Consider the following 50,807-nt stretch of genomic DNA (forward strand, 5'->3'; position numbering starts at 1 on the left):
CCTTCAATTTAATCATCACTTTCGATATTAACTTAGAAAGAAACGAAATTTTATAGTTAACTCTTTAGTAGAATGATTGGTGGCCCTGATATGGGAATTTGCTGTAACTTTATCATAGCCTTTGAAACAGATTTTCTTATTTTCATATTATGTCTCAGCCTCAGCATATGTCGTTGGCTGATTGCTGTCTAGAGGGAAAATAAAAAAGGACGTCACTGAGTCAAATAATTTGAAACTCTCGGCTGATGTAATGTTACGCACGCTGAACCAAGCAGCGAACGCATACTTTTCAGAAAAAAACATCCTTGTAGATGGGAATTTGAGTGGATTAGGTTTAAGTCCCGAGTAACCGCGGGTAAACGGTATTAATCTTAATTTAGTTTTAAGTGTTTTGGTTTTTGGAAGTTTTCATAATATCTGTAAAAATTACAAAAATGAAGACAAGAAAAGAGATAACTCTGCAAAAAGTAAAAAAAGAAGATGCCAAACCAAAAAGAAAATGTTATAATACAAAATGAGTGAAACGCAATAATTATGTGAAAATGTGTAGGTGGATTGTATGAATGGAAAAATGATTGGAATTGTAAATGGAATTTGAGTGGATTAGGTTTAAGTCCCGAATAACCACGGGTAAACGGTATTAATCTTAGGTCTGTAAAAATTACAAAAATTAATACAAGAAATGAGATAACTCTGTAAAAATGAAGAAAAAAAGAAGATGTCAAAACCAAAAGAAAATGTTATAATACAAAATGCGTGAAACGCAATAATTATGTAAATATGTGTGGGTGGATTGTAGGAATGGGAAAATGAGTGGAAGTGTGAATGGGAATTTGAATGGATTAGGTTAAGTCCCGAGTAACCGCCGGTAAACGGTATAAATTTTAAGTTAGTTTTAGTCAGTCAAGCGCACGGAAAATGGTTGAAAACGTTGTTAAATTGTTAATGTAATAATAATAATAATTGAATTCCTGGTTGTTCCGGAATTTCGAATTCTCGGAAACGCAGTCGCCGACAAGCCAACCTGCGAGAGGAGGATAGAACAATCTCAAGATATTCCCTTCTCTCCATATGATATCTTCCGTTGGGTGAAACATTATTCATCTAAGCCGGGATATAGCCTGGAGAAACTTTCATCCCACCCATCTTCACAAAATGAAAAACACAACACTTTCTATGTTCGACCGATACAACAGTCTCCGGCAAGGTCACATTTTCTTTACACACTCCTACTTCTTTGACAAAGCGGAACAACCCTTATGTTCGGACTGAGCTCGAAACTCCTTGAACCGTCCTTGTTTATGACAGATCAAAGCTGAAATTTATTACAATTAGTTTGTAACAATTTGTTTCTTAAATTTATAATGAAACTTACATTCATAGTTTCGTTCTATTCCCCTTGAAGATGCCTGTACAATAATTTTCGAGCCTAATTTGAGATGTTTTAATGTGATTGTAAAGTTGAATAATAACTATATTATATTAAACATTCACTTTCAGCGTTATGAGAAACGACTTGAATTATTGATTCTCCCACTGATATTCTATATCCTTTTTTTATTTACAGGCAGGGTTGCCAACTATAATTTTTCAAAAATCAAGAAGAATGGAAATAAAAATCAGGAAGAAATCCGTGATGATTGTTGGGAAAACAAAAGCATCATTTTTATAGACAGGCATACACTTATTTTATTGTATATGCACAGTTTTGTTTCACAATATTCCGCCATCTTTTACGCAGTTTGGAAATTCTATTCTCCCAGAATAAGTATGCATTCTTGTCGAAAACTATTAATAGTATTTTTTTATGTTCTTCCAATAGCCAATATCCGGTTAGTTTAAGCTGATATGATAACACGTCCCAGTCGGACACCAAAATTTTTCGTTGTGTTTATGAAGTGAGTCGCTTTTTCAACGCAATGAAGATACAATCCATTTTAGGTTTTTCGGTCAAATTGTTGACTAACAATATTACACATTATGCATACAGTCAATCGCAAAATTGAATATACAACTCGTGCTGGTTTGTTATTGTTGAGTTTTTCGGGGTTTAAAAATAAATGATAAAATGCGATTTATACACATCGTAAAATCGATCTATTTTATTCTCATGTAGTGATCAGCAAAAAATTAAAATGGTCACATTTCTACTTCATGTTTAAAATACAAACAAAAAATCTCCAATTAAGACGTAGCAAAATTGAGTGTTCAAGTTTTTCTTAAAACGAAAATTGAAATCAGTTCAGAAATGTTAATAGATGACAAAAATCTATTCCCCAGTATTTGGTATGGCTTCACTTTGGCCTCCAGCACTTTCTGCAAGCACCGAGGCGAGATTCTTGGGCACTGTAGACGGAAGTACCTCCCAGATCTCCGTAATCGTCATTTTGATGGATGGATGGTTCTTAATTTCCCACCACATATACTCAATTGTGTTCAAGTTCGGTGATTTTGGAGGTGTTTTGAGTTGATTGGGACATTATAGAGCTGGCATTCTAGCACCACGAAGTCAGTTTGCCTCGGGTCATTATTCTGTTAAAAGTAGTAATCACGAACACGAAGGGAGACCGAATTTCTGAACGGGAGGCTGCAGGTTACGTTTCAAGAGGATCAATTAAGCCATCTTGTCATCGCCGAATCGATGAATACCATGGTTCTAGTTCCAGAAGCCGCCAATGCACCATGCATTATCTGACTACCACCGCCGTGTTTTATTGTGATAACCAAATTCTGAATCTGAAGCACCGATCCTGGTTTCCTCAACGCCGTTTGTCTTCCATTCGATTCAAAGATATTGGTTTTCGGCTCATCCGTCTAAAAGACCTTGTTCCAGAACTACATAGGTCTGTCTACGTATGCCTTAACAAACTGTAGTCGTTTTTTCATATTCACCTTTGAGATGTAATACTTTTCACGGCCAACACGACCTGTCAGATTGTTCCTGTATGCTGCTCTTCGGACAGTGTCTGTACAGACGGGTCTTCCAATGATGCCGGCTACTTCGGTAGTCAATTCAGGAATGATTGTTTTAGGGTTCTTTCGCAATGTTCGAACAATTACCCGTTCATCATCAGAAGATAGGATCCGTTTGCGTTATCTAGCGGGAGATTTTCCATGGTTCCTTCGTATTCCCACTTGTTTATGATTTACTTTACTGAAGAGTGGGTTCTTCCGACAGCAGCTACTATTTCCTGCAATATCTTTCCACGATAATTCATACTTATTATCATTGTACGTGTAACAATATCTATTTATGTTCTTCGCCTGGGGCTTACCTATCGGATTCACTTAGGGCACTAGGAAGGCAATCTGACTTACCGGTTAGAGACATCTTAGCTAGTCGTGACCTCAACCTTATGTTTTCTCTTTACCAATTTATCAAAAGAAATGACATCTCTGTTTGATTCCTTCCCTTCTCATCAAACCGAACTACCCCACTGGCTCCATCCTAGTCCTAAATCCTGATCCTGTCCAATTAATCTAGTGTAAGATTCAGTTATTATTAAATTGTTAGTCTTAATTATATAGAAAATAAGGTATATTTTAAGATGAAATTTGACTCTGTAAACGTTAGATAATAAGTAATTGAGTCTGATTAATAAACGTTTTTGGGAAAAAAAATTTCCTTCAGCTTGCCATTTTGATAAAAACAAATTCAAACATCAATAAAAAAAAACAAAAACCAACACTGCCCAAGGAATGGTTAAGGAAAGGAAAAGTACGCTAATTCGCAAAGAAACTTACTCGCAAGACTAATTTGTTCGGAGAAATTAAAGGTGTACACTCAATTTTGCGATGCCTAGAATATAGATTGTTCTCAATTTTTAGGAATAAACAATTAGCAGAAAACTTTTCTCGGAAACACAACAATTGTTAAGCGAAAATCTTATTAGATTTGCAGGTGGAATAAATGAACTCCTAGAATGAAAATTATAAATTAAAATTTACTTTTCCGTATCGTGTATTCTACTTAAAAGAGGAATACGTTTCTTCTCGCAAATGAGGACAAGTATTAAACAATAACTGTATCGGATAAATATTTTATTTTATAATGATGAGTTTTTACGAAAATAGCAGAAAATGTATACACAAATGGTTAACAAGGAGTAAGAACTACGTGTTTCAAGCATTAAAAAACACCAAGAAGTTATTTTCATTCAAAATATAACGATTTGAAACTGCCTTCGAGCGTCAGAGCAGAGGTTTTCAGATTTTTTTTCATGGCAGAGCACTTTCAATTTGGGCTTGTTATTGAACCAATAACACTTATTTGCCAACAATTATGTTAGAAATACTCTTATTAAGTATCTCTATGAAAACCGTATTCAAATTCAATTGTTGTATAAAGATATTGAGAGAAATATCACATTGACTGATTATCACGAAAAACATATAAAAAACAGTCAACAAAATAAGCTCTGCACGCTCTATGCTGAAATGTATGACTCTGCTCTTTATATCAATTCATACTGGTATTATTTCTAAACATTTTCACTGATTTATTGCGCTGCATTGCCATTTCATGTAAAAGAACGGTTCATTTTTATTGAGAGTAAATGTACGGGGTGGAACGGGCATACCTGCTTGGGGCATTATGACCAGGTATTTTTTCAACATAACCTGTAAAAACAGCTGTCAAAATTTGTAAATATGGTTAGAAACAGTTAAATGTGGAATCATGGTGCGAAATTATATCAGAACATACGATTGTAAGAAGTGGTCACAGACCTTGAACGCGGCCACCGATGCAGCGAAGAGAAGTACGACAGTATGACAAGCATCCTTAGTGCAGTGTGTCCCGCGAAACACTTAAACATTATCTACGTTGTACAGACCCTTTGCTGCTCCATACTTCTCACCCTTCCAATAGTCAAAAGCAATTAGCCGGAATCGATTGGCTGGCTGGTTTTCGAAAGTGTCACCGACAAATCTCACTTCGGACACCAGAAGCAACATCCGCCGCTAGGACTAAATGATTCAATCGCGTTGCAGTTGGGAAATTCTACGATTTACTGGAGGACTTACAGCAGAAATAAACACTCCACCAGAAGGGCAATTCAACGTCGATAAAACATCAGTGATTCCAGTAACTATCTTTGTTTCCATAGGAGCAGCAAGTAAACTAAAAATTATTATCTTTATTCAACAGGTGCAGACCAAAAATTCCAAGATATCAGCAATGCGGAGAAAAAGGCAGATGAGCGCAGGGTGCTGAGCAAGGAATAACCATTATAAAATATTCCACAGGACACCTTATGTTGCTACTGTGGGACACAATTCAGTTTCTCTACGGGTGGCGATAAACGAAACCAATGCTATCGATGCACAGATATTCTTTGTTCCTGATTTGAGCAACGTAAAATTGTAGTCCGATCACTTTGATCACATTGTTATTTTTTATACATGCAAACTGAATGGAATCCAATGAAATACAAGTAAAAGTTGCAAAATAGAACAATCTTTCGTTTTATGAATTCATTGCGTTATTCCCCTACGAAAACATGCTTAAATTATTGAATCAATAAACATGGTCATATTGCCTCGCATGGTGACCTATTTTGCCTCGTAGTGTTTTCGATCGATGGAAATGGAACACATTTTTAAAAGTGTAATTTTTCCACATAAATCTTTTTTAAAACGTATTCATACAATCTACATCGATCAATAAGGTTTCAAATCGTGAGGTTTTAATATGTAGCATAATTCATAGATGTTCCTACATGATTTAGGACGTTTCGTTCTTAGGGGGACCATATTGCCCCTATCTACCCTACACGTTGATCATCTTTTGTCTGTCAAAAAGTGTCAAATATTTAGTTTTTCTCAAACAGTGTACGAGCACCCTATGAAATGTATTTTGTATTTTCGAAAACGCGAACTGCTTCGCAATAGATAGATGATAAGCGAAGGAAAGAATAAATATTTAAGTACGGACCAGACCTATAATGACAGTTGTCATTTTCAATCAGATTTTTTTTTATTTATTACAGATAATTTCAATTCAGATAAAATGAAATGTACAAAAAAGAAGGAAAAAATCATGACCATTTCAGAAAAATCAGGCAAAATTGAGTGTTTGTCAGGGTACCAGGGAACGTGCCAAAAAGTCTGGGAAATCCTGAAAAATCAGGAAGGTTGGCATCTCTGTTCGCGACTGTCATTTCGAAGAATGACTCGTTTGGAAGGAATCTAGGGAAGGAATCGTCGTGCAAATCCATACCTACGTGAATGCAAGCGAGAACGGTTTGGTGCTTATCGTTTAACTTCGTTTTCAGGAAATAGCATAGTCACGCTGCTAAAATTTCTCCTCATACTCTGAATTGCGTAATCGGAGATTGGTTCATCGGTAAGATGGACAGGCGGCTTCGATGTTAAACATTTTGAGTGGTTTAATTACAAAACTCAATTCGTTGATGGTTAACAGAAAAGCGATATAAAGGATGTATGGAAAAGTAAGTTCATTTGTAGGTGGAGAACTTAAATTATTGACATAATTGTACTTGTGGCTTGAAACGGACAGTTGCCAGTGGGAGTGGGATGGACTGGGAAAAGTTTGTCTATTCTATTTCTAAGGAATGCTCTGCGTCCATAAACGGAAATGGCGGACAATTTTTGTGATTACGATGCATTCAAACATTGATTTATGGAAAGAGAAACAGTGTTTTTTCAACCAAGAACTTTGGTGTAGGCTCGTGCATGATTTGGGTGGGATTCTGTGCAACCGGAAAAATCAAATAGCTTTCACATCCTTCAAAATGAATAGCAATGATTACATATGTGTTCTGGGATCCTCTCCTTTGCCGTTTTTGCGTAGATCATGTCGCAAAAAATCACATTCTAGCAAGACAATGTCGCTATTATTAGGAAAGGAAACTAAGCAATGGATAGTACGCAGAATCTACGCTGATTCGCGGTTGATGAACCAATTATTGACATGTAAATCTTCAGATTGTTTTGAATTTTTCATTGATAATACAGGTCGACTCGATTATCCGGGATTCAATTATCCGGAATTTTAGACTCGATTATCCGTAGTATTTTATTTTTTATTTTCGTAAATTTTGTATAATTTATATAATAATTCCATATTGAATAGCTAATATGGGTATCTAATGAAAGGACTTGACTAGTAGAACACAGTTATTTATGAAAAATTCAATTCCAAAATGGCCGCCACCACAAGATGGTGCCATATATATTTATTTCACAACCCCATCAATAGCCATCAAGCCATTTTTTAACGAAGGCCAAATTGAATTTTTCAAGATCATGGACTGTGTTTGGATTTCGATCAAAATCGAATGATACACAATGTGTCATGCAAGTAACCTCTCACGAACATATAACCAAATATGAGAGGATCATTCAGATACTTGCATGAATGACAGTAATCACTTGTGTTACACTAAATGATTAAACCAAGAGAGGAACGAAGACTGTTGTCTGCATATTCGAGGTGTATCAAACATCGCAAACCATTTCCGAAGCCTGCGTACAAGTTTGAAGCGCATATATCGTCCCGCTCTACTATAGCGAGAACAGAAAAGTGAAAAGCAATAAATGATACAAGAAAAATTACGTCATCATTCGGTCACCATTTGCGGAGAGCAACGAATGGGAAAAGAGAGCGTATAGTCATATAGAGTTTTACTATGCGGTCTATATGAATATACATATTTCAAGGGATAGCGGCGTTGAAAATGGAAAATATGATCTGTCTACCCTTCCCTTAGCCTCTATCGAGCTAAATAATCATATAGTTTGCACTCTTTGAAATTTAAAAATCAAGATCTGCTATATTAGCTGAATATGAATCATTCGCTTTGCGTAGTCCATACGATCCTGCTGTTTCATGATGCATGGAGAGGTCGATGTGCATATGTTAGAGGCAAAAAAGAAAATAAACTATCTGCACCGAAAGCGTATATGATGGTTTTGCTTGCGTGTCGGTGTATCATGAAGTGCGAACCGATGCAGAGTTGTCTCGTTTTCTTTTGTGTCGTGATTTGCAGCACGTAACAACAAAAGAATGCCGCTGGGGGAAATGATTTGTGTATGATCATATTTGAACGAACGAAAGCAATTGTTTCAGTGAATGGATCATTTGGCAAACACTGATCATGGACTACGCAGTCAATAGACAGTAGAATTAAATGTGTGTTCCAAATTTAAGATCAATCAGTCAACAGGAAGGAGGTCAATTTTCTGTTATTGTGGGACAACCCTACAAACATTCAAACATACATAGAAACAGGCCAAGCTGAATGAAACCATTTAAAGAGTAATTAGTTGTTTGGGGACTGCGGCCATCTTTGAATCGGATTTTTCGTTATCTGCTATGTTCTACTAGTCGAGAACTTTCTTTTGATACCCATATTGATGTGGCTTTGAAAAAAAAAAATATGGCGCCATTGTATTCTATTTGTCAATCCCTTTCATTTGATATACATATTTATGGGGTTTGGAGAAAATTTGTAATCCGCCATTTTGTAACGGTCGCCATCTTTGATTTACATTTTCCCTAAATAATTGTGTTCTACTGGTCAAGCCCTTTCATTTGATACATATATTGATGGGGTTTTGGTAAAACCCATGTTGATGGGATTTTGAGAAAATATGTACATAATCCGCCATTTTGTAACGGTCGCCATCTTGGATTTTCAAGATCATTGAATACACAGTTTTATAGGACACCAGAGATAAAGATGTGTTCCAAATTTCAGATCAAACGGTCAACAGGAAGGGGGTTAAATTTCTATTAAGGTGGTACAGCGCTACAGACAAAGTTACAAGGTTACAAAGTCACAAACATACAAACGGGTCAACCTAGATAAAACCGTTTAATAAATAAGTGCAAATCATAATTATATTACGTTTTCCGACAGACAATTCGTTTTTTTTATGACTCGATTATCCGGATGATTCGATTATCCGGAGTGAAAAAAAATAAATACTCCGGATAATCGAGTCTAACCTGTACTTATGAATTTTGAAATGGTCTTATAAAAACTAGACAGCTGAAATTATCATATTTAAGTCCAATAAATGAACAAACGAGGTTGAACCATTTGCAGAACAGATCCATTTCGTTTTAATTTGATTTCCTGATGTTTTATCTATTCAACCCAATCTGTAAAATAAAATTTCGCTTTCGTGCTTTTACAAGGTGTCATATTTTTTGTTATTTACATGGTCTTAAAATCCAGAGTTGAAGAAATATACATTTTTCACTTATTTTTTGCTACTTGCATGTACATTGAAACACAAATTACAACATTTGTTTAGTCATGATCTAAAAACCCCCTAACATCTAACATTTTGATCACCACTTTCAAATGCTCGTGATAAAGCGGATTGTTGAACACATCGCGGCGGAATTGGCGGTTCTCTTCCGCATCTCCAACGAAGCCAGCAAGATTTGCGTTGTCGTTCTTATCGGCCAGCACCACCGGTAGTATACTGTACAAGCACTGCATCGCGAAGTAACCATGCCTCAGTATTTCTATGTGGATTTCTCGCAGGTTTGGAATAGCTCCAGGATAGTTCAGTTTTCGCAGATTATCTGCGAGTTGTTCCTGATAGAACTGCACCAACTCATCAAACTGCTCTGTTTTCAGTTTCAGTTCCGTCGATGTTATTATATAGTAGAGAATATCCAATACAGGTGAACCGTAGTATGGTCCTTGGTAATCGATCTGTAAATTGGTGTTTCATTCGTGTTATTCCATATTGTTAAATATTACTTCGGGTAAATCAACAATACCAGTAAAACGTCCTTTGCTTTGTCCGATTCGTGATAGCTATACATATGATTGTTGGTCCAAGTATCTCCATGACACAGTGCAACAAAACCTGAGTCATCTTTCATTGTTGCCTCCATTAGCTTATCGAAGGCACCTTTGAAGTTCTTCTCCTGCAAATGATAAACTCATAGGACTGGATTTTCAGATTACAATCAAATTCAACCTACCAGTTTTAGTTTGTACTTCTCATAACCCGGCCATGAATCTAACAAATCAAGAACAAGTGGTTGCACACATTTTAGAAATTGTTCGAAGAAAGCTCTTCCTTCCTGCTGTATCCAACCATTATCATACAGAGAGTGAATTGGTCCATTCTAAAAAAAATTATCTGTTATTAGAATACATTTCTGATAAAGTACAGGCAAACCTTTCTATAATCGGTAGCCGTGACGGCGTGGAACTTTGCTAGCTTCGTAAGGAAAATCTGAGCGTGCTGCAGATCTACTCCTTTCTTACGATCCGCCACACTGTATCCAAGAGCATTCAGATCATCCATTACAATCAGATCAATCTCTCCTTCAATCGTTTTCCAGCATCGTGGGCCAAATCGTACTGTCTCTCCGACATTCATCCAAAGTTGTTCAATAGTTGGCAGCAGTTTTTGGTATGCGATTTTCTCCTTTGCAAATACTCCGAATTGCTTGATTTCCGGCGCAGCGTCCATTACTTTTACCATAGTAGCCAGCGTTTTAGTGTCGCCATCTATTGAAGAAATCGATCGGTATTATATTCAGATTTATTAAATTTCGTCAAACAAATGTAGACTACATACTTATATATTGATGTTACAATATATATACGTTACGACGGGATCCCACCCCCGCAGCATAGCAGCATAATCAGGAAACGCAACCCGAAACCAACGAGACGCGCATGCAGCATAATTGAAGATGAACCGCACGCGCGAGAGGTGCAATCCGAAACCCGCGAGCCACCACACACGGATGCTGACGCTGCAGTTCGTCCCAATAAAATAGGTTACTCTGGATTGCCTGAGTTAGTCCCAAATTGAATTCCAAAGTGTTAACACATAAGAAGACGTGTATTAAATGAGAGAATAAAGTTTTTTTTTATCCATCTCGATACCACGATCCTATCTGGCGCAGTCAAGTGAAAGTGTGTGGTAATTAAGTGATAATAGTGATCGCGAAAACCGAACTAGCTACGTTCCAACAGTGCAACAACTCATCCACCGGGAAACCGCTGCAGGACGAATACCAAGCAGTTTGTGTGTTTGAGGAGCGAAATCGGATCCACACACAGAACCCTCCCAAAGAACCCGCACGAAAGGAACAATTTGAGGACTCCAGGAGATGAGAATACACATTTTCCTGTAAGTAACCCAGTTTTTACTTTTAACACAAAAGCAATCAGACACATTGAGTGAATGTATTGCAACGACATATAAACGATACTAATTCAGAGGTGCTAGCCCCTACCCGAGGTAAGCGAATACCTGGAATATCACAAGTGAATAAACAAATACTAACATAAAAAAAAAACACAAACGATAAACCCACAAGAAACGCAGAATAAACTAGCGAATAAAAAGTGAAAGTGAAACCACAAAGCACAAATATGGATAGAAATTCGGCTTCACCGGAGCCTTTGATTCCGGATTTTGATGAGTCTGTGCCAATAGTTGCACAGCAAAGTACAATTGCGGACGAATTAATACAACACATTCAACACTTAACATAAAATCAAAACAAATTAATTGAAACTATTGCAAAACTGAAACAAAAAGCAGAGGATCCTTTTCTCCAATATAGGACTCCTGACCCCATTCGTAATTTACACGAATTCAAAGGAACTAGAAGAAGTGAAACTAAAGCGTGGATCGACGATGTCGAGAATACGTTAGAGCTATTTAAAAATCAGAAAGGCTCAATGGTGTATTTTCAATACATTAGGGCCATAAAAAGCAAAATTACAGAACGGGCGAAAGACACGCTTATTGCGGCCGGCAACCCGAATACATGGGAGGAAATCAAAGAAGTCCTCTTAAATGCACACGGAGATCGACGAGATCTCCCAACACAAATTCAATCTCTATTTTATGCCAAACAGGGCAACAAAAATGTTACAGATTACTATAACAAAATAAAAGCAATAGACTCCAGCATTAAAACGAGTCTCGCGCTAATGGACGAATATAAAGGGTCAATTACAGCCCTAAATAAATTAGTAAGCCTCATGACGCTAACACGGTTTGTAGATGGCCTGGGGGAAAATCTTTCAATGAATGTGAGAAGTCACAAGCCAGATACGCTTGATGAAGCGTTATCGATCACGCTGCAATACACAAACGCGGTATTTAGACAAAAACTAGAGAAAAGAAGCAACACCAGTAGTAACAGTAATGCTAATCCTCCTCAAAGGAACAACAATGTATACCCTCCATCAGGAAACCATAAGCAGAACTCGGGGAAATTTAGAAATAATAATTATAACAACGAAGACGTATCAATGAGGACACATACCTCAAAGATGCAAATGAACAACCACGAAGGGCAAGAGCCAGAGCCCAAAACGGAACAGATCAAAACCGAAGAGGCGAACGTTTCACAACTAGACTCAGGTGACGATGATTTCTTCGATGACGAACTAAATTTTCATCAGGAACACGCGCCAAACGTACTAACGTAAATAACAACTTCATACCTTATTTCACAATAAATACGACTAAGGGTGAAATGAAATTTTTGGTGGACACAGGAGCCAACAAAAATTATATTTCACAAGACCATGTCAACATCGAAAACGCCAAACCGGAAAGCGGAATTCGAGTAACAAACATGAATGGAACCCATGAAATTTCTAAATCAGTATCTTTCGATCCATTCGGTATCAAGAAAAAAGTGAAATTTTATGTTTTCAAGTTTCACGAATACTTTGACGGCCTAGTTGGGTACGAGACTTTGAGAGATCTAAGGGCTCAGCTCGACATTGGCAAAAATCAGTTGAGAATCGGAAGGAAAACATTTAACCTGAAGAAGAAGTTCCCGACTAGCAACAACATACATCTGAATGAACAAGAGTTTCAGTTCATAAAAATTGCGACGGAAAAGGATGGCGATTTCATTATATCGGACGAAAAGAGTTTGGGCGAATTTTCAATACTCCCTGGGGTGTACCACAGCTCCAACAGGGAAGCCTTTGTAGCCATTCGTAATTACAGAAAATCTCGAATTGAAATTAACCTTTCGGAATTAAACATTAACAATGAAGAATTCGTTATTTCGAAACTCCCAAGTAAGAATTTCGAAAAATCCCAGTTCAAAATCACAGATGACTCTTTAAACGATAGAGAAAAAATCGAACTCGATAAAATTTTGAGGAAAAATTCGGAAATAATTTATTCAGAAAATCAAGCGCTATCGTTCACGCACCAAATTAAACACAAAATAAGAACAGTCGATGATATCCCGGTGCATACCAAGTCGTACCGATATCCTCAAATTTATGAGGAAGAAGTGCAAAAGCAGATTCAAACACTGCTGAAAGATGGTATAATTCAGGAATCAATCTCTCCCTATACGTCCCCGATTTGGATAGTGCCGAAGAAGGTCGACGCCACGCGAAGAAAAAAATTTCGATTAGTCATTGACTATCGAAAATTAAATGAAAAAACGATTTCCGATCGTTACCCAATACCAGATATCACAGAGATACTGGATAAACTTGGGAAAGCGACTTATTTTTCGACTATCGACTTGGTCTCTGGATTCCATCAAATCCAATTAGACGAAAGCGATAGAGAAAAAACAGCATTCTCAGTCAATGGCGGAAAGTACGAGTTTACTAGAATGCCATTCGGCTTAAAGAACGCACCCGCAACATTTCAAAGGGTGATGGATGCTGTACTTCGCGAGTTCATCGGAAAATGTTGTCTAGTATACATGGACGACATTATCGTATTTTCAAGTTCCTTCGAAGAACATATCAAAGACATTCGGAACATATTTGGAAAACTAAAAGAGGCAAATCTAAAAATACAATTTGAAAAATGTTTTTTCTTTAGGAAAGAAACACAATTTCTTGGCCACACAGTTACGAGAGAAGGAGTTAAACCTAACTCCGATAAAATCGAAGTAATCAGAAACTGGCCAATCCCGAAGAACGAAACTGAATTGAAACAGTTTTTAGGCACAATTGGGTATTACAGAAGATTCATTAGGGACTTTGCCAAATTGGTAAAACCCCTTACAAAATTACTAAGGAAAGACACTGAGTTCGAATTTTCTAGGGAAACAATAACATGTTTCGAGAAATGTAGAGAAATCCTAACAAGGGACCCGATTTTGCAGTACCCTGATTTCTCGAAAGAGTTCATTTTAACAACAGATGCAAGCGACTACGCCATCGGAGCAGTACTCTCGCAGGGGCCCGTTGGGAAAGATAGACCGATTGCGTTTGCATCTAGGACACTGAACAAAACAGAGGAAAATTATTCAACGACCGAAAAAGAGTTTCTTGCTATGTACTGGGCGGTAAATCATTTCCGACCATATTTATATGGTAGAAAATTCAAGCTAATAACAGATCACCAACCTTTAACTTATTCTCTAACAAACACAAACAAAAGAATTCTTAGAGGTAAACTCAAACTCGAAGAATACGATTACGAACTTTTATACAAACCAGGAAGGACAAATACCGTAGCAGATGCTCTATCGAGAATAAAACCGGAAGAGATCACCCACAGTTCTATCCAAGACATCAATAACCAGCACCAATATTCGGAAGGAAACGATACAGATCTAAGCACAATACATTCAGCGGATACGAGTGACGATTATTACATATGGACCACAGAAAAACCACTGAACATGTTTAGAACACAAATTATTTTCAAAATCGCAAACATAAACACCGACGTATACGAAGAAATATTCCCAAGATACCATAGACACACGATAGTGAGACCATTCTACAATGAGGAGGAAATCACCAAAGTATTTAAAATGCTATTGAATCCTAAAGGTGTGAGCGGCATCAAAGCACCTATTTCTCTGATCCAACTTATTCAAGAAACATACAGAAAATATTTCTCGACTAATAAAATTTTCAAGGTTTTTATTTCAGAAACGCTACTGGAAGATGTACGACTGGAAAACACCCAAGATGAAATCATAAAACAGACACACTCCTTTGCGCACCGCGGAATGAAAGAAAATAAAATTCAAATTTTACAAAGATACTTTTTCCCGGAACTCGATCGTAAATTAAAAATTCACGTAGCATCCTATGACATTTGCAAGAAAAGTAAATATGACAGGAGGCCACCCCAGCTTATCCACAAAAGCACATTTGGAGAAAAACCTTTCGAACGAATTCATATCGATGTATTTTTCATGAAAGGATCAAAATGGCTTACGATCGTCGACTCTTTCTCAAAATTCGCTAACATAATCGCTTTAGAATCCCGAACAATAGTAGACATGAAAAAAGCAATCACAGAACACCTCAGAATATTCGGCAGACCACAAACCATAGTGTGCGATCAAGAACCAACCTTTAAATCAATCGACTTTGTCGGATTTTTGAATGATCTTGGCATCGAAATGCACTTTGCGAGTAATTCAAACTCGAATGGAATCGTAGAACGTTTTCATTCGACTTTGATCGAATTATACAGAACCCTGAAACATAAACACACCAACATTTCGCTTAATGACCAAATGAATATCATAACAGATATTTATAATAACACATATCATTCGGTCACTAAGAGAAAACCCCGCGAGCTCATTTTCAACCAAAGAAACACGGTCGACATCGAAGAAATCACTGAAAACGTGAACAAACTTCAATCCGCAGTGAAATTAGAACTTGACAAAAGGAAAGCAGCGTACGAAAAACAGCACGAAAACAATAAAAAACCACCCCAACTTCATACAAACGATAATAAATATATTAAAATAACGCAACGACTTAACAAAGATCGAGATCCTTATAAAATAGCAACCGTACTAACAGACAACGATTTAACTTTTACCGATAAAAACAACATAAAAATTCACAAAAATCGCTTGAAATCCTAAAGGAATAATAATACTAATTTGATAAACAACTTTACATTTCCTTGCAGACTGTTCGCCCTTACATCCGCAACGACGTATCAGGATGTATCAAATAACAATGGCTTAATAGTCTTTAAAATCAATCAAGTTAAAATTAAACTCGGATACGAAAGAATAATACATAAAATTAATATGAACGATATTAAAAATAATATCTTATACATAGAAAAGCTAGCAAACACATTAAATACAACAACCCATCTAAAAAATACCCTTGATTACAAGTTAAAAATTGCGCACGCCAAAACCAACAGCTTATCTCCTAGGAGAAGTAGAAGAGGACTCATAGAAGCTTTAGGTTCTACAATCAAATTCATAGCTGGAAATCCCGATCACGAAGATCTTTTGTTGATCAATCAAAATTTTGATAAACTCGAAACAACCTTGAATAAATTTATAACTAATGAATCAAAACAAATACGAATTAACAATCTCCTAGAAATCCATTTGAGCAATGTATCAAAAACATTAATAGATATCGAGGAATCAGTAAGAGAATCTCAAAATGAGCTAGGATATATCAACCTTATTTTTAACATAGATATTATTATAAGAATACTAGAAGATTTGGAAGAACAAATAACACTATCTAAACTAAACTTGATAAATAAAAATATACTTAGCCCAGCAGAAAAACTTTATATTTGGAATTTTCTAACTAAGCAAAACATAAGATTGACGTATGAAGACGAAATATTTGTTCACATCAATAGTATTGTCTCAATAAAAAGAAATCATTTTATTGTCATTGTAAAAATTCCGATAGTAGAAAATAGGGACTACGAACTACTGCAGTTAGAACCAGTCGGCGGAAACAGCTCGAAGATCAGCACGAACATAAAATACGTAGCAAAATATAAGGAAAAGCTCTTCCAACAATCCGGCAAATGCACGATATGCGAAAGAGCAAAGGCAATCACCGACGAATGCATCTCCAATATTCTAAATAACTTCAAAGCAAAATGCATTTTTTCAAAACAAAAGGAAAACCCCGAAATCAGAGAAATAATTCCAGGGACCATAATAGTGGATACCACAGTAAGAATTAACATTTCGGACTCATGTGGCGACTCGAGAGAAATAACAACACCAACCATCATAGAAACTGAAAACTGTACAGTTAAAATAGGAAACAGTACATTCCACAACGTAAACAAAGTTATCGAACAGTTACAATTCATGACACCAATCTTTGGGAAAATTATAGAAGCCAAAGAACATATCCCCGATGCAGAAACACTTCATACCATCACCATAGACAACCTCGAAGAGTTGAACAAAATCAAAGTCCATTTGTCCAAAACACAAACCGTTGGAGGATCACTGTTGACCTCCTTACTCGTCCTTGCAATTCTCCTATTCTTTATTCGCAGATACTTGAAGAATAGGAAGACAAAACCCAATACCACTATTCCCTGCCAGATGCATGAAGCCGCAGCAGATCCTAACCCAAAACCCACGGAAAAGGACGAATCACCATCCACCCCGCAACAACCATCAGAGGCAATGGTTGCGTTGTTGAAGAGTATGAAGAGTCAAACGAGGACGCTCGACACCTAGGGGGGAGGCGTTACGACGGGATCCCGCCCCCGCAGCATAGCAGCATAATCAGGAAACGCAACCCGAAACCAACGAGACGCGCATGCAGCATAATTGAAGATGAACCGCACGCGCGAGAGGTGCAATCCGAAACCCGCGAGCCACCACACACGGATGCTGACGCTGCAGTTCGTCCCAATAAAATAGGTTACTCTGGATTGCCTGAGTTAGTCCCAAATTGAATTCCAAAGTGTTAACACATAAGAAGACGTGTATTAAATGAGAGAATAAAGTTTTTTTTTATCCATCTCGATACCACGATCCTATCTTATATATGTATATATATATATATATATATATATATATATATATATATATATATATATATATATATATATATATATATATATATATATATATATATATATATATATATATATATATATATATATATATATATATATATATATATTGATGTTACAATATAAATATAATGTTATCAATATGTTACAATATATAATATTATTTGAGAAACGTTTGACACAGCTCAACACACTATCTGCCTTATTTATTCCAGAGTTTTAGTGTTCTATGAATGTAAGTTTACATCTCAGGACGACGCAAAGATCTCTAATTATATCATAGATTTCAACATATTGGTTTCCAAGATTTAGCGTATGATCTGAAGGTAGGTACCAACAAAAATAATTCCATTTTTTTTGGAAATATTCCAGCTTGTATTGACTTGTTGAAGTTGCAATGTAAGGGGAGGGGGAGTTCCTCAACCAGGTTCTTCAAGAATACAGGTGCTATATCGTCAACAGTGGCATGACCGGGTGAAAAATGTGTCATGAATATCATCACTATCGATCGCACTTTGCAATCAATTGAAATCACCCGAAATTTCGTGTATCATGCTGTTAACGATCCGGCCGTCCGCAACTCTGCACCAGCACACAAGACAACAACGGCCCAAACGTAGCTCAGAAATAATATTCCGGACTTCATATCAACAGAACATTGGCCAGTTAGTAGCCCAGACCCCAAACGATTTCAAGTCTGGGCCGTATTAGAGGCTATTGTTTGTTCTACTAAAGGGTGTGTCACATCAAATTGCATCACGGAAAAAACGCTGTAGAAATTCGCTCAGTAGAACAATCCTTTAGAAAATTTTAGGCAGTAAAATAAAAACTATTAAACAACTTTTGGCATTTTCTTTTTATTCATACTTCGAGCCCAAGCCCGTATGCTCGCACCTTCCTCTTTACCCCGTCCATAAGGTTCTGTACAACGTCAGGTTGTAGTTTTTTTTGAACAGAAATCCATTTTCTCTTGAAGTCCGCCTCCGATTTGACAACTTTTGGGTTCTTCCGGAGGGCCTGCTTCATAATCGCCCAAGATTTCTCTATTGGGCGAAGCTCCGGCGCGTTGAGCGGGTTCATTTCCTTTGGCACGAAGGTGACCCCGTTGGCTTCGTACCACTCCAACACGTCCTTTGAATAGTGGCACGAAGCGAGATCCGGCCAGAAGATGGTCGGGCCCTCGTGCTGCTTCAATAGTGGTAGTAAGCGCTTCTGTAGGCACTCCTTAAGGTAAACCTGCCCGTTTACCGTGCCGGTCATCACGATGGGCGCTCCGCTTTCCGCAAGAGCAGATCGCTTGCCACACCATGTACTTTTTGGCAAACTTGGATAGTTTCTGCTTGCGAATCTCCTCCCGAACGCTGAATTTGTCCTCTGCGGAGAAGAACAACAGGCCCGGCAGTTGACGAAAGTCCGCTTTGACGTAGGTTTCGTCGTCCATTACCAGGCAATGCGGCTTCGTCAGCATTTCGGTGTACAGCTTCCGGGCTCGCGTCTTCCCCACCATGTTTTGTCTTTCGTCGCGGTTAGGAGCCTTCTGAACCTTGTATGTACGGAGGCCCTCCCGCTGCTTGGTCCGCTGGACGAATGAACTTGACAAATTCAGCTTATTGGCGACATCCCGAACCGAACTTCTCGGATCACGTCTAAACTGCTTAACTACGCGCTTGTGATCTTTTTCACTGACGGAGCATCCATTTTTGCCGTTCTTCACCTTCCGGTCGATGGTTAGGTTCTCGAAGTATCGTTTTAGTACTCTGCTGACCGTGGATTGGACGATTCCCAGCATCTTACCGATGTCCCGATGTGACAACTCCGGATTCTCGAAATGAGTGCACAGGATTAATTCACGACGCTCTTTTTCGTTCGACGACATTTTTCCAAATTTACGAAAAATTGACAATGAAGCATGGCCAACGTGATCTATACACTCTTATCTGATTATAAGCGGAAGCTGAAGATATAATTCCTAAAAATTAAATTTCTACAGCGTTTTTTCCGTGATGCAATTTGATGTGACACACCCTTTAGTCGCCCGAATATTGAGTCGCTCAAGCACGCCTGCACCCGTGCAGTGGACAACTTTCCTATGGAAGTAGTGCGATCGATGAATGGCCAGGTCGTCTCCACCTTAAGAGTGTGTCACATCAAATTGCATCACGGAAAAAACGCTGTAGAAATTTAATTTTTAGGAATTATATCTTCAGCTTTCGCTTATAATCAGATAAGAGTGTATAGATCACGTTGTCCATGCTTTACTGTCAATTTTTCGTAAATTTGGAAAAATGTCGTCGGACGAAAAAGAGCGTCGTGAATTAATCCTGCGCACTCATTTCGAGAATCCGGAGTTGTCACATCGGGACATCGGTAAGATGCTGGGAATCGTCCAATCCACGGTCAGCAGAGTACTAAAACGATACTTCGAGAACCTAACCATCGACCGGAAGGTGAAGAACGGCAAAAATGGATGCTCCGTCAGTGAAAAAGATCACAAGCGCGTAGTTAAGCAGTTTAGACGTGATCCGAGAAGTTCGGTCCGGGATGTCGCCAATAAGCTGAATTTGTCAAGTTCATTCGTCCAGCGGACCAGGCAGCGGGAGGGCCTGCGTACATACGAGGTTCAGAAGGCTCCTAACCGCGACGAAAGGCAAAACATGGTAGGGAAGATGCGAGCCCGGAAGCTGTACACCGAAATGCTGACGAAGCCGCATTGCCTGGTAATGGACGATGAAACCTACGTCAAAGCGGACTTTCGTCAACTACCGGGCCTGTTGTTCTTCTCCGCAGAGGACAAATTCAGCGTTCGGGAGGAGATTCGCAAGCAGAAACTATCCAAGTTTGCCAAAAAGTACATGGTGTGGCAAGCGATCTGCTCTTGCGGAAAGCTTAGCGCCCCCTTCGTGATGACCGGCACGGTAAACGGGCAGGTTTACCTTAAGGAGTGCCTACAGAAGCGCTCACTACCACTATTGAAGCAGCACGAGGGCCCGACCATCTTCTGGCCGGATCTCGCTTCGTGCCACTATTCAAAGGACGTGTTGGAGTGGTACGAAGCCAACGGGGTCACCTTCGTGCCAAAGGAAATGAACCCGCTCAACGCGCCGGAGCTTCGCCCAATAGAGAAATCTTGGGCGATTATGAAGCAGGCCCTCCGGAAGAACCCAAAAGTTGTCAAATCGGAGGCGGACTTCAAGAGAAAATGGATTTCTGTTAAAAAAAAACTACAACCTGACGTTGTACAGAACCTTATGGACGGGGTAAAGAGGAAGGTGCGAGCATACGGGCTTGGGCTCGAAGTATGAATAAAAAGAAAATGCCAAAAGTTGTTTAATAGTTTTTATTTTACTGTCTAAAATTTTCAAAAGGATCGGTCTACTGGGCGAATTTCTACAGCGTTTTTTCCGTGATGCAATTTGATGTGACACACCCTTTATGCTGGAAGTCAAATGGAGGTCATTTCGAGAAACATTTTGTGTAATTTGTAGCTGTTGAGTAACTGAATAAAACTTTGAATGAAATTTTATAAGAAGATGATTTGAGTTTATGTTGTGGCCAATATTCCATGACCAGAATTTATTTTTACCTCGCATAAAAAAATAGTGCAAAACTTCACCAGTAGCTTTAAAAAATCGTGTTCGGTACACATTTTGAACAAAAAAATTTTGTGCGGTAGATAGGGACGTCATAAAAAAAGTTTCCCCCCAAGAAAATAACTCAAATCCACGCCGTTCACCGTTAAATTTCATTTTGTTTCCCTGCTTTGCGATGGGACAGTTTGCCTTTTCGGTTGCGTGTAGCTGAGTTTTACTTTTATGTAGTTGCTTGTCGAAACGTGTTACTGTTAGAAATAATGTCATGCAAAAACATAGAAACACTTAGAGCATTTGATGGGAAGAGGGGAATGATTTCAGAAGTGGATATTTCAGACGCAAATATGCTTTTTGACGTAGAACCACGTCCTTCATTAAGGGTGTCAAATCAGAAAACAGGTCACGTTTTTAAGAAATAAAGTTAACGTTAAAACTATTTTTGCCGTAAACGGATTGTTGCGATTTACATACCAAACGAATCGAAAATTCCCTAAGATTTGTTCGATATACTATACATTGCAATCCCATAGTCTGTATATGGTTTAAATTGGTGAAAATTGGAAGCATTCCCATTTCCTCATATATTTGTTCTGTCCATTTGTGTGCATTCCCGAACAGAGCTATCAATAACAAGCAACTTATCGATGAGCAACGAAAGGGAAATCGTAAGATGTAAAGTCTCCGTGAACAAAGGAAAAGAAGAAGAACGAAGGGGAATATTTGCCTAGAGTATAAACACTGGATCTCGCTGAGGCAAACTTCATTCTTCGTGAGGACACCGACTGGACAACACCGTTGCAGGGCGAGCTGGGCGGCGAGGGATCGAACGGTTTTCTCAAGGCAATGGGAATGGAGGAATAATATGAGGAAAGAGTAGAGTTTTTCAAGGGCCTTGTTGAAGGCATGAGTCGAATGAACTGAAAAAGTTTAAAGTCTCTTTGATTCAATAAGGAAAGGAAGGAAAGGCAAACTTCCAGTATTGCTCTAGATAAGAAACAATGAACATCGCTTGTTTGTTTTTCGCCATCACGTGATCAAATTACTCACTCGCTGATGTCTCTGGCATTGCAATCATTGCATCAAACTGACGCCATTGCATTAATGTTTTGAGCTACACAATTGTGTGGGGAATCATCAAGCTAGGCTATCGTCAGCTCATACGGAAATAAAAGTTCTGGATTTTTTTCAGTAATTTGGTTTCGCATGACGGTAGGAAAACCCTCTCCACAAAAGATGACAGGTATTAGTAATGAATCTCTGCCGAGGCAAATATTCAGCCTTTTGCCAAGCAGTTAACATTGTTTGTTTTCTGTTATCATAAAGGTTTCATTGGTGCCTTTGACATTGCATCAATGCATTGAACTGACGCTGTAGTGAAGCAGGTGTTACAGTTGTGCACCAAAAAATTATTTGGGGAATACCAAGTTATTCAATAAGTCATAATAAGTGATTAGTTTCGCTTGTCAGTAGCAAAACTAAGGATGAGAGCTGCGCTTATCTCGAGCATGTATTGTTCTGCGAGCACAAGAATGAATCATTAAACAATTATCGTCAAATGATTCTACAATAAAAAAAAAACATTTCAGGGTGACCAAACTGGTAGAATATATATATTTTATATATATTTTCGTAGCATTATATAATAATATCCGCCAAAAAAAGGACAAAAAATCGCATAAGAACAGAATACCGCACAAAAAAAATTTGCACAAAAACAGGTTTTCCAAAAAAAAAATTACACTTCTCAACTCAACAGCATGGGGGGTCTTCGTAGCCACTTGGTTACGCGTTTGCTTACTAAGCGATCGGTCGTGAGTTCAAACTCAGGACCCTCAATTGACCATCTTTGTGTTGTTATAGAATAACTACGTCCACGCAAAACATCATCAGCGATGGAGATCGATCCACGGTCGAAATTAGATCGATTCATCCATACAACTGCTCTGCTCTGCAAGAAACATCGGGCTACTGTTCTATAAATAACCCAACGATGATCAATATCAACTGTCTCTGCTGTCCGGTCTGCTGAACAATGGAAGAACAGAAATAATACCCTTACGTCGAAATGGCTACTACTGTGTAATTTACCATAATGTAATGGAATAGAAAACTTAACGCCTAAATGGCTACTACTAACTACTGTGTAATTTACAATTTATAGAAACATAAACATATGCACATGTACACGATTAAAACCCGGCTCTGTTACAGCTAAAATGCTAATGAGCCTAATAAATAAATAGGATAAAAAGAAACTCAACAGCATTGTCTGAACACATCGTCAAAGTCATTGGAGTTAGTACCTTCACTATCTATTGACTACAAAACCAATTTGTTTAAGCAAGCTTGTCCCATCGTTAAACACAAATATTTATTTATTGATTCCAATTTAGATAAGCCTAACTATTATTAGCCTACCTAATACAGCGCTGACTCGATTATATACAGTTTCTGATTTCTTTTCACTGTATATAATCGAATCGAGTCAAAAAAATTGTTTTTTGCATGTATTTTTCGTTTTTTGAATATAAAAGAGGAATTTAATTTTTTATTCATCCCCTTAAAGTCAGAAAACGTCTATCAGGAAGTGATAGACGATCAAATTTGATGAAAAAAATCCTTCTACGCACAATTCTTGGTGAAAATTCAAGCAAAATCTTCAAAAATCACGATTTTTACCCAACTGTACATGTACATATAATGCTTGCATTAAAACATGGACGGATGGCGATATAAAAACTATAAAAGATAATTCAATCGAAATAATTTCGTATAAAAAATAATGTTATTGACCATGTTACAAAAATATTTCGATACTCTATCTAGCGGCCATCCGGTAGTTCACCAGAACTTTCGCCATGGCTGTGGAAAACATATTTGTTGGCATGTTTTTCAGTTCTTTCTTAGATTTATTTATTAGTTCCTCCTCCGTTTTCGCCACGAAATTGTTGATGTAGACACTCCGCTTCAGGTTTGCTTTGAAATTTTCGATGGGACGTAACTGGGGGACGTTCGGAAGGTTGGCGGACTTTGGAGCAACATTTGCCTTCAAGTGATTCATCTCCTCCAGCGAATTCTTTGCGTAATTTGCATAATAACGATGATGTCCCGGCCCAAAGCCCGGAACGATGTAGTCGCCTTTCCCTCCGTCTCCGGCTTTAGCTTCAGCTGCAGTTTGCGATTACGTATCCCCGTCGAACGACCGGAACCAGGCTCTCATTCTTCTTCAGGGCACTTTTACAGGGAAAACGTTTTTCGAACAACAACTTTTTTATGTTTTTCTTTGGAAAATTATTATAAATGTTTCGTAAATTCGTTTGTGTATAAATTTTCGTGATTTACATGCTCTGTTAACAATTTTCTATTTAGCAAAATGCCCAGAATATGTCGAACGCGAGAATTTACACACAAACATGTTACGAGTAAAACATTATTTTTGCAGGATTCTTCATACAAAAATGCCTTATATTCGAAAAACTATAAAATATAGAATTTTGTCGTCTTCGACTAAATACTAAATAAGGATTGATTGCAATTTTTTCAAAGAAAACATGAAAAACTTTTTCCTTGTAAAAGTGCTCATCTTCCTATGTATGGAAATTTTTCATTCTTTGACCAGAATTTTGTAGGTATTATAGTTTACGAGTTTTATTTTTTTTTGTGAAAAATTAAGAAAAAGTTTTTGGCTTTTTTGAAAAAGTAGTCTAATTCTTTTTCGAATATTTAATTTAAATATTAAATATTAAATTTGCTTAAAAGATGTTTCGCTGCAATCTGAGATGGTGCTGCCAACGGCCAGTCGAGTTGGCATGAAATTCGTCATACTGGCGGATTTAATGGCCCTCTATTACCGGTTGGAATAAATAGGATCCTAGTTCATGTGCGTTACCTTCAGAATATACATTTCAGGAAAGAGGTTCAGTCATATGAAAAAATATGGATGTTTGACCGAGCAGCACTCTCAGGCAGTTCAGTATTTTCATTGATGAATACTGAGTACTCAGGGCGGGCGTGAAGTTCAAAAAATCGTGTAAATACAAAACAGATCTCATTCAATTTTGACTTCTAACTTGAATGTTCTACTTTAAAAAATACTTAACGTTTCCACGTGGACAATATCAAAACCCCCTCCCCCCTCACCGTGGACAAGCGTGGACATTTTCGTAACCCCTACCCCCCCTAAAGTTGTCCACGTGGTATGTGGACAGCCCCTAATGTGGACGCCCCATTGGGTGCACGAAGCCGAAGTCCCGTCCGATGCACGAAGTCGTCACGAACACACAAAGCACAATGTGGTCAACGCTAATTTACTTCGTTTTGTTTTGGTTCGACTTTCTCGAACCGGAGCCACTTGTTTCGGGTTGGGTTCGGTTTGATTCTAGTCTGTTTTCGGCACGTCGGCAAGCCCGGGTACGTCCACATTTAGTCGGCTTTACCGGGCGGCCAAGGCCGATTGGCGTAATCACAAAAAACAGCCACGTGCAACCGAAGAGGCAAAATGTCCCATCGCAAAGCAGGGAAACAAAAAGAAAATGAAAGGTGAATGGCGAGCAACTTTTTTTATGCGGTCCCTATCTACCACACAAAAAAAGTTTTTTTCAAAATGTGTACCGAACATTTTTTAAAGCCACTGGTGAAGTTTTGCACGATTTTTTATGCGACTTTTTTTGTGCGGTCCCTATCCCCCGCACAAAAAAAGGTTTGCCTGTACATGGTTTTCTTGTGAGCTTAGGCTTTGTTTACATCAGATACCCAAAAGTCAGAGATGAGATTTTTATCGTTTTTGAGTTATGATTTTTCAATGTTAACCGAAAAATAAAATTTTCCCTTTTTTCCAACAATGACTTTTGTCAAAAATTCATAATTTTTGAGCTACTGAACCGATTCAGATGATCGACATATCAAATTAAAGCCAATCAGCCAGTTTTCTTTGAAAAAAAAATGGATTTCCCATTTTACCATCTTCTGTTCAATAGGCTACCGCAAACAAAACATCTCAAATTTAGAAAATCATAACTCCAAAACGAAAAAAAAACACATCTCTAATTTTTGGATATGTTATGTAGAAAAATCTCAGCTTTCAAGAAAAAATTCATAATATAATATAGAGCACCCTTTGTCCCGAAACCATCTAAACTATAAAAAACAAATACCATCAATAATTACAAAAACAAAATCCAAATTTTTTGCTTATATAACATTCTTCCAAAAAGACTATCTAATTGGCTTTAATTTGATATATCGATTATGTGAATCGGGCCAGTAGTTCAAAAGTTATGATTTTCTCAAAAAAATGCATTTTCGATGTTCGAAATTTGAGACAAAAGTGTTCGGAATATGAGTCAGTGACAAACATGATGTTCGGAATTTGAGACAAATGTTATTAAACATATTTTTAGTTTTTCACCATGAATATGAAAATTTGTAAATCAGTTTTATTGTAGTCAAATGAAAAAAATAGCTCTATTGTATCCAAAAATCAAATCAATTTCGCGAAAAAGTACCGCTCTGAATAATGAGACACTGTTTAATGGCCATCAAAGCTTAAGTGTTCGGAATTTGAGACAAAACGGTATGGGGCGGTAGGATCCAAAATAGTTTTCCGAAGAAAATTCAAATCGAGTGGCACGCGTGACAGCTAAACCAATCAACAGATAATTTTATACAAGAGACATCATTCACTATTTTTTTTGTTCAATATGTTCATCAGAACTATGAAACAAATATGTAATTAAGAATGAAGTGAAATATCCTAGACATAACTGTCCCACCATGAGTTTTTAAACCCGGAATCAAGCTTGATTGATTCAAGTGAGGGAAACTTTTCAAGTGTCATTAGACAATAGTTTACTGCTTATACAAATAACCCGGTGTATTGCTAAACTGAAATGCTTAAAGCTTCTGGTAGACAAATATGGTAGAAAACTTTGATTGTATTTTTCTCAGTTACTGATTTCGGAACATGGGTCAACTATTCGTAGAACGGCAGATTAAGAATCAAAATAATTCTCAGTGTTTATTATATTATCATACCATACTTTCAATATTTGTAAAAAGTTCTAAACTAAATGTAATTGCAACTATGGAAATATGAGTAATGTCAACTGAATTCTGTCCTTAGTTGTACACATATTTGTTAACTTTAATCAGACGTTTTTCTTTGTAGATGCTTCATCTTATCAAAAGAGAAATAGTGATGAAAAGCTTCCCTTGCGTTCTCATTTCCGGAACAAAACAATAATATGTTTCGCATCAAGTTCTCACGTTCTCCCGACATACCCTAACCTGGTATCGCTTCATAGAATACAGATAAAACCCCCAATAAAAATTGTAAATCACCATCACTTTCAGCATCCACATTGGCACGATAAAGCATTGATGTGTAATTTTCTCCCGCTCCTCCGGTCGGAACAATGGTGTTGATTTTAACCCTGAAAGTGTTCCGCTCCAACCGATGCCCTTCCACGAAGATGTCCTCGAAGAACTGTTCGTTCAACCAGACAGGTATATTCTTGGGATTGTCACTGACAATGGCGTTAGCTTCGGCGTGTTCTTTCACTGTTGTCATTTTAATATTTAGTTTACGCGGTTAACACAAATCACAGATCGCACCTACTCGACTCAGACACGCGCACACAACTGGCTGCTGACCGTACGACTGGACTGTTCGTTTGATGATTTGCGTCAAACTCATCAACAGTTTTATCTAGCCGTAGATTTTGTGCATACAACAAAAACCGGGAGTATCAGGCATAGTTGTAGTCGTAAGTGAGCTGGAAAGCTCGTGTGAAAAAACTATTCGTCATAATGAAATTTGTGTCATTTGGAACCTTTTCAGGAGAAGTATTGTCCAAATTTCATTCCCATTACACGTGTGACCCCTCCGATTAGAATATGTACATTATTCGATTCAGTGACATAACACAACATGGTTTAAACACTTCAATCATATCATATCGTCGTTATCACTAACAATGTGACTCTGAAATTCAAGGAGCGATAGTCACGTTGAGTGATGGTGCTACTGACACTCGACCGCAACGGTTACGTTTTTAGCGCCATTCTAAAAGAGAAGCATAGAAATAAAAGTTTTCTCCTACAACCGGATGCAAAGCTTTTTTCAAAGCTGTGTTCGGTCCTTAATATAGCGTTCTTTCTCAGCAACAGTTGTCCGGACATCAGGAAAGGAGGAAGCAGCCGAGAAGCCCCCAACGGCCATTCAGGAAGTTGGTTCGGTCGGATTGGCCACTTTGACCGGCAGTTGTCACTGCCCCTTGCGTGTCCCGCTGTTTGCGCCCGTTTCATCAGCGGGAAGTGCCCAGCTTGGATCGCCGAGGACAAAATAACACGAGTTAGGATTGATAAAGGAATCTCCTACAAGGAAGCTAAATCCATTTGTGAAAACAATAATGGTTCTTCCTTCGCTAGTAAATTGAAAGAGCGGCTCGACAATATCCAAAACACAGGATGCCAACAATGCAAGTGCAACTGTACACAAACAAAGTCAGCTCCTATTAAATCGAATAAGACTGTTTCTATTCAGGCCAATAAAAAATCTGAACAAGGATCCAGCATCATTCCAATTGACTCTGAGGAAGATTCTGAATCTCCAATGGAAATCGAATCAACTTACTCAAATAAAAGAAAAATCATCTCGAAAACAACAACTTCAGATGAATTCAAATCATCGGAAGATGAACAACCAATTGAGAAGGAATCTTCTAGGAAGAAACCTAAAAATAAGAAATCGACCCCAACCCTACAGAAGACCCAATCCCACCAGAACTACCTATCACAACCCAGCACTTCAACCCAACCAATTGGATCCAATCCACCTACTACCCAACACAAACCCAATCCTACTACCAACAAACCAATTGTTAATGTTTCCAAAAATGATCCGAGACTAAAACTCAAACAATCCAAGGGTGAAAAACCCAACCACAACTAATTTCAACTGATTTCTACTCCACCAATCTCCAATTTATCCTCCACACCTCAGCCCACTTCCCTCCTTCCAATCTTAACATTCAATCCCCCACCTAATCATACACCATCGTCTCGAGACCCTATCCCTAATCGCAAACTTTCCATTCAATGGAACTTGCGTGGGCTTTACAGTTCAATGAACGAAATAAAATTAATGTTAGCGGAAGAGAAACATCTCCCACTAACCCTAGCTTTCCAAGAAACTAAAGTACCGACTGGTACAGACATGAATAGTGCCCTAGGAGGCAAATTCAAATGGTATTTTTGTGACGGACTATCTTCACAACAAGGAGGAACATGCCTCGCTGTCCTAAGTCACCTTTCTCATACTGTGATCCCCATAACATCACCACTACAAATATGTGCAGTCCAACTCAAGGGACCTTTCCAGGTAACCCTTGCTTCAATATACATATCCCCTCAGCACAATATCAATGATTTTGAAGTTAATTTGGTAAATGCTTTCAAACAATTACCACACCCATTTATTATCATGGGTGACTTCAACGCACATCATACTTCCTGGGGAGGAAAAAAATGTGACGCAAGAGGTCATACGATTCTTAGAATCATCCAAAAACTGAACCTCATTATCATCAACGATCATCAACATACCAGACTCGATCCACGTTATGGATCAACGTCTGCCCTCGATCTCACGATCGCATCTTGGGAACTGGCACCCAGACTAAATTGGTTTGTTGACAATGACCTCAGAGGAAGTGATCACTTCCCAATTCACATCAGAACATTAACAAGGAATCCCAATATTACTCTTCGCAGAAAATGGAAATACCAATCAGCCAACTGGGAAGGCTTCGAATCTACAATTGACAGCTTACTTCAAGCACACATAAGCTACTCTGTTGATGACTTTACTCAAGCCATTCTCTCCGCTGCAGAAGTAAATATCTACAGAACAAGTGGGAACCCCGGTCGTAAGGCTGTCCCCTGGTGGAATAACGAAGTAGCACTTGCCATCAAAAAAAGAAGAAAACTGCTTCGTCTTCTCAGACGTCTTCCAGATGGAAACAACAGCAAAAGGATTGCTTTATCCAATTTTCAGGAAGCTAGAGCTAATGCCAGAAAAGCAATAGCCGAAGCAAAAACCCAAAGCTGGACTGAATTTCTTGATGAATTTAATCCTTCAACATCTTCAAAAGAACTATGGAACAAGGTCAACGCTCTCAGTGGCAAGAAAGCTTCTAACTGCTATTCCATTGAGATCAACGGTATTACTACTGAAGACCCTGGTACCATAGCCGAACATCTGGCAGATCATTTCGCCAAATCTTCATCCACTTCGAATTACACCAATGCCTTTAAAAATATCAAAGCCAAAGCAGAACTAGAAGTGTTTCCCTCTGCTACAGGTCAACAGCACAAATACAACAAACCTTTCTCCATGGACGAGCTGCTCTGGGCCCTTAAAAGGTCCAAAGGTAAGTCAGCCGGCCCGGATAATATCGAATACCCGATGATAAGACACCTGCCCCACCATGCGAAAACCCTGCTTTTGCAGATATTCAACGAGTGCTGGACAAACAGATACTTTCCAGATTCATGGAAAGCTGGCATGGTAATCCCGATCCCCAAAGCAAAGGAGGACAAACGTGATGTGAATAGCTATCGCCCTATCACGCTCCTCAGCTGCTTAGGGAAACTTTTTGAAAGGATGATTAACCGAAGACTGATAACAACCCTCGAAGAACAACAACTACTAGACCCCAGACAACATGCTTACCGTCGAGGAAAAGGCACAAGTACATATTTCTGCCATCTCAACCAATTTCTTCATGACTCCACACAGAAGAGACAACACAATGAACTTGCTTTGCTTGATCTTTCCAAAGCATTCGATACCACCTGGAAGCATAATATCATAGATCAACTCCACCAATGGGGATTCGAAGGTTACCTCTTCGAAATCATTCAAAGTTTCCTCCTCAACCGAAGTTTTCAAGTTTTCTTCGGAGGGTCAATATCTGAAAGCCGAGTTCAAGAAAACGGAGTACCACAGGGCTCTGTTCTTTCGGCAACTCTCTTCTTAATAGCAATGCAATCAGTTTTCGATGTTATTCCACCAAACATTGAAATACTGGCATATGCTGACGATATACTGCTTATGGCCCGAGCATCATTCACTGAACTTGCACGCAGAAGACTCCAGATAGGAATCTCTGCTATCAGCAGCTGGGCAGATTCAATTGGTTTCAAAATTTCAGCACAAAAATCCAATATACTTCATTGCTGCAGTCTAAAAGGTCACAAGAAAAAATTCAAACCATGCAAAATTAATGGTGCACTTGTGAAACGAGTTAAATCAGCTCGAATTCTAGGTGTTACAATAGATAAAAATCTTTCATTCACAGACCACATCAAAAAGACAAAAGCAGATATCAAAAGCCGTATCCGGTTAACGATGGTAATAAGTGGTCGCAGCCGCTTAAGCGCGCGTAAAACCATTTATAAAATCGGTAGAAGTATCGTCTTCACAAAAATGCTATACGGGATTGAACTCTTCAGCAGTGCATCCTGGAAATCAATTGATCTTTTAAAACCTTGCTACCATAGCGTAATCAGATATGCCTCAGGAGCCTGTAAGTCCAGCCCAATAAAAGCTTTGCTTGTGGAAGCTGGCCAAGTTCCCTTCGAAATGTTCATCACCAGAGCCTTGGCCAATCGAGCCATCCGAATCTCACAGAAATATCCAAATCTCACATCAACCACCACGAGAGCTAGCAAATGGCTTCAAGACATTTGCAATATCACTCTCCCGGGAGCCGCTCCTCTAACTAGAGAAGGCCCTCGACCATGGTACGACCAAGGACCAAAATTTGACTGGACTATTAAAAACTCTGTTAGAGCTGGTGAAGCCAACAGTATAGTCACAGCTATCTTCAACAATCACATACATAAACAGTTCCCCTTCCATCGCAAAATCTTCACAGATGGATCTGTTGATGGTGAGAAAGTAGGATTTGGCATATTTTCCGACAATGCTCAGATAAAATTCCAATTACCATCCATTTGTTCAATTTTCTCAGCAGAAACAGCTGCCCTCCTCGTTGCGATATCACTATGTGATGATAACACGAAAACGGTGATTTTCTCCGATTCCTACAGCTCCCTGCTTGCACTCCAGAGTGGCGAAAATAAGCACCCCTGGACCCAAAGCATTGAAGCTGGAATCAAGGGAAAGGACATCATTTTCTGTTGGATCCCGGGACACTGCGGAATTCAAGGAAATGAATTAGCTGATCGTCTTGCCAAAGAGGGAAGAAATTCTGAACTATGGACTGATATCCCCCCGTCCGAAGACATCATCAGATGGGTTGATAACAACCTACGATCGTGTTGGGATATAAATTGGAACACCTCTAATGACTTCTTTCTAAGAAAGATAAAGAATACCACCCATCCTTGGATGGACAGTACTAAGCGCCCCATTCAAGTATGCCTGACACGCTTGCGTATCGGACATACTCTCTTAACACATAATTTCTTGATCGCAAATCAACCGCGCTGCACATGGTGCAATGTAAGGCTCACAGTAGAGCATTTGTTAATCAATTGCCCAGTTTTTAACATCTCTAGAACAAAATTTCAGGTTGGAGACAGCATCAGAACTGCATTAGCAAGAGATGACATCGAAGAGGACCGGACCATAAAATTCTTAAAGGATACAGGTTTATTCGACAAAATTTAATAATATAATACTGAAATGAATACACATTAAAAGTATTTTCCTTTTCTGTTCTTTTATTTTCAGCAAAAGATGAGCAGGTTTTTACGCCCATTTTAGAAGCAAGCTCTTCAAGCACACTAAAATGGGCTTTTTTCCCTGCTCCAATTGTTTGGTTGTGTTTTTGGCCCCAGAGCCGTGTAGGGTGCGGCGATACGACATACATCCATAGCGGTTACTAGGACTGAGTCGAGCGAGAATAACGAATTTTGCAATAGTTTTCTTAGTTTTCCTTCAGTTAAATTTCCCGCCCTCAAGGGCAAGAGACGAATGAACTCTCAGAGTTTAAAGTCTCTCTAATTCAATACCTTCCTACCTTCCTTCCTTCACGTTGAGTGCAATGAGTAATTAGTTCATAGTCGGCTCTTTTTATTGATATAAATTAGAAAACAGAGTTACAATTATCTATGACTAGTGGAAGAATTGTTACTTATTTCGAACATACATCACAAGTCAAACAGTATAACACAAAATCCAAAACAAACAATAAATCCCACGGCCACAGCTCGGTCCCTTTATCCCGTGTGGGGAGCGTATGGTGAAATATACTCCCTCTGGTGGAACGAGGGATGAATGTGGTTCGTGTGATGCGGATGAACGAGATTCGGATACAGCTCTGGCGAACGACCATCGTGGGTGGGTGTGCCGTTCAACAGTTCGGACATAAATCCGATATAGGTAATGGCCAGCCGTAGCGTTTCGATACGGGACAGACGCTTCTCGTACGCGAACGTAGGTACCTGTGGAATGAGAGTAGAGAAATATCATTTAATTACAACATTCTAACTTCGTTTACGTACAATCTTAATTTACTAAGTCAAATAAGAGATCGAAGAGGGTCGATTAGTTTACTTAGTTCCCAACCTTTACATATTTCCGACTCCGAAACAAAGTATTCACTTGTCTTTTGTTGATACAATAAAATAACATTTTTTGAATTTATATCTGTAAATAAAATCATTTTTTTTGTTAAACTGATTTCGAAGCTGAGCAAAAAAAGACGGGTGGGTAATGTCGGGGACATAACCGGAGTGACGTAGGACTATACAAAGGGGACAGCTTTTTCTAAATATATATTTTAAATATATTGTTTTACCTTCTTCTTATACATGAATACCTACCTATCTACTTGAAATATGGATTAGTTTACTATTTACTCTTTATGAACATGTTGGGAGTTCTGAAAAGAACCTTTGGTGTTGTGTTTTTGCGTTTTTTACAAACTTTCTCATTTTTTTCTCACTGTCCTATAATTGATTCTTGATTTTTTTCTGAAGGCTTTGTCCTTATTAAATGTTCAACGCCGGGCATCTTTTGGCGTATACACATATCGTACAATCAAAATGATGGCTGTGTAGTCTCCGCAAACAAACTAAATAAAAATGAAAAAGAACTGAGGTTTTGGAGACGAAATCTACGATCTGTCGAGAAATAAACGAGCTATAAGCTTTCTGAAAAACCAACAGTAAATACAGGGACGAATGACCTTCGGATTAAAGTCCTTTAAAATAAGAACAGAGCAACAGGAAATACATAGCTAATTATGTTGCTCCCTAGTTATGTTTCTATACAATGCAGATATAACGTCAGTCAATTTTCAACATCAGTTATCAACCAAAGCTGAATAATCAATTTAAAAGACCCTAACCACCAATAAGCTCAAAAACAAGCATAAACAAAATAATTCAGTTCATATTATATCTCATATTATGTTCCGACATCGGTTTTTCATCGAAGGCGATGAGCGTCATGAGCTTCGTCAATGCATCTTTGAGCGTATCGTAGCGGAAGCCTCGCGTCTGACCCACTACAATAAGCGGTTAACCATTACGGCGTGGGAAATTCAGATCGCAATCAGTCTGTTGCTGCCCGGTGAACATGCATGCGGTTTCCGAAGGTACCAAAGCGGTGAAGAAGTATACTAGCACCAAATAGAGATTCGGAAGCAAACCCAAAAAAGGGTCCTTTTCAGGACCACAAAATCATCTTTAATCTAAAGAGTTTATTGTTTTGTTATCACTCGATATCCTCATCTTGTTCGACTAAACCTGTTTAGCGATTTCGTTTGCCACTCGCCACAGGATTCACAGTTGGAAAATTTCTTCCCATCCAGCTTGGGACATGTTGTACTGTAAATTACATTTAATGCGACATGCCGAAGCACCAATCAGTTTCGCATTGGAGGCGATTTTAACCTGTAATTGAACATTTGCGATGACAGTAGTACAGCTTTCACAGTTGGAAAATTTCTTCCCATCCAGCTTAGGACATGTTGGGTCATAATTTGGCCCCTAACTCTATGTTTACAAAAATGTCCAACTAAATATGTCATATTACAGGTCCGTCCAATTAGCTAAATGTCGAACTCAATGTAAATTACTGTACTTTCAATCTGGAAGCAATTTAATTGGTGAAAATTGAATAATCGAGAAAGTCCCCAACCATCAATAAGCTCAGCACAACTGCCAAATTCACATACTCATCATATCCTGGCAAACAAATTATGATAAAATCAATTTGTGTTTTATTATTATTTTGGATAATATTTTAGAATGCATTAAACTGTATTTCGTAAACTCTTTTTTGAAAGGTTTAATAGCCCTGATAAGCGCCGTGTTTTATGGAATGGTTCCAATTTAGAAAACTTAGTACTCGTGGTTTTGAAAAAAAACCATTTCGAACGCCCTCGATGCCGCCTTGTTCTGGATTTGCCACCAAAGCAGTTTGTATGAAGAACAAACTTGTTTCTTCTGCTACCTGCTGCAGTTTTGCGATTGCCACTCGCCACTCGCTGCAACTGCCTGTTGTTGTCTTGATGTCCACCGAACCGAATGTGGTCTGTTCTGTATGCGGATTTTCTTATCGTCGCGAGCAGCTTTGCCAGCTAACTCGATCACTTCGGCGGCCGAAACTATATAACGCCAACTGGTGCACTGATACTAACGCGCTCGGCCTAGCTACCCTTGCGGAGCAATTGGCGGATACACCTACGGGGAACTGGAGACCAACACTGTTCGAGCGGGATTTTGCCTTTCCTTCCACTTTTCCTCCTTTGCCATGTGATGTGATGCGAAACGATGTGGTGTACGGTTTGGATGAGAATGATCGTTACGGAAGGAAGGAAGGTCTTGTATTATAGAGACTTTAAACTTTTGCAGTTCATTCGTCTCTAGCCTTGAGAAATGCCCTTTGAAAACTCTACTCTACTCTATTACTCTACTCCAGCGCTACCACCTCCGCCCTCTTGCCTTGAGAAAGGCACTCGATCCCTCGCCGTCCAGCCCGTCCAGCAATGATGTTGTCCAGTCGGTGTCCACACAAAGAATGTGATCGTTACGGCAGCGGAGCGGGGATGTTTAAGCTGAATGGCTGGCTCGAGAATTACGCATGTGTGAGACTGCGACCAATGTTTCGTTCATATTTTTCTTTTTCCTTTCCAATCGTGCTTCGTTGTATTTCGCTGCTGCTCTGGTTGCCCGTTTTGGTCGGTACGATTTGAGGAGCACAAAATGGACCAATCAAAAATGGGCACATAGTGTATTTGGACAATGCTTGATATTTCACAATTATTCAATTGTTTATCTCAAGAAAAATGAAATGTTATTCGTTATGATAGATGCGTAGATATATTTCCTATCAATTGATGCAAACACCTTTGCGATCTATTGAGAAATGCTCGAGATATAAGCGTTTCAAATCTTGCATTTTTTCCTACTTGTTCAGTGCCTAGATTTTCATTTCACCCCCTGTATCTTCCGGTTAGACGTAATCCTACGTCAAAAAATATTATCTTCTATTTAACCCGTCTGTAGGGGAACGTGGCGAGACCATCAAAAATCATCATCTGCCCTTTGAGTGCAACCACTGTTCTGCAACTTCCTCGAAGATATTGAGCCATATGATGAAATTCGAGTCGAAATGAGTTTTACTCGTTAGTTATATTTTGCTATGATAGATGCCGTTTTAACTTATATTCGGAACAGACTAAAACACTAACGGAACAGTCATCCAATAACTGAATATTTGCCTGTCGTGTTTTGTGTCCAATAGATTTGATCAGTACACGTTGATCAAATTTTATCTGTCAAAAAGAGTTTTATGCTAACTTTTTTATGGAGCTCGAGCACTGTTTGACCTAAGTAAAATATTTCTTATTTCACCTAGCATTTTAGTCACCCTATTTTTGACAACATAAAAATGAGCACTTCATCATATGCATGAACTTTGTAGAAGACAGTTTTTGTCTAGAGAAAAACGATCTTTGACAAAGTTTGGTTTTAGCGCTTTCTATCTAAGTTACATTAGGGTGAGCATGAAAAAAGAAAGTTTTTTGATCTAACTTTTATATTTCAAATTCTACATCAAAACTGTCTTCGGACAACTTTTAGAGCTTATGAAGATAAACATTTTGCAATGCAGAACTTGTGAATATCTTAATCCTACTCAGTATTATTGACGTTTTTTCCCAACAACTAATGATTTCAAATTTAGTTTACTCAGATAGTTCATCGTGGAGGCGATCTGGCGTAGTGGTAACATCCATGCCTCTCACGCTGAAGGTCACGAGTTCAATTCTCACTCCTGACATTCTTCCAAAAAAATGGAAGTAAAAGTGACGAACCAGCCAAATGAGTTGAAAATCACTATAATACAGATAAAAAAAAATAGTTTGTCCCAAAAAGAACTACAAAGAAATAAATAGAGCGTATTTTTGAGGAAAATAACTTTACAACTCAATTACTTTGAGTAGGATTAAGATATTGACAAGTTCTGCATCGCAAAACATTTGTTTTGGTAAACTCTAAAATTCGTTCGAAGACTGTTCGCTCGTAGAATTTGAAATATAAAAATTAAAGTGAAAACCCATATTTTTCATGGTGACTTTAATGTAACTTAGAACAAAAGCGCTAAATCGGTTTTATTGAAAGATAGAAAAAAAAATTTGTTCCACAAAGTTGCTTAAAATAACTGGGGCTACAACATGAACTATGAACAATGAACTATGGTTACCTCTATCTATAACGATAATAAAGCTAGATTTTTTATTTCTGTTAAAATTTTAGTCACCCAATTTTTGAAATTGAAATAGAAATGAAAATGAAAATGAGCGCTCCATCATATGTCACAACTTTCTCGAAGATAGTTTTTGTCTCGAGCTCTAGATGCAAATTTCCACTTAAATTATTTCTCCTAAAACGTTTTTTGTAAAATACTTTTTCACAGAAACGAACTATAAATTTATTTCGTATTGCAAAAATTGCATGAACTCGAAGGCTATGAGTTCATGCACATTTTGAAAGTCTGATTATAGTCTGAGCCATAGTTTTTTCCCGTGAAAAGATAACATTTCTATGAATAGAAAGAAGCTTTCTATGAGAATTTTTTCTGTGCACGATGTCAGTTGAAGTCTGGGGAACCGACCACACACAGCGGGGCCACGTTATACAAATACTGACCAAATAAATAAACAAATATCCAAAAATTTGTTTTAGTTGCTTGTTTTCAGGAAAGTTTACACCTATTCTTGGTATTTTGATGTAGGTAACTAAGCAACTCCGCCACACTCTATTCAATTTTAGTATTTGTTCAAATGTGGCATGTTTTTGCATCTCGATTTATTACATTAAATGAGCCTAAAATAACAAAAAGTGCGCTACACATCAATACTTGCATATCATTTGTATAATATATATGCTATTTCAATATAAGATCAATTTGAGCGAGCGAAACAGGAGACACTTTGCAAATAAGCTTATCGTATAGTTTGCCAAATACACGGCCCAGACCGAGATGGATATAGATCTCCTTTATGCTCTCCTTTCTACTCTTAGAAAACACTTATCTTCTCCATTTTATAAAGAAGTGTAATATTATCACACATTTATGCAACAGCACCAGCAGCTATGTGGATAGCGTGGTCCTGTTAAACAGCCTTGTATTCCGTCTGGCCTTGTTTCGATCCCCGTTAACATTGTATGGACTTTTTTTTGTACCCCAAAAGAGATGAAAAAAGAAAAAAGAAAGGAAGGAAGGAAGGTCTTGTATTATAGAGACTTTAAACTTTTGCAGTTCATTCGTCTCTAGCCTTGAGAAAGGCCCTTTGAAAACTCTACTCTATTCTACTCCAGCGCTACCACCTCCACCCTCTTGCCTTGAGAAAGGCACTCGATCCCTCGCCGTCCAGCTCGTCCAGCAACGATGTTGTCCAGTCGGTGTCCACACAAAGAATGGTGAAAAAAGAAAGGAAGGAAGGTATTGTATTATAGAGACTTTATTCATTCGTCTCTAAAAAAAGAAAGAGATGTTTGCTCCCATATATACAAACATTTTAAAACTTTTGAGACAGATGAGAAGAATATATTTTTTTTTATTGAAATAGACATACAGAAATATTTTCATTCAATCGATACAAACATATTCTGCTTGCCGCATTTCGAAAAACAAGCAGTGAATACATGGTTCATTATGCTGCACCTTATTCATATTTGTATATAACTATAGAGGCGGCGACAGATAGCCTAAAGGTGGGAATAGAATGCCGCGCTATGCGTTGCGTCGCTACAATTGTGCTTTGACACTTCATTTTAAACATGTGTGTTTCCATTTAGCCGCCCACAATAATGCGTTACGTCATTAGCATCGTTGTACTAAACGATAACATTTGTTCTAAACTACTTGCACCGAATATGTCAATGTGTTCTTTTGAAAAACATTAAACTGATTCGTGGACACAACAAGAACAAGATTTTCATACGAACTGTAATTCATTGAAAAGAAGTATAAAGAAGTTATTATGTATTCATACTTATGCAAAGTTAAGCAACCGTTGCAACCTGAATATCGACTGAATTCATTATATTTAAGGTAATGGTGAATAAACGGTAATTGATACGTAATTGAAAAATGAAATGACAGATTCACAAGTTGATTCAAGTTGACTGATTGAATTTTACTTTGTGTTTGTTTACATGAAAAGAGGTGACGCGAACGCTAGATTGTGAATACAAGTTAGCAGACTGCGTCGGGAAAATGTTTTAGCACAAAACGCAGGCAATGACAGCTGATGAGAAGCCACGAACAACGCGGCATTCTGTTTCCACCTTAACGTATTCCTACGTCAACTATGCGGTCGTGACACAGCCTCCTGTGACTTTTTACTTATAATATGACCCATAAGACGTACTTGGAAAGGCTTACCTTTCTTCGCAATTTATCAAACGCTTCGTTCAAATTGAACATTCTCCGTCGCTCCCGGATGTTGGCGGCCCGTCGTTGCGCTATTGAAGCTACCCGACGGCGAGTTTTCTTGTTTGACGACTGTGATGCAGATTGAGCTCCACGGGGTGATAGACGTTGGGCAACGAATCCTCCTACCTGTTGCCGGGGCCAGATTGCTGCAGTAGAAAACGTTACATTAGAGTATATTTTCAGCAGGTATTATTCTGTTATGATTAGTTTCAATTTATTATATATGGTGTTCAAGCTAATGTTCTCTTTTCCGAGATTATTAGTAGATATTTTAATAATCAGTATTCATTTTCCAACATTTTTTTTTATGTCAAATATGTTTTCGATAAGCTAAAACCGGAATAATTTCAACTAGCATCTAGACCTAGCATCAAATCGCGTCGGATCATTTTGTAACTATTCGATAAAAATTGCACACACAAATTTGACTGTATTTTTGAACCATTTGAGCTAAAATTCTGAAATTGTGAGTTGTAGAAAGTGTATTGTGTTGTGTATTGCAGTTCACTCCGGACTACCAGACGCATACCGGAATAATGTCGTAGAAACAACAGATCGTCCAAGAAAAAATGTTGTGCATTCACAATGAAAACCCGAAAACTTTTCACCGATTGCTAGCGAAAGAAGCTTAAAATCGCAAAAATCACCGTATGAAAAACACCTTTAAGAAACGTCTAACGGCCGAAAGAAAGAATGGAAGTGGCCTTAAAAGTTATCCCCAAAATGGCCATGAAACTTTGAGCAGAATTCAATCGCCAGCTGAACATCCGGTATGTCGGTAGAAAATACGAATTGTCAAACTGTTTTGACCAGAAAACTATGAACTATTCTGGACTACATGTGCTCAAAGGGCAGAAGGCACCGAATCGAAATAAGAAGCAAAATGCTACCGCAAAAACCCTTGCCCAGTTGCCCACCAAATCGTTTTACTTCGATATGGATGACAAAACCTACGCCAAGGTCGACGTCCATAAACTCCCTCGCAGTGATGTCCATATCCTTTGTGTAGCGAAGAGAAACTTAAATTCACCATCCTACTTCGGCATCCTCAACGAGAGCGCTCCTCTTTAGTCTATAACTAGCTGATCCGGCAAACTTCGTCCCGCCCAAAACTTTTTTTTGTTATCAATACGTCCAAGCGTTCACGTTTTCTTACTTACGATCATGGTTCTAACCGCAGAACTGTTCATTGATTCATCTTCTAATTGATCCTTTACAATTTACTTTTAATATAAATTTCCTAAGACTTCTACCAAAACTCGTCATTATAATATCAGATTATTTTCAGACACAATTCTCGTTCGATATTTTTCAATCACTTGCAAATAACATGTTTCTCCGTTATATCGAATAAATGTTTGATACAGAAAATATGATAGAATGAAGATAGACCTAAATCGGATAATTTCTTCTTCGAGTTTTGCTCTTATCAACACATTCGGCGATCCATTTTTATTTATATAGATAGAAGAAGATATAGGAGTTTCACATTAATATCCATTTCCACTTTCGAACAAAAACCAATTTCGTTGGCGCAAGCATCAAATGGACCGCTTGTCACTATGTAATTGTAGAACATATTCGAATTGAATTTCCCGATTTTTCCCATTTCCCTTCAGATTTTTCCGAAAATTTTCAATTGTCATGTTTGGTTGAAATACAGGGTTTTCCAACTTTAAATTCCGAAAGTAAATTGAAATAAAACACACTTAGAATTCGAATTTCGATGAAACTTTTATTTCAAATTAAAGTTTGGTTTATGCCATTATGTGTGAAATACAACATCATTCAAATGTCCACCTAGGGCTTCCTCGCACACCTTGATCCGGAACAGGTAATTTTCGATGACTTTTCGGCCATATCCATATCTTCAATTTGTGGCAAAAAAACATCGGTTAACATGCGGCCATAGCGCTCACCATTCACAGTTACCGTCTCGCCGTCCTCATTTTCAAAGAAATACGGCCCGATGACTCCACCAGACCATAATGCGCACCAAACAGTGACTTTTGGCGGATGCAATGGCCTCTCAACAATCACGTGTGGATTTTCTGAGCCCCATATACGAAAATTTTGGGTGTTCACATAGCCACCGAGCTCGAAATGTGCCTCATCGCTGAAGAAAATTTGATGCGAAAATTCAGCATTTTGCTGCTGTTGTTCGTTCACCCAATCGACGTATGCCCGACGCATTCCATGGTCACCACGCTCTAATTTTTGTACCAGTTGAACTTTATATGGATGTAGGTGCTAGTCCAAATGCAAAATTCGCCACAATGATGTGTTTGACAAGCCCAATTGCTGAGCACACCGTGGAATCGAAACATTCGGGTCATCCTCCACACTGGCAGCAACAGCAGCAATATTTTCGGCCGAACGCACATTACGATGATGCACAGGTTTCACAATATCCCCTACGGATCCAGTTTGTTCGAATTTACGCACTACATTAGCGATTGTGTGCTCTGTAGGCCGTCCATGACGACCAAAATCCGTCGGTAATGCTCGAAAAACATTTGCCGGTTTTTCATCATTTTTATTGTATAATTTAACAAAATTAACACATTGTGCGATGCTAAAACGATCCATATTGTGAAATGGCAGACATTCAACTAACGATATGACGCTTTGATTGACAGCTATGTCAAACGGTTGTCAGCGCAGGGCTGTATACTTTCGGAAGCCCGAAATGGAAAACCCTGTAGTTACCACGCCTAAAGGAATGTTCCTCTTTAGAAGCAAATTTATCAAGCCATTTTATCAAATTTTGTAAGAATTACAGCGCTGCTCAACAAGTGCGTGTTCCATCGATGCAAATAGATGCTAGTCGAAATGAGCCATGTCTAGTTAGTAAGCCATATATGTAAGAACATTTCTAGCACATGAGTCAATCGTTTTCTTGACTGATTTTGCAGTGTGTGATGGAGTACCGTTTTGTCTCATATTCCGGATAGTCTCAAATTCCGAACACTTCATTTTTAAATGTAAATTTACTAAACTTTTATGTTATAAATATTTGAATAATGAAAACACAGACATTCTTTGAAGTATAGGCTTCATTTTGACATCCTTTACAGGTATCGATACAGCCTATAATTTATACTATTAGACATTTGCAAAAAAGTGACAGTCAAAACCAATGATAAAATATTTGCGTTAGCATATTCTGTTAAAAAACAAGCATCGTTAATTTTTCAGTTTTTGTAGTTTCTTCAACTATTTTGTTTGTTGTTTCCATGTTAAGTACTAGAAAAGGGTTAGAATCTACAATAAATGGATGAAATAAAATGATATTTTATGCAGAAATCTTCATTAAAATTAGTGTTCGGAATATGAATCAAGTTTCTATGCGTGATTCAAATTGCGAACACTTCATTTTTAAATGTTAATTTAGTGAACTTTAATTTTATGAACAAATGAATGAACAAATAATTTTATATTCAAAAATCTGACATTCTTTGGGTTATAGACTTCATTTCGTATCGTATTTTGTATCGACACCTTAATGCCTTTGGTCCCGACATCATTTAAACTATAAGAAACAAAAACAATCAATAATTACAGAAGCAAAATCCATTTTTTTTGCGTGCATAACAAAAAGATTAGCTAATTGACTTTAATTTGATATATTTGATATATCGAATTGATATATCGAATTTCGTGAAAGAGTACCGTTTTTAGTACTGAGACTCTGTTTAATGACCATCAAAGCTTAAGTGTTCGGAATATGATACAAAACGGTATTATCATGCAACAAAATTACTTTCTGTTGCCTTTTCTGATACTCTGGTCGTATTTCACCTAAAGTTCGATTCAAATTCATCATATCTTGTCGTTAGCGTTCAAAGTTCCACAGTTTCACTAAGTTTAAGCACTTTTCTTTCAATGGTAACAGACAATCAACGCTTCGTGCTCTCCAGGTACAAAAGACGATATGTTCGAAGCTTTGTTTTTCAGTTGAAATCCTTTCTAGATATCTTAAACCAATGATGCCAACAGTTGCGTCGAGTGAAGTTTTTTGGTTTTTTCTGATTCTGAAAAGATCGATAAATTGTTCAGGCGAGACTGCGACTCAACCGCTTTCAAATAGCTCTTAATGAGGTTAATCATCGAAACAGTGACAGTGTTTCTAAGAAACTTCACGATGAAAGGAGAATTCCAATTCTGCAATAAGATTTTTCGGTTGAATGACTGCAGAAAGTCACCGCATCGATGAACAATAAGTTTTTCTTTGAATTTATCCAAACATTCGTGCATCGCAATGTGCTCTTAAGTAAATGTCGAACTGAATATCATCTAAGAGATATTACTAATCATCAGCAACAGATGGAGGCTAGCTTTTTAACTAAACAGTTCTGAATTCGTACCACCTACGATATTGTGCAACTTGCTCAATGCTAATGCTAACATTCTTGCATCGCAATGTGTGCTTCTTCCTACAACATCCGAGAAGCTGCTTCTTGAATCAGGATTGGGCGATCTTGGATCGATTTTCATAAGATCTATCTTTTCGATTTCGATTTTCGATTTTTTCAATCGATTCTTTGTACCCGAAAAAATCGTAAAGATCGATCTTTTTCCTTCGATTTTCTCGATCTTGGAGTATTTTTTCAATGTACATCGATTTTAATCTTACCACCTGATAAATTTTATCCGGAAAAAAAATCGCAAAAAACGATTTTTTCTTTGCTATTTTTCCCATTTTTTTTATCGTAGAAAAAAAATTGTAAATCTGTTTTTCAGTGAATATTGATTCTCACCAAAATTTGAAAAACATTAGATCCCTTTCAAGGTTGTCAAATCGAAAATTTAGGAGAAGCAGTGAAAATTGTGACGAGATGGGATGGTGACATCAATTGAAGCGTTCTTTCCCAGAACTGGGACTACTAGCAAGATTTCGACTTAATGCTAGGCGTATGATACGAATGGATTCAACGGGATTATTGTCAGCAGAGTTCTGGATGAATATCAGTTGTTGAATTTCTAATAGTAATATTCAATTGATTTATTTAAATAAATAATTCCATGACGGATTCATCTTGAACTTGAAAAATACATTTTTTCTGGGCTTTCATGTTTTTTTGTGTGCTTTAATTCTGAGAATCAAACTGAATTGCCTTTGATGTTTGAATAGATATGTGAAATGTTTATTTCATGCTATGAAAAAGACAATACTTATATAGAACAAGTAAATAAATTGGCAAAAAGGCTTTCGATTTTTTCAAAGATCGATTCTCTGGTACTGATTTAATCAGTGAAGCGATCCCTGCGCCGTTTAGAAAAATGATCCACCAAGATCGATCTTTTTCTAAAGATCGCCCAATCCTAGTTCGAACCGCTTTCCGTCATTCTGAATGTTGGCCGTCGTCATAAGCCGTTCGTACTTAAAGTGGACATCCGTGTTGAAGATCATCGGTCGTCCGATTCCGGAGCATACCGTGAGTATAACTTTGCACGGTGCGATATTGAAACTACTAAACCGAAAATAGCGGCATATTGGGAGTGGTTACTTAATCTTCCTACAGTGGACGAATCCTTTTCCGTGTTCTATGACAATATTTATAAGATAACTAGCTGACCCGGCAAACTTCGTTCCACCCAAAATTAGTTTTTTGTTATCAATACCTTCAAACATTCACGTTTTCTAACTAAGCGCAAGTTCATGAGTCCAATAGCACAACTGTTAATTAATTGATCTTTTAATCGACCCCATTGAATTTACCCTTTACTATAAAATTCCTAGTACTGCTACCAAAACTCCTCATTATAATATCAGATTATTTTCAGACACCATTCTCGTTCAAGATTTTTCAACCACTTGCAAATTTTTGTTTTCAATTTGTTTCTCCGTTACATGGAATAAATGTTTGATACAGAAAATATGATAGAAAAAAAACAGACCCCTCCCCCCTGCTCCTCTTCACATGTCAACTTTGGCTCCGTTTGCTTGATTAGTTTTCGAGTTACGCAGAATTTTTTTTTCGTTTGTGTGACAGCCCACCCTAAGAAAGGAGTGTTGAACCACCGTGAAAACATTCATTGCGCCCTAAAACCTCCATATACCTAATTTGGTTTCGTTTGCTTGATTAATTTTCGAGTAATGCAGAAATTTGTATTTCATTTGTATGGCAGACCCCCCCCCCCCCCTAAGAGAGGTTGAGGAGTATCTAACTACCGTAAAATCATTTACTGCACCCTAAAACCTTCACATGCCAAATTTGGTTTCGTTTGCTTGATTAATTCTCGAGTAATGCAGAAACTTGTGTTTCATTTGTATGGCAGCGGTTGAGTGTCTAACCACCATAGAATCATTTATTGCACCCTGAAACACCCACATGCCAAATTTCGTTTCATTTGCATGATTAATTCTCGAGTAATACAGAAATTTATGTTCCATTTTTATGGCAGCCCCCTTTAGAGAGGGGGGAGGAGTCTCAAACTATCACGAAAACCTTCCCCGACTCCAAGAACTCCTACATACCAATTTTTATGTCGATCGGTTTAGTAGTTTCCGAGTCCATAAGAATCAGACAGACAGACAGAAATCCATTTATATATATATATATATATATATATATATATATATATATATATATATATATATATAAATTAAAAATGTACTTTCGGAATCAGAGTTTTTAAAAACTAAACTGTTCCTTTCGAGTATAAAAATCGGACTAACTTTATTTTCCAATCTATGTCATACAGAGGCCTAGCGTCCCTATGCTATCTAACCAACAGATTCGCTAGCGTTGCATTTCTCTGCGTTGGGGACTCTGGAATGTAATGTAAACTCGCGCTCGGTGATGCGGCGATACGGGAATCTGCTGATGCTGTGTTGATGTTTATTTGTTGATCGTTTACGCTCTGCTCGTCGCATGGATCGTTAACTTATATATATATATATATCTATATATATATATATATATATATATATATATATATATATATATATATATATATATATATATATATATATATATATATATATATACGGTTCCGGTAATCCAACAAAAATGCATGGACTTTGCTTTAAGAAATACATTAATACATTAAGAAATACAAAATTCCATAATCTTTCTGGTCGTTTTTGGATGCTCGCAAAAAATTACCTGGTATTCCGCTTGACGTAATTTATGGTTGCCAAAAGTCTATCACAACACAACACATTGAAATTTTGAATGGGTCTAGAATTCAATTGATGCGATTAAGCCGGACACTGTGCGAAAAAGGCCGCAAAATGAGCAGAGGCACGAAAAAGTGATTTTACAGCATGGCAACGCTCGGGCTCACGTTGCCAAACCCATCTAAACACGCAAATAGGAAGTCTTATCCACTCAACACGACCAGGATATTGGACCGTTTGATAATTACCTTTTCTAGATATTCGAGGACATCGAAAAATGACTTGATCCGTGGATCATCTTAAAACTTCTAACTCCTAACTTCTAACGTAATGACACTTCTATCGTAACGGCAATTGAACTCTCCCAGAATGATGAAGGAGGAGGGATGAAATTATTTAGCTACCAACGAGCAATATTTTGAACTATTGATTTGTAATTATTCATCCAACAATATTATATTTCCATTAAAACAAACAACGAGAACATAGTTCAGCACCTAATATTTTGTCACCTTGTCATCAAATTCTGCGAAATTTCTCAAAATAATGTGTGTTTTACACCTCAATCTTTCCTACCTAGATCGGCACAAGGAAATCCGGCGGCCATCAGTTCCGGATAGTGCACCATTGGCGATGGGTTTTCCTGGCCCCAAATTGGTGTGAAGGGTGATACTTCCGGCGGAAAAGGAGGCTCCATGTGCTTCAGCGTTTTATGAATTATCAAATAAACAGAGGAATATCAACGTTATGCACCAGTTTTAGAACGACAGTCGATTCACTTCACGATAATATTTTTTTTTTTACATTCAAACAACATCGACAAAATATTTTCATTCACATACACCGTTAGCGCTGTCCCAATGATGATGCGGATCACTGGGAAAAGTGGTCATCGTTCGCACGCGGTACAACACGACAGCTAAAGCTTGGCCCTCGCTGTTAATCCAATTTTGGTCCTATCGATTGCAGCTCCGCCGAAAAACTAAACTCCATCCAATTCAGAACAATATGATATTGCTGCTGCAGCTTCTGTCGCCAGGCCGCGATATTAAATCTCGTCCTTTTCTGCATCCCTTCATTTCGTCGCCCTACCTCACATCTCATACCAATAATATAATTTTAATATCCTTCCATCTGTGCCCTGGTACAACACTCACACAGCCTCCGGAATTCTATCCACACAGGACACGCAGTGTGCGCCAATCGGCGTCAGGTTGTTTCAATGTTTCCTCCCTTCTGCGATGCAAGCGGCGTGGAGAAACAGATTGGAAGGATAGCAACGCAAGATGACAGGTCCCTTGCGAGCGCACAGTGTACCAATGCTTCGTGAATTCGCTTTGCAGTTATATCAAACGTTAAATCACTATTACGAAGTCGTTTACTCAATTGCGTCAAAAATATCCCAACTTAAATAAACAATGCTACACAGTGCCAAGTTGTGCTACCTAGAGCCGTGTTCCACGTGCCAAAATAGGGGGCCCATTCGGAAGGGAAGCAAACTGTGCGAGGGATTAAACTCATCCTGCTTCTCTGTTTCATCGTACGGCAGATTTCCTAGACGCACCAACACAAGGACAAAGCAAAGGACGCCTTCTGGGCTTCACGAGGCGCGGATGGCGAACACGTTTCACCATTGGTTACCAAAATGTGTTACTTGTGGGGCGGAGTCTATCGATTGTAGAGTGAGCAGGGCGAGTATCAGTAGCAGCTTGGTATTGCTCTACATCAAGGCCGAAGAAAAATTCGCATGGTTCCGGGAAGAACGAAGGGGAAGTTAAATTTAATCTGCTAAATGATGTTTAACGTTATCCCCCGTTCATTCATGGTGGAAAAAATATGTGTAATAATATAAATAATTTAATTCTGATTTCACTACAATCGCGACAATTTTGTTCTACTTCAAGCCATTCTAGAATTTTCCTTAACATCTTAATTCGGGTGATTCGGTGTGTTATTTTCATTAGACCAGGAGTTCTCAGAGTGGTGGATATCGACCACTTGGATTTGATGTCGGTTTCCCAGAGGTCGACATAAACGAAAACTGATTTTGGTGGTCGACCAGGTCTAAAAATCGACCTCTATTAATTAACACAGGTTCTTATTTGAAACTTTTAAGATACTGTATTAGCAGTGTTACGTGAACCAACTTGTTATAAGAATGACTAATATTTTGGTAGGAAGCATTGTTGTTGTAATTTGTATTAATAATCATCAATTACACTTGATATCAATAGAGTTTTATGTCTATTTATTAATGAGAAAATTATGTCAAATTTACTCATATAAGAGGGTGATACACTGTGAACACCATAAAAACTATGAGATTTTCGCAATTTTTTCAACGAGAAGATAAATTGCTGATTAATCGGATATCACAGTTTTATCAGGTACAGACCCCGTTCGATATTGGCAACACGCCCGAATACTTTGTGTTGCCAAAATGGAACCGTGCCAAAAACGAACGGTTCTTTTTCATAATTTTTTAAAAACTTTTTCTGGTTAAAAATATTTGGGGATCCATAAAAAATTACATGACGCGAATATTTCGGTTTTTGCTCTCCTCGGGTACACCATGGTATACACTGAAGAGTCAACTGCTCCGGCGTTGAAGATGGCAAAATATAGAATAACCTTTATGCTATGAGCAAATGCTACGGGTACTCACAAATTGCCGATGTTTATAATTAGAAAAACTAAGAACCCAAAAACGTTCAAACTCCTGTTGAATATGCCGCTTCAAAAAATACATGGATGATTCGCGACATATTTCAGAAGTGGTTTCACGAGTCTTTCGTACCAAATATTCGAAAATTTTCCAGTAGAGTGGGAATCGAACCAAAGGCCGTTCTCCTTCTTGACAATTGTACGGCCCATCAGTTCCAACTAGGGATTGTTAACCGGTTTTACCGTTACCGGTTTTACCGGTAATACCGGACCATTTTTCATTACCGAATTACCGGTAATTTTACAATCAACAACCGGTTATTTCGGTAATTTTTATTTTTTCACCATAAATAATATTTGCCTTTATGCCGCTTTAAAATTTTACTCGAGAATCTAAATAAGATCGGGAAAACACAACGGCTGCGTCAGTGTCGATACCCATACGGGAGAAGATATCGACACTTACATGTAAACATGGCTAGAGGCACAAAAGTCTTTCTCTGTCTTTCTCGTTTCCATCGTTTCCATTCGCTGTATACATGAATGAGTGCTTGACGTGACATATCACCAGCAGCATACGAATGAAAGAGATGATGAATCAACATTGTGCCTGTCTCACCGCTTTCATACCGAAAAAACATCGATTGTTGTGAAT

General features: G+C 38.1%; 2 protein-coding genes across 2 annotated transcripts; both read right to left on the reverse strand.

The window, feature by feature from the left end:
• Positions 1-9,149: 9,149 nt before the first annotated feature.
• On the reverse strand, positions 9,150-28,048 carry LOC129779633 (uncharacterized). Its single transcript, XM_055787220.1, has 5 exons — positions 27,720-28,048; positions 10,171-10,505; positions 9,971-10,117; positions 9,764-9,913; positions 9,150-9,695 (listed from the first exon to the last, which is right to left on the reverse strand). The coding sequence occupies exons 1-5, from the start codon at positions 27,946-27,948 to the stop codon at positions 9,282-9,284; spliced, it is 1,275 nt and encodes a 424-aa protein (XP_055643195.1). The 5' UTR covers positions 27,949-28,048; the 3' UTR covers positions 9,150-9,281.
• Positions 28,049-33,376: 5,328 nt separating this feature from the next.
• Positions 33,377-48,461, reverse strand: LOC129779210 (protein Fer3-like). The gene is made up of 4 exons (XM_055786552.1): positions 48,331-48,461; positions 48,065-48,188; positions 40,312-40,508; positions 33,377-33,854 (listed from the first exon to the last, which is right to left on the reverse strand). Exons 1-4 carry the CDS (start codon positions 48,379-48,381, stop codon positions 33,630-33,632), a joined length of 597 nt encoding a protein of 198 aa, XP_055642527.1. The 5' UTR covers positions 48,382-48,461; the 3' UTR covers positions 33,377-33,629.
• Between the last annotated feature and the right edge of the window lie 2,346 nt (positions 48,462-50,807).

Source organism: Toxorhynchites rutilus, chromosome 3, assembly GCF_029784135.1.
Source record: "Toxorhynchites rutilus septentrionalis strain SRP chromosome 3, ASM2978413v1, whole genome shotgun sequence".
Taxonomy (NCBI): Eukaryota; Metazoa; Arthropoda; class Insecta; order Diptera; family Culicidae; genus Toxorhynchites; species Toxorhynchites rutilus.

Excerpts from the sequence above, each read along its gene's own strand:
- LOC129779210 (XM_055786552.1), bottom strand. The coding sequence starts at position 48,381 with ATGACCACTTTTCCCAGTGATCCGCATCATCATTGGGACAGCGCTAAC. Across the intron at positions 48,189-48,330 it reads ATTGGGACAGCGCTAACGGT|CACATGGAGCCTCCTTTTCC; the intron begins GTATGTGAATGA and ends AAAACGCTGAAG. Across the intron at positions 40,509-48,064 it reads ATTTCCTTGTGCCGATCTAG|CAATCTGGCCCCGGCAACAG; the intron begins GTAGGAAAGATT and ends TTTCTACTGCAG.
- LOC129779633 (XM_055787220.1), bottom strand. The coding sequence starts at position 27,948 with ATGACAACAGTGAAAGAACACGCCGAAGCTAACGCCATTGTCAGTGAC. Across the intron at positions 10,506-27,719 it reads TGTGGATGCTGAAAGTGATG|ATGGCGACACTAAAACGCTG; the intron begins GTGATTTACAAT and ends TTTCTTCAATAG. Across the intron at positions 10,118-10,170 it reads CGGCTACCGATTATAGAAAG|AATGGACCAATTCACTCTCT; the intron begins GTTTGCCTGTAC and ends AATTTTTTTTAG.